The sequence below is a fragment of the Limanda limanda genome, chromosome 12, assembly GCF_963576545.1.
Source record: "Limanda limanda chromosome 12, fLimLim1.1, whole genome shotgun sequence".
Taxonomy (NCBI): domain Eukaryota; kingdom Metazoa; phylum Chordata; class Actinopteri; order Pleuronectiformes; family Pleuronectidae; genus Limanda; species Limanda limanda.
This window is the reverse complement of record NC_083647.1, coordinates 8,857,248-8,929,336: the sequence shown is the minus strand read 5'-3', so window position 1 is coordinate 8,929,336 and position 72,089 is coordinate 8,857,248. Positions and strand designations below refer to the sequence as shown.

Below are 72,089 nucleotides of genomic sequence, written 5' to 3'. Positions count from 1 at the left end.
TGTACATCACATCCGGCCCGAGGGTGATAAGGGGAGAATATAAATTTTAATTTAATTTTGATGGAATTTAAAAAAAAAAAAAAATTAAATTTTCGGTGGACTTCGTTAGTTGGTCTGTTGCTGCTGCCCGCCTCAGCTGCAGCAGCGCCGGTAGTGCTGATCGAGATGTTGTCAAAGAAGAGGAAGGTCGACACTGAAGCTCGCATCTTTCAGGATAGATGGAGAGAAAATTATTTCTTTTGGGAAGTAGGAGGCAAACCCGTGTGTCTTATCTGTCGTCAACAAGTGGCTGTACTAAAGGAGTACAACATCAAACGACACTACGAGACCCACGCCGAGAAATACGGCGAGTACACAGGGCAACTCCGGACTCAAAAGCTAAACGAGCTAGCATCATCGCTACAGAAACAGCAAGCCGTATTCTCCAAATGTCGAGATACACACGAAGGTTCGTTTTATTTTAATACATATTGTAAAGAACTGATAGTTGAGTTCTGTTCTGTTTGACTGCTTGATATGTGGTTGTTATGAATGTTCCGCTAAGTACACCGTGTTGAATAAGTACTGAGATGTCCTGAGTGTCTGTGAATAGGTCGGGGTCGGACATGTGACAGTTCTTGACCAATGGCTGTGTGGGATGACAGGCTCTCATTGGCTGGTTCGTTGGCGTGTCAGGGGTGAATGAGGAAGTGGAGGGAGAAGACGAGTGTTGATAGATAGATAGGTAGATAGATAGATAGATAGATAGATAGATAGATAGATAGATAGATAGATAGATAGATAGATAGATAGATAGATAGATAGATAGATAGATAGATAGATAGATAGATAGATAGATAGATAGATAGATAGATAGATAGATAGATAGATAGATAGATAGATAGATAGATAGATAGATAGATAGATAGATAGATAGATAGATAGATAGATAGATAGATAGATAGATTACTTTCCGAAGGAAAATTAAGTTGTCATAGCAGCCGGTACATTTGAATACAATAAAATACAAAAATACAATACAATAGAATAAAATAAAAAATATTGAGGTAGAAAGAATAAAAAACAGATGGTAATGTTATTGTTAGACAGTATATAAGAATAGTACAGTATAGTATATAATATAACATAATATATATTTATATATGATAGTAATTATACCAATATAAAAGCAGTATATAGTAATAATGGCAGCAACAGTATATATAATAATAATAGTAATAGTGATATAATAATAGTAATTATAACATGTACACATGTATAAATATGTGTATATAGACTTATGTATACAAAGAATATACAGAGAGTATGATATATTTTATAATTTCCAGTGTGATATGGGGGGGAGGGAATAAAAGGGGCTGGGGTTGACTGATAGCCAGGCTAGTGCCATAAAGGCACATGGGTGTGTGGAAATATGGGTTGGTGACTGGTGATGACTGGCAAAGTTAATGTGCCTCATCTGTTATTGAGCCAATTTAGTTTTTAGATAGCTCATATTTGCCTATTTTTTCAAGAACCGTTTTGTTTTACTAATTCCTACTGGATATTCAATCACACTCATCACTACTTGGCCTGGCCTTCTTTTAATTGGCGTTATTTTGCATTGACTTGTTTTCATGTGCAAGCCTTCAATAAATATAATAAAAGTAATTAACAGTTTACACTTGTGTTATTTATAGGAAATGTGTTTTGTTGGCACCTAGTCTATTTTGTTGCATTTCTAATTTATAAATGTAGGCTACTTGCATGGATAGGAAAATGTAACGTTTTTAGAGGGTAACTGTCTCCTGCTTTAGGCTATGTAATTTTAGGCCTCATTGTGAGGCTATTTTGGTGCCGATGCAATTTCTTATTGATGTGTAGGCCTTCATGAATAATTTCAAATAACCTACCTATCCATGTGTTGAGTCAGTGTTTGGCCTTTTCAGTCCGAAAGTGTAATCCGGCCCCCTGAGGTCTTGCTTGAAAAAATCTGGCCCCCTGTCCAATTTCACCCTGGCATCCCTGCTCTAGGTTCACATCGACCGTGACTCCTGTGTGTTGGCGGAGTTTGCTCTTCCCTCCTGACTCGCTACGGTGAGTTGTTAAAGTGGACTCCTTCACCTTCTGTTACATCCTGACATTACATCCAGGCAGCTGACACCGTCTGCGCCTCACGTTCGGATCTGGAAATGATATGAATTCGGGGACGTTAACGGAGACTTTCCCACGTTACTGCAGAAAGCTCTTAGCTAACGTTAGCTACAATGTGACGCCCGCCCTCCGTGTTTAAGAGTTCACTGCTTGCACTGTTCACAGTGAACTGCCTGCTCCGAGTGGAGTGATCGATGGCTTCAGCTAACTGAGCTGGTTATGTGAACATGAGAAAACCTATCTGACATACGAGGTGAGTTCTAACTATTGATTGAATATTTATTTAAGCCTCGGAGGAAACATTGAGGGATAAGACCCTCATTTACAATGGTGCCGAGGGTACAATAAAAAAGTTGATATTTTAAAAGTTAATACATTGAATAAATAGGAATGAAATAAATATGCATATATATATACACAGTAATACAAGGTATAAAACAATTCGTCAATAAAATACTATGGCCAAGTCAACTAGCAGTTACAGTCATTTAAACTTGAGTCCAGTTCAAATGACACCATGTGCGCTTAAAATGTGCGCAGAAGTGCACGTTGTGTTTGCCAACTGGTGTCGTAGCACTGCTTTTAAGCTAATGCAAGCATTTGAGTTTTGATCTCTTTTAGTGGTGACATTGTTTAAGAATACATACATTTAAAAAAGCTCGCATCTTCATTTATATTATCCAGAAAATTGTGCTGCATGTAGACAATCCGTTTTTAATGTTTTATCAAGTTGACTTAAGCAATAGGAGTTTGAGAAGTTAAACTGGTTTGTGTGGGTCAACTCCAGACTCAGGTGGTCATGTTTCTGTTCCGTCTTGTAAGTTAACTACCTCCAAGGAACAAGTCCAATTCTGTCAATTATCCAATAGTGAGAAAACATTTGTAAATAGCCCAGTTTGTTTGTATGACACTGTTCTTGACTTTGACAGGGCTGAGGAGAGGCCTCACCTTTAATGGCATTTTTAAATGATTGTGTAGCATCCAATAAGCTGAATTTGTTTTGCTTATCTTGAAATACAAAAATATCTGCTACTAATAATTTAATTGAATATACACGTTCAATATTTATGTTGAGCTGCTTCCATTCAATGAACACTGGATGATCTCCTGAAATTATCTGGAGGGGCTGTACGTGAGAACGCAAATGTCCGAGCCAATTGCTGCAGACATGATCCCACGTTTTTCCTGCCAGACTACGTTGTAACAAAAAAACTGAATATTCGAGTGAGCCTATATGAGAGTATAGTGCAGGATATTGGCTGGAGAATTCACAACGGGTGTGAGGGTGTGTTGATTACATTTTTCACATGCGATGGGGCAACGCTTTTACGAGCAAAATTTATATAAATACTTGAGGATGAAGCAGAGTTGCCATACACGTAGGAGATGCCAAGGAAAATGTCAATTTGGAAAGACAACAAGATTTAAGAGCTTTTAGTGGTAAGGTGCCGATGTGCTGTCGTGACTTCCACAGCAGAATTTATACGTCATATCCTGCCTCCTGCATGCTCCGGCCTGGTGCCTCCTCTCACCTGAAGGCTCTGGAGGTTTTCCTATTGTAGTCAGCGTATCTGACTTAGACAATGCCCCTCTGCATTCTTTACCTGTGAAAGACAAAGTCCGGAATATGTCTGGAATCAATTGTTTGGACATTCAGTGGAGTTCATGTCGGAAAAATAGCTTTACCGTGATTCAGCTCTTTTTTATCAATAATTCGTTATTTTGCATTATTTTGATTTATTGGTTGTATTTAACTAATCTTGTGTGTGTGTGTGTGTGTGTTTATTTTCAAAATAGAGAGCGCTTGAAAAACCAATTTAAGGCAGTAGCTGTCGTAAAACACGCCCACGGTGACACCTGCCTCCAGGAAGCGGCAAGTGCAGGTGGAAGTTTGGCGGCAGATCCTCTAGGTTCACATCGACCGTGACTCCTGTGTGTTGGCGGAGTTTGCTCTTCCCTCCTGACTCGCTGCGGTGAGTTGTTAAAGTGGACGCCTTCACCTTCTGTTACATCCTGACATTACATCCAGGCAGCTGACACCGTCTGCGCCTCACGTTCGGATCTGGAAATTATATGAATTCGGGGACGTTAACGGAGACTTTCCCACGTTACTGCAGAAAGCTCTTAGCTAACGTTAGCTACAATGTGACGCCCGCCCTCCGTGTTTAAGAGTTCACTGTCTGCACCGTTCAAAGTGAACTGCCTGCTCCGAGTGGAGTGATCGATGGCTTCAGCTAACTGAGCTGGTTATGTGAACATGAGAAAACCTATCTGACATACGAGGTGAGTTCTAACTATAAACTTGAGTCCAGTTCAAATGACACCATGTGCGCTGAAAGTGTGCGCAGAAGTGCACGTTGTGTTTGCCAACTGGTGTCGTAGCACTGCTTTTAAGCTAATGAAAGCATTTGAGTTTTGATCTCTTTTAGTGGTGACATTGTTTTAGAATACATACATTTAAAAAAGGTCTCATCTTCATTTATATTATCCAGACAAATGTGCTGCATGTAGACAATCCGTTTTTAATGTTTTATCAAGTTGACTTAAGCAATAGGAGTTTGAGAAGTTAAACTGGTTTGTGTGGGTCAACTCCAGACTCATGTGGTCATGTTTCTGTTCCGTCTTGTAAGTTAACTACCTCCAAGGAACAAGTCCAATTCTGGCAAATATCCAATAGTGAGAGGACATGTTGACAGCATACCGATGTACGTTATCTGAAAGTCGTTTGAGGAAGCACTGAAGAGCCACTCTCCTTTTGTAAATAGCCCAGTTTTGTTTGTAAGACACTGTTCTTGACTTTGACAGGGCTGAGGAGAGACCTCACCTGGAATGGCATTTTTAAATGATTGTGTGGCATCCAATAAGCTGAATTTGTTTTGCTTATCTTGACATACAAAAATATCTGCTACTATTAATTTAATTGAATATACACGTTCAATATTTATGTTGAGCTGCTTCCATGCAATGAACACTGGATGATCTCCTGAAATTATCTGGAGGGGCTGTACGTGAGAACGCAAATGTCCGAGCCAATTGCTGCAGACATGATCCCACGTTTTTCCTGCCGGACTACGTTGTAACAAAAAAACTGAATATTCGAGTGAGCCTATATGAGAGTATAGCGCAGGATATTGTCTGGAGAATTCACAGCGGGTGTGAGGGTGTGTTGATTACGTTTTTAACATGCCATGGGGCAACGCTTTTACGAGCAAAATTTATATAAATACTTGAGGATGAAACAGAGTTGCCATACACGTAGGAGATGCCAAGGAAAATGTCAATTTGGAAAGACAACGAGATTTAAGAGCTTTTAGTGGTAAGGTGCCGATGTGCTGTTGTGACTTCCACAGCAGAATTTATACGTCATATCCTGCCTCCTGCATGCTCCACCCTGGTGCCTCCTCTCACCTGAAGGCTCTGGAGGTTTTCCTGTTGTAGTCAGCGTATCTGACTTAGACAATGCCCCTCTGCATTCTTTACCTGTGAAAGACAAAGTCCGGAATATGTCTGGAATCAATTGTTTGGACATTCAGTGGAGTTCATGTCGGAAAAATGGCTTTACCGTGATTCAGCTCTTTTTTATCAATAATTCGTTATTTTGCATTATATTGATTTAATGGTTGTATTTAACTAATCTTGTGTGTGTGTGTGTGTGTTTATTTTCCAACAGACATTGATGATAGAATGCAAGGACCCTTCAGGAGCACAGTTTTCAGGAGACTTACTCCAGCCATATTCGACTCCTTCAACGATCACTGCAGCCCCCCCCTCACTGTGCCCTTGCGCTCTGACCACGTGAAATATGGCTCCTCAACAGGGCCAAGGGTTGATAAGAGGATTGTTTTCAACAGCGAGAGGTTTTTTTTAAATGAAGTGTCTACTTTTGACTGTGATGTTGACAACATCTTGTGCCTCAATCCGGTTGGCGTGCGGCGATTTTCCGAAAATATAGTGAGCCGCAGAAGTAGTGACACGTTTCAGAATAAGCCAATGTTAAGCTCCACATGGACAAGTGATGGAGGTGCTGTGGCACACCATCAAGAGTTAGAAAGTGGAAATGAACAAGTGGAGGAGGGAAGAGGGGAGCTGAAGACAGAACTGTATCTGAATGTTTCAGATGAGGAGGATGATGATGGTTACTTCTCAATGTTTCACAAAAGAGCAAAAATCTCCCCTCAGTCAGGACACATTCAGCTGCCTAGAGCTACTTCCAGCCCCCAGCATTGGAAAGATGAAGTTAGAGAGCCATGGGATGCGTGCTATCCTGAAAGTTCATCCGAACAAGCTGCGATATCTAGCCGGCACATTTCCTTCACAGTTAGTGATTTGTGTCCGACTGTAAGCGGGCCACAAGTGGAGTCTGCAAACTCTGATTCGTTAGAAGGTGACTCTGAAGAGGTGTGGTCTATTGGTCGCCCCATGTTTGAGTCATCTTTGTGCCACAGCGTCACAGTGAAGTTGAGTGGAGGAATGGAGCCGAGCAGGAAGGTGACGGAGGATGTCCACTCAACTGACACCAGTTATGAGGACACCTTATATCCAGAAGTTCAGGTGAGTCGCCTCAGTCGTACTAACTCATCTTCTTTCTGATTATGTGGAAATGTTTGTTCAGGGTTTCTTTGGTGGGCTTATGTACTGTGACGGCTTTGAGAGGGAGGTGTTTGGGGTGTTTATGTAATGTGACTAGGTATTTCCACACAATTTTGGACCATTGTTATTACAATATTTCCAAAATCCCAGCAAAAGCTGTTCTAAACAATTCTAAAATTAAATAATAATAACTTCATTTTATGCTCATGAAAGTCTTGAATAAGTTAAAATAACTGTTCAATGCACAATATGTAGCTTCTCAGTTCATCAAAATGTTCTGCAGAGGAGCTGCTACTGCTGCACAATGTTTTTACATATAGGCTTTGTCTTTAACATATGTCATATTATATAACTATGAATATGATATGATATTTCCTTCTATAAAGTAGTCTTGTGTACTCAAATAAAAACCAGTACCATACAGTATACATCTTGCGCTCATTCAAATATTTCACAATTAAACTACCTTTTTATTAAACAAAAGAATGGATTTGGTCAACAGAAACGCTGAAGTGCTTTTATTTTGAATTGTGTTCAGAAAGTGTTGCAACCATTTATGTCTGTGACTTAAATTCAAAAGATAAACATTCAAACTCAGGTCAAAGATAATTTTCTCTATCCTTGAAACATAATACATCTAGCAATAACCCATGCTCACTCCAATAAAAGCAATATATGCTAAAAAAATTAACATGTAATCGCCTAGTCCTGAAAAATAATGACATCTACTTTTTAAAACTTAAGAATAAAACACTGTCTTATACAAGGGCCAATTCAGTTTATTCTCTCGACAGAGTTGTAGAAATCTCACTGTTCATTTTCAAGTGCTTTGGCGAAGTCTTATAATGGGAGGGGAAACCCTGCTGTTTAATGAGTTCATGTTTTACAGGATGAAGTGTAAATACTGTATGTTCACACATATTTGCATCTGCTTTCTCAAGGTGAAATCAGTTGTGGTGGCTCTCAGGCAGACTACAACCAGTAGCCTCTCCACCTCCAGTGGCAAAAGAAAAAGGTACTATGATGGTTTCACCTCTAGGTGGAGCTGTATGACCATGTTAAACACTGGAACTTTGTCTCTCCTTTATAATAGTGTCAAATCATTGCCTTTCAATGAGTGGTTACAGGACCATCTAATTGAGCATGGTTTTGCTTTCACTGTACCCGTACACTGCTTTCTGAAGCATGACATGTCTTGTATGGTTGACTGCAGTTAAGACGGCTGATAAAGACATGTCCTTTTTCAGGCCAGAGGACATTGGGGTGGACTGGGAGTGTAAAAAGCAGAGCTATGTGCACTCTGTCACCAAACACATGGAAGAGAATCCAACAACTCAAGGTATGAACCTGAGCTGTGCCAAAAGCTGACACAACCTCACTGACACAGTCTCTAATTGGATAATATAGCATTGCAGTGCAGACGCATCAATGGTTGCCTAAAGTCTGTACTATCTTTTGTTGTCTCACGTTCTTGGAGTCGCCCTCCCTCACTATTTTGTAGAAGGTCACTCAATGTTATGTTTATTTCTAAATCATGTTGTGCTTTCTCAAGATGTCATGACTGAGCTCTTCAACCTTATCAGCCATGTGGGGGAAAAGACAAGTGGGGGTAATGGCAGACAGTGGCAGCATCCCTCCGACCTCACAAAAAGGTACATCACTCTCACTGGGCTTCTCTGAAAACAGATTTTTGTTGGTTTGAGAGCAAGACTTATTGATTTCACGTTAGCTATGTGTGTTAATAAAGCTGTGGACGGTGGGAGTGTATGAACCCGACTAACCCATATATATATACTTTAAAGACTGGGTATGACTTTGCAATATAATATCACTCTTATCCTCAAGATGTGACTAATGAAATGCATAGTGATACACTGAAATACTCCCGGGAAAGGCCAAAGACATAATGGGAAATGTTTTTCACGCTGCTAAGCCAACAAATACAATTTTTAAGTTGCCTGTCAGACAATGGCTGGTGATCCAAGTGAGGGGAGTGATATTGAAGCAGAGTACATTAGCGTTTGAAAATATCAGTGAAGAAGATTCAGACCTAGAGTATTTGTTTGCTACATCACCAAGGCTCAGTTGATAAGAGCGCGTTTGAAAAGGTAGAGGATGAAGGGGGGGATGAGGTGGTGATATTGAGGATTTATAGTTTATTTTTATTTTTACATGTTCATGGATTGAAGGGAGAAAGCAGTGATTTATAATTCCAGCCAAATGTGTAAGCTATCAAATGTTTTTTATTTCTGTTTCAGAAACCGAGAAATCAAAGTCCTTGTAAATGTTCTGTAGGCTCTTCAGAAAACCCTCAGGTTTTAGGTGGTGGTTTTTCAAACAATGCTAAAGTAAAGAGTGTTTTTTATTCTGAATCTTAGGTCTTCATGAATTAAAGTACGGGACTATTAAAGAAGTCCTCACCCACAACAACTCAGTTGTCAACAATACACCTGTAATTCTATTGGTTGGGAAATTAGCTTTGTTGGACAAAACAAATCGAAGAAAATTCCCGGAGCAGATGTTTTACGTGCTTACAGAAACCGTGTGAGCAAGAGGAGAAGAGCGGGAGTGCAGGTGCAGTTTGAGCTCAAGCAGAGCAAGTTGGATTGTTTGAGTGCAAGTGCAGGATTGTGAGGGAAAGCGTAACAAAATCTGAACTTGAAATAAATAAGTCCTTATTTCAGACCTCGCTCTTGAATAAAGATAGGGCAAAAAACGTGATATAAAACAGTATGAAGACACTGCTCCGTGTCTGTGCTTACTTTCAGGAACTACCAGAGGCGATATGGGAATATGACGCCAAAGATGTCCCTCCGTGAATGGCAGGAAAAAAACTCAAAAACATACAAGCGCTTTGCCAACGTCCCCAAAATCTTTGAAAGGAACCTGTTTCACTGAGAACTTGTGGGGCAGTTTGCACTTAACCTCAAAACTAATCCGCTGGACTCAGGGTTTACCAGGTACGAAAGGGGCCTCACATCAATGTTTGCACTGTTTTTCTTCCGTAGTTTAATATATGGTGTGTAGTTTTGGTTTGTCAGTTTTTTTCCTTTTTTGCATGTTCATTTATATAAAAATCTATGCATGTTTTAAGAGTTGTTGTGGAACTTGAGCTGCAGAACAAGCACTTAAACGTTTGAAGTATCTTAAATGTCTGCCTATTTTTTATTAGATTACAAACAGCCTGTTTTAAAGTGTGTTTGGGTATGTTTGTACTTTTGACATTTGACTATTTGTATACTTGTTTCCGTGTCTCATACAGAAGTATTTACTGTTAACGTTCGTTCAGAATTTGATTAACTGAGCACGTGTATGTTCTTGTTGAATTCTTGCCTCATGAAGCACCTATTTCTGTAGATGTGTTGAAACGGCAGTAGCTAACCGAATTAAATATTCGAAACTTGAAAAACCTATGAAGTTTTATTGAATATTTCCTGTGACTGTCAATTTTTATACATCAATCTACAGTATTCATTGGAGGGTAAAAGGCTTGATTAAGGTATTGTATAGGACAAAACATAATGATTTATTATATGTAATCCAGCCCAGTTTCTGCACATTTAGCTCAGAAAGGGATATTTGATAGCTTATTTTTATTCCTTGACAATCAATACAACTTTGAATGTATAATATGATGTAAAATATTTTATAGGAATGAAAGTATTTAAATTGTGTGTCATTCATTGTAAAGGTATGAGCTAGAACTGATTATTTATGAAGGTCACATGAATTGTAATGGGTGAATGAGTTGTTAACAACTACCCAGTTACTCTGGATAATCCACAGACATATTAATTTATTTTAATTAAAATGTAGGAATAAAACAGTGCTCAGTGAACTGTTTGTCAAACTTGCTAGGTTATTTCCAACCAAGAAACCCTACCCCCTGGGTCATTCCATGCAAAATCATCACACTTTTTGGCCATACCATCATAAATCACAGAGAAATGTTCCTTTAATTTTTTCTTAAGCTCTTTTTCAACTCCATATTTATCAAATGAGCATGGTATCCCCAATGTAAAAAAATAACAGCATTATGAGTCATAACAGTTAAACGTTGAATTCAGAAAAAAAACATTTTAAAATCAGTAAACATTTCACCAGTCAGTTTATAATGTCATCAAGAGCAAGATAACTTGTATTAGATTTCTTATCTGAAGTGACAATATGTGACCCATATTAAGGGAGATTTGGCCACCACCCCCAAAGTTCAAATTTCGTTTGAAATACAGGATCTCCTTATTTTGTAATCCAAGACACAACAAGTTTGGTTCCAAATAACCAAATCAGCATGGGAAAGAACGGAGTTAAAGCGTGATGATTTGAAATTGAATTCCTGATTACAATATTTTTCTTTTGAGGTGTCAGGAGAAATCTTAGTTTTGGGTATTTCAAATTCTCGTCAACAGCCTAAACTCAACCACAAGGTGTTAAAATGTTTTCAGTGGTTTCTTTAGAATAGAGAAGCAGCGACTACGTTTTACTCTATCTGCTTTGTTATCTCATTAATCCTTGTAACATTGTATGGAATGCCACGAGTGCTAAGTTGAGAACCTGGTCACCAGAGTCGGAGCAGGGTTGTTGTGTCGGGACAAGACAGCTGCTGAAGAATAACTCATTCATTATATTAACACTGCAGTTGTCATCGTCTGGTAACAATGCTGCATCGATATTCAACTAAATTGCTGCTCACAGGTACATGCTGACAGAAAAGGAACCTGGGGAGTAAATTGGATCATGGAATTTTTCAGCATGGGCTCCATCCATTGAATAATGCAGGTTGTTAAAGTAATCCTGTCTGTTCAGATAGTGGGGCAGCCTGTCCCTGACCAGTCACCCAGAAAGCGGAGGTGTAAAGGTGTCAGTGAAAGCCTCGTGACATATGCTGGGCTGGCTGCAAGGCACGTGTGCAGCCACAGCACCTCTCTGCACCCTCTGACTTTCCTCAAAAACAAACCACAAATGTGAAAATAAAATACGGTGAAAGATAAGTCAGCCATCACTAGAAAATTCCAGTATCACCTGCCCATCCAGACATCTATTCATGCACAGGCATAAACAATCTAATATGGGTCTTGAGTAAGATCCAAGCTGTTGAAGTCTCATTGATTTTGAAGCCATTATCATTTCAAGCACGTTTTCTTACTCAACTTACTGCCTCGAAGGTAAATGCATTTGCCCGGATAATTTAAATTTTTCACGAAATCCTGGTGCCCACACAGTAACAGTAAAAGAGCATATTGTAGATGTGCATTTTGTTTTATAAGAGCTGAAGCCAGGTGAAGGCTGAGATTCACATGTATTATTCACCAAAGAAAAAGCCTGTCCATCTCCATTCTGAAAAACTGTCACAATTTCTTTTCCTTTGTTGCCCACAAAGGTTTTAATGATCTCATATTTTGTTTTTTAATATCACCACTTAGTGTTTCCAATAAACAACAAACACAGGCCTTTGTTGAAAATATCGCATATTTTATTTAAGCATACACAAGAAAGCATACACCATATTCTTCAGATAGAAGTTGTGTAACCTTGTGCATAATAGTTAAATCATGCTAGCCCTCATTAAGCAACGACTGCTGTTCGATGAATATAAACATGATAGCACTAATAAAGCAGTTTCTCTAAACCATGCTTCTTTGTGGCTCCATTTCAATATCCCATTAACAGGATGTGCTCAACGTCCTGGCTTGTTTCTAGTCTAATACAAAATACACACTGTGTAAGTTGTTTAAAATAAAAAAAAAAAAAAAATCCCGTCGCTGCGCCATTACATCACAAAACACTCCAGTACAGCTACCAAGCATATTTTTCTCTTTCAGGCATTGTATGGTACATAAAGTAGCTTGAGAAAACTCCTCCGGCCTCTGGCACTGAAACAAAGTCCTCAGTGTGTAATTGTGGCCTCACACCACAGGGCTCAAGTGGAATGTCGAGTTCTTACAGTCGTCACCATTTGTCGAGTTTGATTAAAAGAAAAAAGTTATTTTCTATCTGCTGTGGACAGGTGTGTATTTTTTAACCTATTTCAACTAGAAGCATCAGTGGTCCTCATGACATCAAACAACTTGAATCCAAACCATCAGTTTGTCTCAGGAGTAGGAACAGGTCAGGTGAGGCTGATCCAACAAACATGTTACACCCTGTTTTGGTGAATCTTGGTAAAACCATAGGCTGTATATACAATTTGAAGACATGACGGCTCCCAAAAAGTGAAGCCAAAACGTTTTGATTGCCCCCTGGTGGCTGGCAGCAGTGTGTGAATAAACTTTTCTTCATAAATGGTTTCTGTCATTGTATGTCGTTTTTATCTTTTTTTTTTTTTTTAAAGCAGGTTCAGTTGTGTTGTCCATCCACAGCAGTTAACGTCAAACAGACAAACACAAGACATCGATTATATGCAGACAGCCTACCGCTACCCTTAATTGAGTAGTTCAGCATTTTGGAAAATGTGCTTAGTCAGGTTTAAAGAATTAGATGCGACGATCAATATAACTCGTGAGCTTTGTAGCTCAAACCAGCAGCTGCTTAGCTTAGCTTATAATACATACTGGAAACGGTTAAGCTAACTAGCCACTGGCTGTAGCTTCATATTTATATTATAGATGTGATAAAAGTGGTATTGATCTTCTAATCTAACTGCAAAATGTCCTTTAACAGTAGGACAACCTTCAACACAAGTGAATGTTCACAGTAGCCCTACACTTAAATCAGTAATACGTTATTTACAGTGTCAACATAAAAGTGAACCATAATCTGAAGATGATGATGCACTATTTGGATCAACGTTAATCAGTCAAACCTATAGAGGCTTTCAAAGTGAACATCTTATGTTGCTAGCTGAAGATTAACTTATTGAATTGACTGCGGAGGAGGAAAGTAAATAAAAAGGGCCTACATGGAATGCTGTTGAAAAACATATTACTGGCAAACTTAAGGCATGGCACTAGTTAAGAGAAACCATCCAGGGAGCCAATCATCACTATCCATTTCTGTGTGGATGGAGGCCTATCGATCGGAGAGGCCCGGCACCAGTGCTGTGTTCTCTGGAAAAAATGGATTCAGCCTTCAGCTGCAGAAGTTTTGTGGAAAGAGCTGATCCCTCTGGAGTGATGCAGCAGGGCGTGAATCAGTCTCTTTTTCCTTTTCCCACTCTGACTTTACCTTAAATCCACTCCTGCATCTGCAAAAGTCAGGTGCTTTTTGCAGGAGCACAGTCTTGAGCTTTTCCTCTTATTAAGAGTGAAAGATGGGAAAGGGGGAGGTAGAGGAAGCAAGAGAGTGATAAAAGCCTTCCACTGCATTAGTCATTCTACCTTTCAACCCGCTCTACCCGACCATAACCTTCACTGCTTTCTTTACCTGCCTTTGCAGCCTGCCTCAGTTCACTGCTGTTGGCTTTGTGATCTGTTATGTTTGTGTGCACGCACCGTATTTGTTTGTTTACAATAAATGACTCACGATGCATAGCAAAATGAGTGCGGAGTAAGAGGGTTTATCACTCTGTCTGTCGATGGAGACTTTTTTTTATCACATTCCTCATTAAAAAAAAGTACTTTCCTATTGTAAACAAACACCACATTGATATAATGTGATAGAAATACATATTATAGGGCTGCTATGCAAAAGCTGGTTAATAACATCACTTTCAGAGCTTCGCATAAATTTCAAAATGCCCTCTTACGTTATGAGGCTTTACATTGTTCACATTAGTGTTGTCATGTTTCATAAAAGGCTATCTAAAGTGACACCACCAAACAAGAATGAAATATAAAATGTATGTACACATTAAATGCCACAACATTACCTCCACATTTCCACTTATCTAAACTTGGTCTAAATATCGTCACTCTGCAATATTTCCTTTTACTTTGCACACCTAATTAAATCTCATGTGATAAAGCAAATGACACAAACTTGATCTACTTCCATCTTGTTAGTGAAAACACAAGATATAATTTTTAAGGCAGTACTACTGAGTTTAGATCAGCCCTCAAATACACCATTTCACTGTCTTATAACAAGTCCACCTTACAGATCACAGTTGACCATCTTATAAGTGCGTTTCAGCCTCTTTAACATTGAGTTCAGCACAAATTTTGACTTTGAATTGAGAAAAAGTCTTTGATTGAAGCCCTTCTGTCTTTGGGACATCTGTTCTGGATGTCACAAAGCAGTCCAAGGGTTGAAGATTTGGGCCCTTAAAAAAAGTTTATTTTTCATGCTAGCCTTCAGAAACTAAAGTTTTTACAACAGCGCTTTAACTTTTCTCTGACTCAGACTCAGCATTCATTCCCTCACATATGTTCAGTTTCATCACGTGTCCAAACATTGCATGCTGGGAGGTTGAGTTTAGGATGAAGAGGCCATAGAGTCCTGGCTCCTGCACTCCACTGAGGGCTATTATTGCTGATAACAGGGTTCTCTTCAGTCCACTCCTCTGTAGATGTCCACAGAGTCCAGCCTCTTTTTGAAGTTCATTGATTAGATAAATGCACAACGCTAGGGCAGCTCCTTTTCCTCCCCCGCCCCAAATGCTCTGAAATCGATCACCCTCTAAGAGAAAGACACAAGGAAATACTAAAGGGCTCATTGTGGAAGGTGGAATGTTCAGAAATCTATAATAAAAGTAGGACAGAAGTAAGAGAATGTCGAAATCCAAGTGTGACGGAAAAAAACGGTATGGACTTCACTACACGTCTACATGTATTCAAATCGGAGATGCCTTTCAATGTGAGCTAACAAGTTCCGTATTAAATTTTTTGGACAAAATTGGGAAATTCTGCTTTGGTGGTGAGCCAAGTGATCCCGCTAAAGCTAATCTAATAAATGGCTCTTACATCGGCCAGGTTGAGTCTGGATCCCTGAGGTGGGAAAATGAACTAGCGAGAATAAAACGTTTCCCACAGGAGGATAAAGAGTTTCTTTCAGAGGAGGAAAGGGGATCTAAATTAAGATAATAAAGATTCCAGAACAACAGGAGTGCTCTGGAGGCACCATGTTGAAAATCAAAGAAGTAAAACAACAGTGATACAGTTGAATAATCTACAGTATTTAGAAAGTTGAAAACAGGATGGTATAAAGGAAATTAGGAGAAGATGCTAAGATCAAGGTACAGGAGATGAATATAACAAAGTGGATACCACTGCAACCCAGAACTAGGTAAGCTCCAGGTTTGTGGCTGTTGATAACGCACCGAAAGACGACAAGAAAAGAGGTGACAAAGGGGGAGAGAGAATGAAAAGTTCTGTGGCTCTGTTTATTGGTTTTGGTCCCTGTGGTCGGTTTGTCTGAAATCGCTCCACCACCGGAGCCATTTGGCCACAATCTCTCGTTGAGCACATTGAAGCCACTTAACTCGAGCCGCAGTCTCTCCACTGCCGACTCCGCTCTCAGAGCAGTACCGGCCAGGTCTTCGTGTCTGACCCCCCCGTTGTCCTGCAACATCATCTCCGCACCGGGCCCTGTGCCAAAGGAGAGTAGTGGGCCCCACGCCGAGGGGCTAAGAGTCCCAGCCTCATCCTGACAAGCAGATGGGCTTAAAAAGGGGCCCCGTTGGTTTGTGAGAACACAAAGTCTTTTGGATAAAGAGGAGACGTCTTGGCAGTCACACCTCAATGATGTTAACAGATGGCATCTTGTTGTTCTTGGAGAACTGTGGGAGAAACAGAGGGAGACGACAGATAGGTATGAGAAGGCTGGAGGACTAACAGGGATCACATTATAAATGCCTTCATTAAGCATGAGGATGCCTCTGGATGTTTTGTTGATGTTTGTGGTAAGGTAGAGCAAAGGATAAAGATTTGTTTTGACTTTTGTCTCCTGCTCTGGTTTTGAACAAAGGAGATGAACATGTTATGCATTTGTTTATTTTTTTTTCCATATCAGGAGCATGGTCTTTCAGTTTGAGAGCTGGACGATTTTCCTGTTCAAATTTTGAAATGCTCTAACTCAAAACCCTGCGCTCACATTCAAGTACACCCTCCTTTGCTTAGATGTCCTGGCTCATGCTGCTTCTGTGTGCATGTGAAACATCTCACTGGGATTTTTTGTGCAACAGGTCAGTCAAAATTCCAATAGACCAATAGAATGCCAGGTCATGTGTAGTGTTGGAAAAAGGAAATTGCCCCGCACTTGTTTCATTACCTCTGCTGTTGGTGCTATTCCCATGAAATACAGGGGTTAGAGAAACAGGGCAGCGTCAATTTGTTTTTTACAATTGCCTGCAACAGTGGTCCCATAACATAAAAAGACTTGAAATCCTTGATTTTGCTGCCGTGGAGGGCGGGAGAGCAAGAACCCAGTTAAAGTAACTGCCAGTATGGGCAACGAGGGAAAGACAATTCCACTTGTCAGAGCCACACCTAGTATTCTGTTGGGTGGGGAATTTTGAAAGACTTGTAACACAAATAAAATCTGAGAGCAGAGGATAAATCAGAGTGCAAACATTTCAGGCAATCACAGAAGCAACGTGAGCGAAAGGAGAAGAACTGAATCTGGACCCCAGGAAATCTAAACACTAGCAGGGTATATTTGAGTACAAGCTGTTTTGAGTGAAAATATTACAATAATTTCTGCCGTCAAACCAAAAGGCCACACTCTTGTATAAAGGAAACCCTCATATATGTGGCTCTGTTTACTGATTAAAAAGAATCGAGAGCAAAGATGTGAGTTTGTTCACAGCTCAGAGCTGCATAGTCATTCACATAATGGTGCCACGTGGAAGTAGTGTTTCAAGCTGGTGTTCAGATGACACTATGAGAGGCATGAGGTGTCAGCATTAAACGTCTGGAAGTGGCCGGGACCATTCACCTGCCCGGCGCTGTTGATGGGGAGGCACCCGGGGAGAGGAGGAGGAGGAGGGGGTGGGTTATACCTTACTGCGCAACAGCCCCCCCCGTGGGTGTTCAGGAGTGCTGCACTCCGAGGAGTTTTTGGCCTTGTCCTTGTTGGTGTTGGGCTCGTTGTCTTTGATTATGTCGTACTGGCGACAGAAGAGGGCGATCACACCTGAGAGGGGAGAGAAAGGAAGTGTTCACCGAACAGCCAGCTCCGATAACCCCCCCAAACGATTGCAGCTGCTGCCTTTTTAGGCCACAGCAGAAACAGTGCACGTGAAGGTGCCTGATCCTGGTTTATTGAACTGTTCTCACCTGCCCACATGATAAGTACAACCACAATGATGATGAGCTCCCCCGCCCTCAGCTGGGTGGACTGGCCCACTTCTTCCATCGTCACTTCGTCTGCAGGAGTTAAGAGGCCACATGTTAATAAACGCCATTTTTTATGGATGTGGAATGGGTCAAGGAACAACTCATAAAATTTTCGTTCCAGGAATTCATTTCTTTCACTTTGTGTAACATTTTGAGATTTTTTTTACAGATTTCCAAGGGAATAATTGATTGAAATATATCTTTTTTTGTAATCTACAAGTGTGTACAATTTGGTGCAAGTTTAATTAAATTAAGGCAATTGTTGGGCCTTGGTGGAGATATGTGCTCTGCTGAGTTAAACATTTATTATTGAATGGCACACAGAGAGTTTAAATGTCCTTTCAGAAGGGGACTTGGCAGAGGCATGCACACTACTGAGGTTGGATTTTAAATAGATGGCACCACCTTAAATTCCAGATGTGTTGCCTCTTTTTGTTCAAAGTGGTAAAACAGATTCCAGCAACTCTGCACTATATTTTGATGTGTTGGGAGTAAAGCACTAATTATGTAGGGTAGGTGGAGCGTGAAATATGAACGTTACCTCACAAATAAAGTTTTTACAGTCCCTGAAGGAGTCTGTGAACAGCAGGGTGAGAGCACTTTATTGTCTCTGAAAACTTTCACAAATCTCTTTTTTTAAATTGCTGTTCATGATTGTATCTACAAGATTGTAAAACACTTCATGGTCATATTTTATTTGGTCATTCATTTTGTCACTCCACCTGTTACTAATCGTTTTTTTTCTTCTGTCTTGTCGATTTTTGGGATGGCTAGTCGTTGGTTTTAAACATGTTTCTTCTTCATCTAGCATTGTAAGGGCTGTTTTCTTCATGCTACAGTATTTGTAGATTTGGCCAGGGCAGTACAGGGCTGACTGGAGACACCTTTTTCACTGGGCTCTCAATCTATATATATATATTAACTTTTAATCCTTTTTAGTTTCTTTTAGTGTTTTTTCTGTTCCTGAGGGTACAAGTTTCTTGATTTATATTGCTATAAAGTTGACCGAAATATATTGCTCAGTTTTTATATACATTTGGGGTTTTATTGATGTACTCTCTGCTTTTATTCCAGACAGAAGTTATTTAACGTTTGTATTCTCCCTCTCTGGAGATCTTGAACTTCCTTGCACACTGTCTTTCTGTCAGCTCTTGTAACTTATCAAGTGCTGGTGTAACCATATTACAGCCATCTTATTCCGAGTGAAGGACTATATTATTCTTGTGCTTTTACCCATTTAGATCACAGTATAAGGGATGCTGTCACTTATCAGCCGGTCTGCTCCTTGTGCTCTCACCCCTTACATTACAGCAGCAGCACAGTAATGGTAGTGAGTGGCAGCGCAGGTGTTGATAAGGACCTTGGATACAGTAGAGGATAGGATTTTAAAAAGATTTACCTCACGTATGTAGCCATGATGGTGTATTCAGGGGTGATCATTAATATACCAATTTCTCTGAGTGCCCGATGGAGTCAAATAATCAAAGAAAGGCAGAACGTGAGGAGAATAGTCAAGGCTTCATCTAGGCTAGTGGGGATTTCTCTATGATAGAGAGATGAAACAATGGGGGAAAAAAAGTTAATCAGAGCCGTCAGGATCAATTTACACCAACCTAAATAAAACTCCACTTTAATCTTTGAAGTGGAATGGCCTTTAGAGGAGGTATCACAGAGACCTTGGTTTCACAGAAGTCTTTCCAGTAGAGGAGTGCAGGCATCTCACACAGAGCAACCACACGTTGAGGCTTTTTCTTGCACTGCTGAAAGTTGTGGACGTCAGAGGCTTCATCTAAAGTTCACCACAGCAGAGAGAGCACTCTTTTGCTTTTGATTGGATACAGTGGGTGACATTTCGAGGGCCCAGCGTGGCAGTAACCCCACGCTCCAGTGGCTTTTAGCAACAAGCAATTCTGCAGATCGATTGGCCTTTGTTGCGTAGTGTTACCCAACCAAAGCAGAGTAGCCCAAGGCCTCACTGGGGCTAACTGGTCAGCTGTAACACCTCTGATGCTCAGTGACCACAGCCTAGACTTTTATTCATCACAGAATGAGTGCCACTTTGACCTGTACGTAAACAGAACTTTAAATACAACAATATCTGATTTTAGGATTGTGTGTGTTCTGTGACTGAACACATCGGGCAACCTGTGCCAACACAGCATTTGAAAGCCGTTTTCAGACATGACCTGCGAAGGATCTCTGGAGAACTGGCTCCAGACTTTCTCCGCAGTTTGCCTTCCACACATCGCAACACAGTGGGAGATTCTCCTCTAACAACAACAGCAAATCCACTGCAGGAATCAGGTGATACATGTTCCAGGTATAGGCAGGATGTAACGTATTCATTCTGCTGTGGATATCATTTATTTATGTTTTCAGCACATCGACACTGGCGATGGCTCTTGTCACCACATGATATGTAGAAGTTCTAGTGTAGACTGTTCACAAAGATGAACAAGGTGTCTCCACCGCCTCCCACTATTCTGTGCATGTTGGATAGTTGCAGCAAGACAACAGATCTGTCAGCTATTCAACATCATATCAACTCCTCTTGTAAGTTATTCAGGGAAAACCTCTCCTCCAACAAATGTTTCAATGTCGCATCTTGGGTTCTCCCAATGAGGCAGGTCAAAATGTTGACCTATTCCTTCAAGGTGCCACTGCCTTGGTGGGTTCGTCACCTGTCTTTAATATCGCTGCTTTTATTTCTGTGGCCACACAGAGTGTGAAAGAAAGGTTTTGTTCTTTTGTTGGGATTCAGCAGATCTGTTGAGGCAAGCAACAGTTCACTGTAGCCCTGTTTTGAAACACATATCAAACTATTATGTGACAGAAGAAAGATAAGTCACTTTTGTTTCCATCCTCGGTTTTTAAGAGCTTTCCAGCAGGGCAGAGAGAGAAGGTTATCCCAGTAATAGATCTGAAGAAGTCAGATCCATTACAGTTATTTCATGTGTGTTCCACCTGGTTCAAATTATTTGCAAAGGGAAGCCATACATGCATCCAAATATAGTGCGTGTGTGTGTCTGTGCGTGTTTGTGTGAGAGAGTGACAGTCAATTCTAATTGTCAGGATATCTCCTGTAACACTGTGACCTCTTGCCTGTTCCTCCTCTCTGTCTGTCCCTCTGTCCTTCCCTCCACTTTTTCTCTGACTCTGTCTCTTCCTCCTGCTTTTTGCACAGGTTGTGCTGTTCTTTTTTTCACCACTATCTCTCTCGCTACGTTTGTTCTCCAGAAGCTTAAACCTATTGTTAAAGAGGAAATGAGAAGACGGGGAATAATCCAGCTTTCATACTCGACCTTCCCTCTTTGCACCGAGTTCAGACTGATGGAACAGAAGGGATGAGCAGATGAGCAGGGATGGTGAAAACCTCCCTTTTCTTCTCGGGATGTTTGCTTGTCATATCCAGACAAAGGACCTACAGCTGTACTGAGAGACTGTCACTAAAACAATCGTTGTGCAAATTATGGGAAGTAAAAAGACAAAGTCTGTTTTGTCTTTTTTTGACTCACTTTGTCCATCCATCCTATACATTAGCCAAATATTCCCCATTCAAGTATTAATAATTCAATTGTGCAATTAAACATTTTTCTATTTACTCTATTCATGTTGCTCCAGCTGATGGGCAATTTGCGAGATAAGTAAAGAATGTCAAATAAGAAAGAAATGTATTACTTGTAGCCATTATTGTAGGTAGAAACAATTTGTAAATCATACAAAATAAAGCATAAATAAAGTATAAAGACTCCACATCTCTCGTGGGCTTAAACAAATAACAGTTTTTCCCCTGCCCACTGATTTTGATTCTCGCTATCCCAAACCCCAATGCTACAAATTTTGTACTGAATAACAAACTGACTGACTTGTATAAACATCTGTTCACAGACCTGCTCTGTCTGGAGATTTGCCTTGTGAAACGTGTGCATGGTGGGAAGCATGAGGAAATCTCTCTCTCTCTCTCTGTGTGTGTGTGTGTGTGTGTGTGTGTGTGTGTGTGTGTGTGTGTGTGTGTGTGTGTGTGTGTGTGTGTGTGTGTGTGTGTGTGTGTGTGTGTGTGTGTGTGTGTGTGTGTGTGTGTGTGTGTGTGTGTGTGTGTGTGTGTGTATATTTGTGTGTGTGTGTTTATGTGTGGGTGCAGAGCCTACCAATGTGGAGAGCTTTCATGTTTTGGGGGGGATGGATGATTGAGCTGAGGCAAACTGCTGCTCCCTTTAACAGCCTTCTAAATAAACCAAGCAAATAATCGTTCACAGAGGCATCAACTGCACTTCACTCAACTTATTTTTTCTGTCATGCCTTTACAGAGACACAATACAAAGCCAGCCTAAACCTGGACAGTAATTATGCTGCATTCATGTCTGCTTGAAATTAAAACTAGCTCAGCTATGTTTTCATTGCATCCTATTAGATAAACTTGACCTCTGTCTGTACAGCATTATTTCCTCAGCATAGACGTTTCCAATGCCTTCACATTTACTTTGTGATGAGTAAATTACAGAATTCAAAACACAAACGCATTGTTTATTTATTTGTGTTAATACCTACATTGCCCAATGCTATAACTTACAACATCCATATATTTTCTCCAAGATGTTTGACTCACCTGATGAAAGTATTCATAAAGTCAGACTAATATTAGATTGTGTAATTAGTTACAGTTGACTAATGTATGTAAACTTCCCTCTGGGAACAGTGGTTCCGTAATCTTCCAAATGAGGCACATTTTAACTGTACTGGCGCACACATGCTCGGATGCTCGCAAGTTTTTGGTTCCAGTACTTAAACAAATAGAACTACTAAAAAAGTCTCAGAGGCTTCATCCAGCAACTGACTAATTTAGCTTGTGCCTTTTGCAAGATTTTCAAATCTTAACTGCTATCAAAAACGTCAGAAAAAAAATAAATAACCAACTTTAAATCTTTTCTTGGTGGCTTTTCCAGAGACTTGGGAACTCACAAAAACTCACATGATCATACATGACTTCAGAACAACAACAAACATGGGGTCATCAGGAGGGTTGAATCAGACCCAAAGTCGGGACGATTATCCTCTAATGTACAATAGGCATTAGCCCAAAAACTGTGGAGAAATATCTTACATGGCCAAAAGTAACATTCTGCCCACTAAAGCTAAAATCCCCAATTAACCCGTTTGCTTTATCACATTTGTTTCGAGAATAAAATCATACAAAGTGTATAAGGGAGTGTTGTCTTCATGGCCAACCCAGTCTCATCAGGAAACGTTCAGTGGGAACGTTGGTCCACTTGGACAAACGTTTCCATCTCACAATCTGGCCTATCAGATTGTGAGATGGAAACGATTGGTCCGCCCATTGTTTTGCATTGACGTGTTTTCACGTCACTTGACTCCCGAGTTCCCGTCTCCGGAAAGGAAAACATGGCGGACAGTCCTTGTTTTTTCAGATAAAAACATGATTTTGTAACTTAGTCTGGGCATAAAAATACATTCTGACAACATTTCTAGCGAGAAATGTGGTCTTTGCTTCCACAGTCTTCAGCCAGTTTGTGCTTATGATATATATTTTAATAGTTATCACGAATGTTTTTATCGTTGCTATGGTGGTTGCTATGACGCTGCCATGCACACAACGTCGTAGCGTGCTGTTTAAATCACCGTCCCTGCGTGGTGTCGTTCAGTGATTGTGTATGTTATTCATGTTAAATAATATTAATATTTGAGGCTAGATTACACCTCTAATGCGAAGGATCTTGCGAGTCTGTTCAGAGACGAAAACATGAGTGTGACACCGGACCGAGATCGCGAACGGACCGGAACTGACGTGTGGCTGGCGTAAAAAAAGGTTTTGTAAACATTCTGTCCATTTAACTTAGCGCTGTCATAAACACGGACCATTTGGAAGACAACGATGTCATCTTCCTTCTGTCAGGTAAGTAGTTTATTGTTTTTAAAGATCTATTACGATCTAGGTTCACAGTCCGAGTGCTGAGACAGCGGATGCGGAGTCCGTCGATAAACACAATGGATGCATTTCTTCAGCTAATATGCCATTGTTAGCCACATGCTTCAGCCCACGGTAGCATGTGATTACCTGGGAGGTGAAAACATGGTTTTTGAAACCAGTTCAAGACGCTTAGCTCATCATTAAGGGACGCTACAATATAAATATAAACATGAATTTGATTTATGAATGCTTTAGATTAATAAGGAGTGTATTTCTCGACCATTACTCCTCAATAACAGATCAATTTGGTTTAATGTATAGTATGCAATATGACAATAATGTTTTCATGTTATGGAGTTGCGATTCATTTTATAAAACAATTGCTATGTTCTGTTTTTTAATCAAGGAGGATCCAAGTGAAGCTACAGGAGTTTCATTAACGTCAATAACTTGGACCGAACAGTTTGTTTTGCTTGATGAAGAGGAGGAAGGGCAGCCTGGAGAGAAAGAGAAGCCGGGTTGAGCCCACTTCCATCATCCACGTACCACAAGGAAGATGAGGGGGAGAAATTATCCTACCATTAAAGAGGTACTTTTAAGTTACATGCCAGAAACACCATTTTATATAATGTGCCAAATATAAATTTGTATTAAATCCCCAAAGTACGCTGGCTGAAATACAAGTTAATATCACACTGAAAGAGTTTTGATCAATCATGCTTCCCTGCTGTGGTTGTTCAACTGGGAAAACAACTTTTTCCAAAGGAAGGCAAGTAAATTTAAGGAATGCATCTGCAAAGTTTTCCTCTGTTATGTATAATGATGACCCCCATCAAACATTATGTTATTAATAATATTTACACCTTTTCATTTATACTGTTTATTTCTGTCTACATGTTTGAATTTGCCTTCATTAGTTTCAGAAAAGAGCGATGATGTATCGGTCAGTGGGCGGCAGCACGAGACTCCGCAAACTAGCCTCTAAGCAAAGTAGACGAAGGCATTGAGGTTGTGGCCTGCCATCATTATTATTTTGCTTAAGGGACTGAATACGTTTCATGCAGAAATATTAGCATTTCCCTTATATCTACCAAAACAGCTTGTTTCACAGACTGCAGTTTTGTTTTGATCCGATGTGGTGTGCAAATACTAACCGTATATCTGCAATGGGTTGTTGTGCATTAACATTTGTAACTCTAATTTTGTTTCGACAGACTGTGCAAAGAATGTTGAGAACATCACTAACCAGTGCAGTGTCCGTCTACATATTTCTACATATTTTCTCTCATATAAATGTCACTGTAACCTCTTGACAACTGAAACCATAACATGAGGTCAGTGTGGCCTTGACCTTTTGACTTTAAGACAAATACACAGTTAGACAACCCGAAAACATGCAGTAATGCCTCCGGCGACTCGCTATTGCAGAGGCATTAAAATGTTAGTGTAGTAGACTGGATTTTATTGGTGTTACATTGGACATCTTGTATTGGTATACAAAAAATATATTTGGTTTCACATTTTAGATGGCATAAGCAGAGACATCAACTCAGGAAATGGATTTCTGCAGAAAAGAAAGCCTTGTATGTGTGTATATATACATACAAACGCACTTTTAAAACGTTTTGTTTTTTATCATATATTCTCAGGTAGTACTGACGCATTTATGGAGATGGGACATGAGGGCCTTGTCTGCGTGCTCAAGAGAAGATTCCACAGAGTTCAAGCTGAGCAGGCTGCAGCAGGTTTGGAGGAATCCTCCTCTGAAGAGGAAACATGGCGAAGTACTTCTCCACTGATGAAGAAATGTGAGCGCTGTGATTAAATAAAATCTGCTGCCATGCTACTGTTGCTACTGGTGGGCCCTGCTATTAGCTTGGTGTTTGGTAGCTGTTAGCTTTAGCATATTTATTTTTTAGGGACCTGTCTGACGTTTATGTTTTTTAAAAAAAATCAGAGGGAACCATCTTCATAATTTAACACTATGTTTTGTTTGTGTTCTTCAGTTATTCTCAAGAGAAGCTGCCTCAGCTCCACGGTCCCTCCTGCAGCTTCCACTCCTGATGCTAACCCCCTGTTTACATCACACCATCCGGGCAGACCTGGAGTCACAGAACTTTGTCCAGAGCTGCCGTCTGAGAATTGTTGATCATATAATTTCCAGCAGATGCCTTAATGTATTGTTTGTGCACAATAAATGACATTGATCATAACATATTGGTATTTCCTTGCACTTTTACACCATGATATTGGCAGATAAGATGTTGATTACATTAAAGCAGTGAATGCTCTGCTTTAAGCAACATAAACACACAATGATCCAATGGATTTGAAGTAGAATGGGCACGTTACATTCTGTAGAGAGTACCTCAGTAACGGAAGTCAGAAAATTACTTTCTTTATCTGAGGTTCACACAGGTCTTGTTGTCTAAGTGGCAACCATATCATATTGTTTAAGATGTGTAACATCAAGCTTGTGTATCAGTGCTAAATACATCCAGTCATAAGTAAGTTCACCCTCTTGTTAACACTAAAAGTAGGTGACCCAGATGTTTCACAATGCAATCTGATAAGGTCGTATGAGAAACATTCTTAACATTAAAGAAATGAACACAGAGGATAGCAATAGATGTTTCACTTTAAATCAGTAGCTGGTAATCGGCAGACTGACTTATTCAAACACATTAATACTACAATGAATGAGGCAGGTGCTTCCTATCAGAAATCAACTATATCGTCACATTAGGTTTCTCTTGAGCTCATGGAAATGACCTTCACCTTCCACTTACTGTCACCTGAACCATACTGTTGTTTCTGTATCTACAGTCACTTAGGAAAACATATACTAGAGGGCAATGTATAAACAATAATACATCTTATTTATATAGAGCTTTTCAAGAAGTGCAAGTACTTCACTGAGGGACAGCTAATACAAGCAATATATATATCTTAAATCCCTGAGATGGGACAGCCTCTCACTTGGATGTAAACCAATTTTAGAACACATTTGCTTATACTGGAGATCTTTTAAATTAATGTCCCAGAAATGATTTCTGATAGCAAACCCCTGCCTCATTCATTGTAGTATTAATGTGTTTGAATAAGTCAGTCTGCCGATTACCAGCTACTGATTTAAAGTGAAACATCTATTGCTATCCTCTGTGTTCATTTCTTTAATGTTAAGAATGTTTCTCATACGACCTTATCAGATTGCATTGTGAAACATCTGGGTCACCTACTTTTAGTGTTAACAAGAGGGTGAACTTACTTATGACTGGATGTATTTAGCACTGATACACAAGCTTGATGTTACACATCTTAAACAATATGATATGGTTGCCACTTAGACAACAAGACCTGTGTGAACCTCAGATAAAGAAAGTAATTTTCTGACTTCCGTTACTGAGGTACTCTCTACAGAATGTAACGTGCCCATTCTACTTCAAATCCATTGGATCATTGTGTGTTTATGTTGCTTAAAGCAGAGCATTCACTGCTTTAATGTAATCAACATCTTATCTGCCAATATCATGGTGTAAAAGTGCAAGGAAATACCAATATGTTATGATCAATGTCATTTATTGTGCACAAACATTACATTAAGGCATCTGCTGGAAATTATATGATCAACAACTCTCAGACGGCAGCTCTGGACAAAGTTCTGTGACTCCAGGTCTGCCCGGATGGTGTGATGTAAACAGGGGGTTAGCATCAGGAGTGGAAGCTGCAGGAGGGACCGTGGAGCTGAGGCAGCTTCTCTTGAGAATAACTGAAGAACACAAACAAAACATAGTGTTAAATTATGAAGATGGTTCCCTCTGATTTTTTTTAAAAAACATAAACGTCAGACAGGTCCCTAAAAAATAAATATGCTAAAGCTAACAGCTACCAAACACCAAGCTAATAGCAGGGCCCACCAGTAGCAACAGTAGCATGGCAGCAGATTTTATTTAATCACAGCGCTCACATTTCTTCATCAGTGGAGAAGTACTTCGCCATGTTTCCTCTTCAGAGGAGGATTCCTCCAAACCTGCTGCAGCCTGCTCAGCTTGAACTCTGTGGAATCTTCTCTTGAGCACGCAGACAAGGCCCTCATGTCCCATCTCCATAAATGCGTCAGTACTACCTGAGAATATATGATAAAAAACAAAACGTTTTAAAAGTGCGTTTGTATGTATATATACACACATACAAGGCTTTCTTTTCTGCAGAAATCCATTTCCTGAGTTGATGTCTCTGCTTATGCCATCTAAAATGTGAAACCAAATATATTTTTTGTATACCAATACAAGATGTCCAATGTAACACCAATAAAATCCAGTCTACTACACTAACATTTTAATGCCTCTGCAATAGCGAGTCGCCGGAGGCATTACTGCATGTTTTCGGGTTGTCTAACTGTGTATTTGTCTTAAAGTCAAAAGGTCAAGGCCACACTGACCTCATGTTATGGTTTCAGTTGTCAAGAGGTTACAGTGACATTTATATGAGAGAAAATATGTAGAAATATGTAGACGGACACTGCACTGGTTAGTGATGTTCTCAACATTCTTTGCACAGTCTGTCGAAACAAAATTAGAGTTACAAATGTTAATGCACAACAACCCATTGCAGATATACGGTTAGTATTTGCACACCACATCGGATCAAAACAAAACTGCAGTCTGTGAAACAAGCTGTTTTGGTAGATATAAGGGAAATGCTAATATTTCTGCATGAAACGTATTCAGTCCCTTAAGCAAAATAATAATGATGGCAGGCCGCAACCTCAATGCCTTCGTCTACTTTGCTTAGAGGCTAGTTTGCGGAGTCTCGTGCTGCCGCCCACTGACCGATACATCATCGCTCTTTTCTGAAACTAATGAAGGCAAATTCAAACATGTAGACAGAAATAAACAGTATAAATGAAAAGGTGTAAATATAATTAATAACATAATGTTTGATGGGGGTCATCATTATACATAACAGAGGAAAACTTTGCAGATGCATTCCTTAAATTTACTTGCCTTCCTTTGGAAAAAGTTGTTTTCCCAGTTGAACAACCACAGCAGGGAAGCATGATTGATCAAAACTCTTTCAGTGTGATATTAACTTGTATTTCAGCCAGCGTACTTTGGGGATTTAATACAAATTTATATTTGGCACATTATATAAAATGGTGTTTCTGGCATGTAACTTAAAAGTACCTCTTTAATGGTAGGATAATTTCTCCCCCTCATCTTCCTTGTGGTACGTGGATGATGGAAGTGGGCTCAACCCGGCTTCTCTTTCTCTCCAGGCTGCCCTTCCTCCTCTTCATCAAGCAAAACAAACTGTTCGGTCCAAGTTATTGACGTTAATGAAACTCCTGTAGCTTCACTTGGATCCTCCTTGATTAAAAAACAGAACATAGCAATTGTTTTATAAAATGAATCGCAACTCCATAACATGAAAACATTATTGTCATATTGCATACTATACATTAAACCAAATTGATCTGTTATTGAGGAGTAATGGTCGAGAAATACACTCCTTATTAATCTAAAGCATTCATAAATCAAATTCATGTTTATATTTATATTGTAGCGTCCCTTAATGATGAGCTAAGCGTCTTGAACTGGTTTCAAAAACCATGTTTTCACCTCCCAGGTAATCACATGCTACCGTGGGCTGAAGCATGTGGCTAACAATGGCATATTAGCTGAAGAAATGCATCCATTGTGTTTATCGACGGACTCCGCATCCGCTGTCTCAGCACTCGGACTGTGAACCTAGATCGTAATAGATCTTTAAAAACAATAAACTACTTACCTGACAGAAGGAAGATGACATCGTTGTCTTCCAAATGGTCCGTGTTTATGACAGCGCTAAGTTAAATGGACAGAATGTTTACAAAACCTTTTTTTACGCCAGCCACACGTCAGTTCCGGTCCGTTCGCGATCTCGGTCCGGTGTCACACTCATGTCCGCCTCTGAACAGACTCGCAAGATCCTTCGCATTAGAGGTGTAATCTAGCCTCAAATATTAATATTATTTAACATGAATAACATACACAATCACTGAACGACACCACGCAGGGACGGTGATTTAAACAGCACGCTACGACGTTGTGTGCATGGCAGCGTCATAGCAACCACCATAGCAACGATAAAAACATTCGTGATAACTATTAAAATATATATCATAAGCACAAACTGGCTGAAGACTTTGGAAGCAAAGACCACATTTCTCGCTAGAAATGGTGTCAGAATGTATTTTTATGCCCAGACTAAGTTACAAAATCATGTTTTTATCTGAAAAAACAAGGACTGTCCGCCATGTTTTCCTTTCCGGAGACGGGAACTCGGGAGTCACGTGACGTGAAAACACGTCAATGCAAAACAATGGGCGGACCAAACGTTTCCATCTCACAATCTGATAGGCCAGATTGTGAGATGGAAACGTTTGTCCAAGTGGACCAACATTCCCACTGAACGTTTCCTGATGAGACTGGGTTGTCATGGCTGAGAAAGTCTAAAGGCTTTCTCAGAAAGGCTAACAGGAAAAATGCAATTTTTAACTTTTAGATCACATCTACATTTATATATTTGTACAGATTAAATTACTAAGTTTCAGAGTTGCTGGAAGGTTTCAGTATTTATGAGAACCTAAGTGTTGCAGCTGCTGACGCTAGCATCCTACAAAGTAGTAGAGCGGTATCAATCTTCCAGCTCTCAGCAGAGAGAACAGAAAGTGTATGAGCTTTTTCTTGTGTAGGAGTGAGAATAATATATCCTCGTCCCCACTATTCCTTCTAAAAATGTAATTACCACTCTCAGTTAAATTAAGTGTGTGTCTCAGTTTGCTGTAGCTCTGAAGCCCTCCTGTTTATTTCTGTGCATTGCACATGAGCTGGAGCCTCCGTTGTGCCTTTGTGGCTTTGTAAAACAGCAGGAGAGAGAATCACATCTGAAATGTTTGCCTGAAATGCACATGTACACACTCTTCTGTCCGAGGCCTGTGTGCAGATATTGACTTCTGTACATTTTTACCCTAGCATTAACAACAGATTCACAATGCCTCTTATGCTAATTAGGCCTCAGTGGTGGAGTGTACATATCTTCAGTGCTCCAAAATGATTTTATTTATCTGTAGACTTTCTGGCTCCGCACCCTTTGTCGGAGTACAGTGGCAGCTTATATGAGAGATGAGTGTAAATGAGAGAATGAATAGACGGAGCAGGGCTTTAGCCAAAAACACATAGATTTGCCGACCCTCGCAGCTCTGCCTATCTTCTCCCTGTCTGTGATGAATGCCTCTTCTCATTCTGAATCACTGTGCAGTGGTGCTGGGTGCATGCAAGGTGAGGCCCACAGAGATACGTCTATATGCAGTGAAGTATACATCCCCCTCGGTTGCTATTATTCCTGACTTGTGGTCAGTGGGGCCAGCTTCAGGAGCACTCTGATGTGAAATTTAATTTCATGCTTTGTGTGTATATTGATCTTTATTGGTTGAGACAAAATCAGTCAAGATACTGTCAAAAGGCCATGTCCCCTCTGGACTCACTGTCTTGAAGAGGACAGAAACAGAGTGAAGATATGAAAGCGTGGATGTTTGTTGGATGACTGAGCAACTGTTTGACTTTGTGTTTTTTTGTCTTTGTGCTACTTCACCTTTACTCTTAGAGGCCTGAGTTTCGGCCTCCTTCGGCGTTCGGAAGCGCAGCGGTTCGCTCAGCGGGCTCGTCCCAGACATGCTGATGGACTGGACATGCACAATGTAGTCGGTCTCCTCCTCCAAGTCCCATAATGCACAGGAGCGTGTGGTGGTGTTGACTTCCTGGATGAAACGCAGCATACGCACGTCTTTCTTCTGTTGGAAGAAAGTAATAAACATGATTACTGCGGGGAGATGTTTTGTCTCCAGTCATATGCTCTTCGACAATACTGTATATTGATTGTCTATGGGGCAGGGTACAGAGAATGCCTTGGGAAGAAACGTTTAATCAAACAACAATAATGTTAAAGCATCACTATTAAATCATCACAATTTAGGAAATGTCATGATTGTTTTTTTGCAAACAGCTAAATGAAAAGTTTGACATGTGTATGTACTCCGAGGTCTGTACGCTAAATGTGTTGTACCCAGGAGTCAGTTACCTTAGCTAAACAAGAGATATTAAATAAGCAAATATAAATGTATCATCTGCAGCTAGCTGCTACAGATATAACTACAGTGGTAATCATCTTGGGTGACTTTTGGCAAGCGGATGAGAAAGCCTATTTCCTCTAAATGGTAAACTATTTCTATCAAATATCATATACTACTCTGAAAACACAAAAACATGTGAGCAAGTGAATAAGTAGGTAAATACAATTCACAAAAAAAGATTTACAGTTAAAGCAGTTGCTTGTGCTTATGTTGTTTTTTTAGAAGTAAAATCCTATTGAATCTGTTATTTGTTGCTGCCAACATTCAACATTCCTCTGTGCACACTATAGTGCCCACCACCGACCATGCAGCTCTTCCTCATCTCGTAATTTCCAATGCCCATACATGGATGAATGTGTATGTTGTGTGCTTGTGTCCATGCAACTGCTATATGACAGCCAGTGTCCCACATAAACTAATGCAATTTACATTTGGCTCTGAACCGAGTAATGTATGTGACTTCCTGTGTGCGTGTGTGGGTGTGTCTGTGTGTGATTCACATGGCTGTCAAACTCTTCTCTTGTCCTAGAGCAGACAAGCAGTCCAACAGAAACCCGCGCCCTGTGATATGCACAGTGACTCAGAGCAAGGCAACAGCACAATAGAGAGAACTGGACATGACAGAAAACAACCAGTGATGAGCTCATGGATGTGTGTGTGTGTGTGTGTGTGTGTGTGTGTGTGTGTGTGTGTGTGTGTGTGTGTGTGTGTGTGTGTGTGTGTGTGTGTGTGTGTGTGTGTGTGTGTGTGTGTACTTGCATAAGCTAATGTATCCCCTCCGGTGTGTGTGTTGTGTCTGTACACTGCACTTCGCAAGTCACTCACCTGCTGTGTGATGGCGAAGCCAATGACGGAGTCTCCCTCGGGGATGTCCCATGTCACCACAGCAGAGTTTGCTTTCAGCGCTGTGATGGTCACATTGACGGGAGGTGACAAGCTATCTGCAAGCACACACAGAAACAGAGTCTTGTTTCATCTCCTGCAGTACGGGGCAAATGAGAAGTTCAGCTCCATTTTATTTCAGCCAGTCACAGAAACGGCCACCAGCATGGCAGAAAGCAGACTCAGTGCTGCGAATAAATGACTCTGTGGAATCCATTATGTCGGGTGGAATCGATGACGGAGCACAGATACAGAAAATAATTTCTCGGGGTGTTACAGTGGTGCTGCCCAAGGCTCAGCAGACGGTACAGTCTGTGAGATGAGGAGGGATCAATGCAGTCTGGGAGACTCAATTAATCGTAGCGTTGTCATGACTTTAAAACTGGGATTTCAACGTTTTAAAAGTTATTTGAAATTATATGTGACTACAATATTTGAAATGTTATATCCCTTCTTGCAACATGGAAATATTGATTGATTGGTCAATCAACTCCAGGACTGAATATCTTAACAGAAATTCGATGGATGTAGTGAAATGTGGTACAGACACTCACATTGCCTCAGGACAAACGATAATAAATTTGGTTACTCTCTCACTTTTAATTATACGTGTAAACTGATGGCAAATTTGAGCAGCCTTGTCTGTATTTTGTGACAATTAGATAATGTCATAATGCTACCACAAGAGCAAAACATCACACCTGCTTATCATCAGCATGTTAGCATTGTTATTAATAACAATGAACATAGACTGTATTTCAAGGCAGGTGAGACAAATAAACAAATATTTTGGGTTGTTGGAACACTGGAGTCTACAGTCAAGATAGCAGCTCTGTGATGCTTATAGATGCTAGTGTTAGCATGACCTCTTTACAAGCATAGACTGTATTTAAGGATGGTTGACGAGTCTCCACTTCCTCCCACTATCCAAAGATTAAGCCAAAAATATCCCCGATACAAACAATGCCATCTTGCACATAGATGGCTCATAGTGATTGGGGGGTATGGAGCTGTGAAAAAGCTGAAACAAATTAAAACCAAACTTATTGGGAACAAATTTGAACTTGAACATACATCACTGTGATCAGAACTAACTAAAATGACAGAAAACACCATCTGTTCAAAATGTGTGTGTTTGTGTGTGTTTGTGAGACTCTTTAATTACAGTATGCCACTACTGTATGAAATGAGTGTGTCTGCTGATCAGATGATCAAAGTGCCTTCAGCAAACAAGAACCTCGGTTTTCTTCAGGCGCGTGGGGAAAAATTCCTCACTCCTTTCACTTTCATTTCCTTTTGAAAAATATTTATAGTGTGAACCGTGTCAACCAACCAGGCATAATGGACAAAAACCTTCAGATTATTGACTTTCAAAAAATATATTGTGTGTCCTTTAGTTGTGCCTAATGCCTGATGGACTAATCAAATGTTATCAACACTGTGAGCTGTCAGAGCTCTGACCTACTACCTGAAAGTTTTGACATGTTATAATATTATCATACAATCTGAAACCACTATTTTCAGTATTTATCATACACATAAGTTACAGCTATGTTGAACCATAATGTCTGTACACTGTAACACATTGAACTTGAATGGAACTCGACCCAACAGTCCCTTTGTGAAACCACATTTAAATTCACTAGCTCCTGATTTTTGCTTAGGATCTGCCCCAAATTGTAGATACTCATCAATATCAGACCCTTAAACATTCCTGATTGAAAATAAAAAATCAACACACATGAATTATGTATAAAATAAATGGAAATGTTTTAAAACCCCATGTTAACGAAGGTGAAAAACTTTTCCTGGATCTGCCCCCTGATGCAGATCCACATGTTTACTTAGTGACTTCTACACTGATCCATATCACATCTTTCCACCAAGTCTTCTGAAAGTCTGGTAAGCAGTTTTTGCATAACCTTACTTACAAACAAATCAACTATTACCAAAGATAGAGACAGGGGTGAAAACATAACCTCCTTGGCTGAGGTAATGACAAGGAATGTGTTGTTTTTCCTTTCCATCACAGCAGACAGAAGTTCCTATGAATCATCTTCTTGGCTTGACAGTTCACTGTAATATGAGCAGAGCTGAGGGAGATGAATGGGAATAACAAGTGGTCACTCAATGATGCTACTCAGCTAAATTTAATGGGATATAAATCAAAGTCTGCAGTCAGTGAGTTACTGAAGAGGTTTACTCTCTCTTGTCCTTTGACGGGGGAGAAATCACTCAGCTAGTGATTACAGGATGACGGGCTTCTGTAGCTGGGGAACGCAGACTGACATTCTACTGTACAGAAACCGCACAGCACATCATCCAGAGCAGGACTCACGCTTCCACCCCGCCTGCTGTTGATGTTTTGATGAATAGCCTGACAAAGACCTGGTATTAATATGCGTCTTGGATGATCCAATCACAAGTGGACAGTTCTAAGTTCATCAGTTCATACCTGACATCAGAATGTGTCTCCGAATACGTCTCCAGTGACCACTTCGATCTCACTTCCCCCACTCTGTATGCAAATAAACACGTACACCATTTCGGTTCACATTGACCAAATGATGGTGTTAGCCTGTGTATTAGCCAGTGTGACAGACATGTCCATTTTCTGTGTGTGTGTTTCTGAACTTGTACAACTATTGTATATTTGTGAGGAGCATTTTGAGTCCAGAACTTATGGAGTGAAGACATTTTTGAAAAAGATTGAGAAAAATTTGGCCAATTCTCACTTTCAGACCCTCTTTCAATTGACTGTTTGAGGGTTAAGATTTGGTTTAAATCTGGGAATACATTATGCTATGAGTGTCCTTACTAAGATAGATGTACCAGGTTGTATGTGTGTGTGTGTGTATGTGTGTGTTTGTACACATAAGAGAGAGAGAAAGAGAGAGCTTTTACTCATTTAAAATTGTAAAGACAATCAATACCTTGTGGTCAATGTTTATGTTGTGGAGGTAGCCACAGATAAATCAATGGACAGGAAACACTGATAAGTATAAATGTATTTTCTGTTCATTATGAAACTGCTGACTAGATAGTCCTACAATGAGGCCACATGCATCCCAGATCACCTCTGAATGTGGTCTGAGTGATTGGATCTCAAACGTGGGTCTTTAGTTCATTCACAACTAAACTTAGAGCTGTTCACTTGTGATGGGATCACTCAGGGCCGATGTTGATACCTGGTCGGAACAGAGTCTACATAGATTGAAGGATGGAATCAGGGGTGGACTCTGATGTTTGAAGATGTGTGGCTTTATTTTACTGTTGGCTGTCTGTTTGCCTGTCTCTCAGTTAGTCCCCTCTCAACTTTTCCTCCCTTATGTGCTAATGTCGCTCTCGAAACACACAGCATCAGCAACATTTAGCTATGATAACACCCTCAGGGAACACATTCATTGCTGTGACTCAGACACAACCATTCCTTTGTTTACACACACTGGGAACTTACAAAATTTTCACACATAAAAAGAGACTGAGGGCTTGTATTTACTGTATTAGCATCTGTGATGTACTGATGCACTCCTGTAATATTTGGAGAAGAGTGAGAGATGAATGACAGTAGTGTGGTATTTGATCTTGACGGTGTCTGATTCATTTGACAAGTAAGCGAAGAGAAGTAAGCATGAAGCCACATGGAAAATTCGTGAGTCTATCCTTTAATAGTACTTAATCTTTTAAGTTCAAAATTAGAATTACACTCATTCCTCCAGTCCCCTAATGTCCCACTAATGAAACCTTGTTTAAATTGACTAGATTTGTTAAGATTCTGCACCAAATTTCACACACACATATATATCAATCGACTAAATATGACTCACTTTTTTCATAAATTATTTTCTGAGAAATCAAGAAAAATGCTGCTAAACGTCACATTGTTAAAGAAGGTGAATAAATGACTGCATCTGTACCTACATTTAATGGGGACATCCCTCCCTCATAATGCATCCTTCCACCAAGTTGCCATGCTAATCCGTCAAGTGGTTTTTGCATAATCCTGCTAACTAACAAACCAAGGAACAAAGAAACGCAATTGGGTGAAAACATAACCTCCTAGGTGGAGGTAAAACGATGCCATCATAAGCTGCTGTGATTGGTCCGTTTATTTCACCTTATGAACCGCACTTACGTTTACATGCATGAAAGCAGATCTGGTTGTTATGTCGACTCAGGTTTGATTGAAAGCTTTCACACCAACCAAAAAGAACCAAACCAATTGGGCAGGTTAGGAGGGAAAACATCCCTATTGCTTTATGAGGTCCACACAGGATACTAAACTTCCCATAAGTCAGGTGAATGTTTTTTCTGGACATGGACAAAGCTTTTTGTTGACCTCAGAGGCTGAATATTACCCACCATGCTGAGTAAATTAATGTAAACTGTAAATCTAGAAATAGGCATTAAAGAAAGAAGAAAGTGAAGGGAGAGAATCAAACGACTGAGAGATTCTGATGTTTAACATCACAATTGTCGACTACATGAATGGAGTAGAAAATGTTCTCGTCCAGGCGTGATAATAGAACCAGTCTGGTGTCACTCTGCCCCCCTTTCTTCTCAATAATAGTGTGATCAGTGAAGCTCTTGTGAAGCTGTACCTCTCGTCTTGTGCCTCTTATATTCAATAACTTTGCACAGAGCTGGTTAGCTTTAGATAAAGCCGCTATCTTTCTGATCTCTGCAAGACTACTTCTCTCTTTACTCTTTAAAACAGAGCAGCCAGCCAGCTCCAAGCGCCCTTTGAAATTAGAAATTCCTCATGATGTTTCCATTAGCGTCTGAACTACTTTCCACAGTGTGGCGTTTCTTTCGTTTTTCCCGTCTTTTACTGCATTCAGTGTGGACAGCCTTTTGAATTATAAGTGAATTCTTGTGTTTTCTAGTCTTTCTTTGAAAACAGACTTTGATCTCTTTAAGACTCCAATATTAAATATGAGAAAACGAAAAAGCATTGGCAGCTGCAGGAGACTGTAGAATAGCAGGAGGTAGAGTTTGGTCAATAAAAAAAAGTGTTATTCCTCCTTAGCTTTCTGAAAAACAAAGATAAAACATCTCTTTGTGTGTCTTCATGTCCCACAGCTTCTACTAACTTTTGTTTGTCTTTGCCCAACTGCTATCACCAGTACAGCTGTGTTATGCAGAGGGACAGCATGAGTCAACGTCATCCATGACCGCGGCCATACACACACGACATTAGTCAGCTCTAATGAAACAGCAGACAGATGTCTTCCTAAACACTATCTGTTCGCCCTGACACACAGTCTGCCTCACCCTGAGAGTTGGGGGTGACTTTGAGACCTGACGGAGGTGTGTGTTTGTGTGTGTATGTGAGTCTTTGTTAGTTCAATGACGATCAGAGTGACAGCAAGGTGTCTACCCCATGCTGTGCAGATTAATATCCCCATTCATTATAGAACCCACTGGGAGTGTGTTTGTGTGTGTGCGCACGTGTGTGTGTTTGTACTTTTTATTGTATATTTGTGAGAACCATTTTGAGCATAGACCTTAGGCAATGAGGACATTTTTGGAAAGTGCGGACATTTTTAGGGTTAGGGTTTAGGTTAGGGTTAGGCATTTAAGGCCGACATATGCTTCTCTAAGTCTGTTACGCGCGGGGGGACGGACGGATCAGACAGACCCTTTTTCATTTATGGTGCTCCGAAGGCTGTGGGTGCTGAAAACAATTCACCGCCAGAACAGTAGATGGCGCAACGGAAGACGAGCTTAGAGAAGCCTACCTCATGATGTCTTTGTAAGTAGAAGAAGTCCACGTTAGTTTATTTACCTCCTCCCGGCTTTCCTCACACACAGTGAACAATGGAAACTAACAGACCAAGGCTGTTGATGGAGCTGGAGCTGCTTGACATGGAAGAGGACTTGCTTGTAACGTATTTTATGAGACGAGATCAACAACAGAAGAGTAGACAGAGGGAATGAAACAGGAAGTGTTCTGTCCGGAAATGTGAGATTCTGGAAATGATGTCGTTAGCGGACAAATCACAGCCAAGGGCTATCCCTAGGCTCTCCGAAATGCCCACAGATAGTTATAAAAATCGGAGGTACACGAAGAGCTCTCCAAGGTGCTCGGAGAGGGTGTTCCACGGCAGCGAAGCCATTCCCATGTGTCCGTGTCACTCAAAACGGAGTAGCAAATATCGGCCTTTAGTTATGATGGTTAAGGTTAGGGTAAGGGGCTAACAAATGCATTATTCCTGTGTTTTCTCTCTCAGATATGGTGTGTGTGAAAAAGCTTAGTTGATCTTTCCCAACACAGCATGTTGAGGATAAACACACTGTGACCTCTCCTTAAAGTCCATAAAGCCTTTTCTTCATTTATTATTTCTCTTATTTGCCTTATTATTCCTCTCGACCTCAGAAAGACAGGATCACTCCTTCCACACCTCTTTCAGGCCATGCTGCCATCCCTCCATCCCTACTCCCCCTTCTGGATCCTCCTTTCAATTTGTCCACAAACTTCTTGACAGTGGGTAAAATTTAGCTTTATACATGGAGAAATGTTGTAGCGTTAAGATAAAAAAAATTATCTAATTTTAGCCGATTCTATCCCCTCTTATATTCCTCATTCTGTTTTTATTTATTTTCTTCAAAAATAGTTTTTATGGTGGATCTATGGTCAATATACAGTATCTGGACATTTTGTGTGGATGGGCTTTAATGCACGTCAATATTAAATTCAATCAGAGCTCTTTCTGCCGCTCTAACCCACTATAGGTTTGATATACATCTGCTAGTTTGTGGTAAATTCAACAAATGTATGTAAAGTTATGCAGATATATGCACCACAATATCAACTGAAACAATACAAAAGTGTTTCGGAGGATTCATCTTCGTGGTTTTAATGATATCATTTTTGGTGTATATTATTTGCACAATTTGCTTTTTATATTTATAAATTACCTCACAGTGGGTCTAAGGCCTCTTGGGCCCCTGATGGTCTGGGGCCCTAAGCAATTGTCCGCTCTCTGCCTGTTAAAGTATAAATATTGATGTGAAGGAAAAACAGATCATAAAACTATTATTGTTGCATTGCATATAGCTGCTTCAGCTCACTGGGACACTTGAATAGAATTGATCCATCGTAAATTAAGTGACTATCACCTCTGTTTTTCTTCCTACTCCGACAAGTTAAAACATTGCCAGTTTTGAAGAAATCCTGCTGGATTGTGTAATAGCCCAACAACTGCCTCCATGGTGGAATACAAAGTATATGAGTGTAACCCATTCTGCGGCACCACACGTGTGACCCGGTCAGCTGAAACTGGTTGATTCATTGTGAGACCATGGGTGGACAGCAGGGGCTGAGAAATCATGGAAGCTAACAGGGTGGTGTTCCAGCTTCCATCTGCACATGTGGGGGAGATTTAAACCACCTTATTAAAGCTTAGAAATACATTTCTCAGAGTCCGTCCCCCGGGCTGGTGCTGCTCCCCGGGATGCTAATCAGTGAGTCTGTGGGCTTGTGAAATATCGTAAAAACTGTCTGTTAGCTACATCACGTTCCATTGTTATCTGCACAGGTTTTTGGATCACCCTGCTGATCCATTGAAAAGGCATCAGCTCCACAACGGATAAGCCCGACATCCACATTACTCTGGAGTTTTAGAGACGCTAGGTATGAAAATTCTGCTAGTCCTGCAGGTCTGCAAGGGCACAACCAGAAATGTTGGAAACTATGACATAGATGCTCACAGCCACTTGCTGATTGCCGATTCACCGGGGTCTCTTGGCTGCGAGTATAGAACGCAACATGGATAATCATTTCCAAGCGTGACCCTGTTATCAGCTGCTGTTCAATTAAATTCTGTATTTTACAATAATACAAATGCTTATGTGCATATTAGACGACTAACAACCAAATGTTTCCTGTGCAAACAGGCACTTGCAGAACCAGTGTATGTGAGTGTTCACGTGATATACGTTATCAGCTGTGTTAGTATGAATGAGGATTAGAATTGATAGAGATTGAAAACACTCGTGTGGACAGAAATTGTTTTATTTTGAAAAGGCTTTTTTTCAGTTTTAGTAGCATAGTCTTAGTAGCACTAAATAAACAGTAAGTGTGGGCCATTTCCCAGCTGGTTGTAAGTAAACCCTCACTTTGCATGAAAGCTGTAATAACCAGCGGATGAGAAGTGTATTTATAGAATCACTGTGGAACTAGGGGAGGATTAAAACTTGTTATAGCCATAATGGTGAGAAAGCATGAGCCCACGGGGAATTAGTGGCGATAAATTGGGGAATTACAATTGCTTGTTGTTGTTTTTCCCCTGTTAACATGTTATTGAGCCTCAGAACTATCTAAGCTGCAATCGCACTGTGCTCTCGGGGTTAGCATTGCTGACAGAGATGCTGGCTCACCTTTATTCATACTCAATGCACCGTGATAGAGCCATCAGGATTTTTTGTGCTGATCTGGAGTCTGCCCTCACATGTGTTGGAGGAGACCTTGGCACGTGGTCTTGTCCTTGTAGCGATGTGCACACTACAAACACTCACACATACACAAACATGCAAAATTTGGGAGGATCACTTAGTTGACACTCATGGGCAAATACAAGGCGTTAATGTGTTTCATTTAAAAGCGAAAGCATCTGGTGAATAATTTAGGAGTTCCATCTAACGCACGTGTACCCATCTGAGTCACACTGTAACGTTGTCACGTTTTATAATTGATTGCCTATTATGCCTTTTTCATTAGAGCTCGCCTACTGCTTCACAGCTGTGCCGCCGCTTTTCCAGTGCGGCTGCTCAAATTGTTACGTAAACCACAAAAGCGAGCCCCTGCGTGGAGATCCTCTTTTCCCCTTGTTCTTGTGTCCTGCCGTTTGTTCCATGCTACCGTCAGAGCTTTTGAATCTGGATCCTTGTTGGAGGAAATACACAGCATAAGTTCCTGTGTTTCTTGTGCTTTCAACTTATTTTCCCTCAGCTATAATAGACACTGAGGTAAACTTCCCCCTCACCATTTATCTGTTCTTGTCTCTCTTTTCATCTTCAGCTGTCTCTCCATGGTTCCTCGTCCTATTTCTGAACAGCTTCTACACCGCGGCTTTTTGGCAGCTTCTCGATAAGCTTCTGGTGGGTAAAGCTCTCTGACTGTAACTGACACTTACGCTGGCAATCTGGGTGCAGTGTGGAGATGGTGGGCGACTCGGTGAGACGGTAGTCTTACTGTGAGTCTCTAATACTATTGATTAGCACCATGCTAGTCTCGCACTGGCTGGATGTAGTCAGATGGGCCGCTAATAAAATGAATCAATCAGCCAATCAATAAATCTTTATTGAATGTAGCACGTTTCAAACAATTCTATGCAGGTGATTTACAAAACATAGGATGTTAAAAATTGGTGGAGAATATTCAGAATTAGACTGCTCCGGAGAGAGTCCTCCTTAAACAGTTCCACAATATTCTATCACTTTTGAATGTTTGTGTGTTGGACGTTGTGTGCAAAGCTTATAATAAATAGTATATTCTGCCGATTGAAGTTAGACACAATGTCGCTTCTGCTAAAGAAAAGCGATTCTATTAATATTGTTGTCATTACGCAGATAAGCACCTGAGACACCCTTGAATGTCTGTTTCAGTACGAGATGGTGAAATGAAAATAATCTAACAATCAAAATGAGCTGGCGCGCCAGATGCAATTGTTAGTTGGCCAGTTTTGGTGTGGTACACCCCCCACTGACTGCAGGGTGCTGTTTGCCTGTGTTCAAAGTTGCTCAATAACGAATGCATCACATGACCAAATTGGACACAGATATGAACAGTTCAAAACAGACAAAAAGACGGATGTTTGTGGAGTCAGACGATGGATAACAAAGCAATCAATAATGAAAAAGACAACGATAAAAGAAGAAAGCTGTGCCAGTGTAATGGCTGAAAGCAGTATCACTAAATGTTTTGGTATCGAAATGAATTGAAATAAAATGGGTTGTTTGAACAGCCACAGAGCACCTGTGTGTATCGTCAGGAGACTGTAGGTGTGTACATGTCAAACAGAGGCTGTCCTCTCTCTCTGGTCCATTCTGCCACTGTACACCTTGACCCAGCTCAGTCAAATAGTCATACATCAGGGTCTTTTGTCCCTTTTTGTTGAGAAATCAGTTATTTATTTCCAACCAAACTGGCCATGGTAACGCAGAGAGTGGCTATGCAAAAACAGCATCTTTCTCCCTCTCTTCCAGTGAGATGGACACACACACACACACACACACACACACACACACACACACACGCACACACACGCACACGCACACGCGCACGCACGCACGCACGCACGCACGCACGCGCGCACACACACGTCTCTCTGTGGAATTGTCATTCTCTCCTGTGGCTCTTACACTAGCTCTCTTTCCTTTGTATTCATTTACTTTCTTTTCACCCATCACCACCTCTCTCTCTCTCTCTCTCTCTCTCTCTCTCTCTCTCTCTCTCTCTCTCTCTCACATACGCACACATACATGCACGCACACACGTTATTGTAACATAAACATTTTTGAAAGAGTCAAAGAATCACAAACACAAAGGCCCACTGTTCTACTGGCTACTAAAATGTAAAACTTGAATAAAAATTTAACAATTTATTTCAGGATACAATTATTCCATAAATGCTTTGTTTAACTGTTGTTACCTCCAAGGAGGTTATGTTTTCACCCCTATCAGTTTGTTTGTTGGTTGTCTATTCTCCCAGGGAATACATTAGTCATATTTAGGGAACTGATACTAGTGTGGGTTATTTTTGTGCACAGTGCCATTCTATTTAATTATGAGAGGCTCCTATGGGTTTATATACAGTTAAACTTGGAGGAACTGTTCAACTTAGCATGTTCCACGCATTTTATTTGTATTCCTTACATTGAAACAGTATGAGAACGGAAAAGGTTTTACAGCATTTCATCTTAACAGGCCTCTGTGGTGGGAAAACCTTTATATGGCATTCATATTGTACAAACCACTTGTGGTGTATCTACAGAAACGATGCATCAGAACACACAAACACACACACACACTCATGTATGAATACAAATAAGTGTGTGACTGAGAATAACCTACAAACAGCTTTACATTCATGGTATTGACTCCCTCCAAACGGCAGCTCAGATTCTTCTCCACCTGCATAAATTCACACATGATACAGGACAGACAACAGACTGCATCAGAGAGCTGCCGCTGCCGCTCTCAGTCTGTTGGCTTCGCCTCCCTTACTCCTACAGGCCCAGTGTCCAAATGATTGCACCAACCTGTCACTAAATGCCTGCGCCATTCAACTTTTGGCGCAAAAAAAAAAACTTGACATTACTGAGTACAAGTGAACACTAAGTGATAAAAATAAAATAGAAAAGCTTTTAAGGAAAACAAATTGTTAAGAACAATTTCTCAGTTATTTTCTTTGCTTTCTTTTCTCTGCTGTATGTTCTTAATTCTCGCGTTGCCAGCTGATCTAAAAGCTTTAGCACATACAAGCTCTCGTTATCAAGGCCGCCGCCGCCGCGTTCCTCTGCGTCTCACTGAGCCATTAGCGAGCTCTTAAAAGTGCAATCAAAAGAGGCTTTTGAAATGAACGAGAGGGTGACAAGGTGCCAGACAAAAGAGCAGCAGCACTTGCACGGTGATACCAACACTTCACATTGCTTACACTAAGAGTTTGAAATTACATTGTTAAGGGGATTTTCATCTCCATTGCCATATCCAGCTTGTCAGGTGACAATTAAAAACGACAGTTGACAGTGAGAAGGATTTAGGTCCGATCTAGGCAGCACTGAGACTGACAATGACAGCAAAGATACAGGACAGAATAGTTCTCCACTTTTGTCTCCCAGTCCCAAGACTTTGCTCCAGAAATACCAAGACTCTCAGTTGAGATAGTTTTAATGCCCCTTGTTTTTTTTACCAGGAGAACTGTTAGCCATTTGGTTGAGTTGAAGAGTGATCCTCAAGCATTACATCTCGTTGTTTAGTGGCGCCAATACCACTTTGAAAAATGGTTTGTCACTGAAGTAGCTAGATAACGCACATCTTAAGTTGTAATGGCAAATCATGCTAGTTCAGAGTTACCCTAGAACTTAGCAAGGACTTAATATTCAAACCATAGTCCCTAAATAAAGATGTAGATCATGACATCTCCCAAAAGTGAAGCAAAAGTGTCTTGATCACCCCCATCGGGGCTGGTTGCAGTGCAGGTCATTAGCCTTGCCTCATCCCTTTAAGCAGATAGGACATTGACCAAGAAATAGCAAATATTGATATCGAATTAATTATTATTCAATATCAATTTACTAATTCATTGTAGATTTTCAAAAATAAAAGTATACAGAGCCTTTAATAAAGTAGCAGTGAAGAAATGTCCTCACTTGCTTTGCTAATTAACTTAACAGGAAAATTGTTCAATTAGCAAACAGATTTGTAAAATAAACAAAAGCTGTCAGTGAAAGTCACAACACCTAGGTCTGGTGTTGTCATTGCAAAATAATTAGGTATTTCCTTGTCAAAACAAATCTGAGGCAATTTGTATTAAGAAAATGCAGCGACTCTGGTTTACTGTAACAAGCTCTCGTAAAACAGTGCAGTGGTACACACAGATTTAGGTCTCCATAACAACAGTTAATACTTAATTAAGATATGCATGTATTATTATGTGGTCTAAATATGCAGGAGCACACACACACACACACACACACACTCACACACACACACACACACACACACTAACATTGATTTCCTGGAGATTTACTCTAACCTTAACGATAGTTACTACTTACCTTACTCTAACACTTAACATAACCTAAACCATACCTTCATTTCCCCTTATCTTAATCTAACCTTTAAACACGTCTCCACCTTTTTAATCTAAATTTTAAAAATGTCTCCACCTTGGAATGTAATAATTAATGTTATGAAGACTTTTGTTTGCTCCCATGAGGAGTCAAAGTCCCCATGATGTGATTGTGTTAAGAGATTTTGGTCCTCACAACATTTGTTAATACCTAGACCACACAATCTATACACACACACAAGCACACGCACACTCCATCCCCTGTTGAAGATGTGCTTCACAGGGAGCAGTGATGATTCAGCCCTCCAATCGGTAGGCTGCAAAATTTAAAATATAACCTCTGTGCTCCTGAAAGACTCAGCTTTCTTTATTCATTTTTACAAACATCTCTCAAGGAAGAGAGCAGCCTGGAGTATTTCCTCTGCTTGCATCACTGTTCAGATTGTTGATTGACTCTTTGGTGTTTTTATTTCCTTCTCCAATCTCAGAACTGTTACTGACTGGGGAGGAAAATTGCCTGTGAGGATTTACGGCTCATTTAGGGTGAATGTGTTAGAGGGCCGATTTACATTTTAAATGGAAACATTACCTTTCCTTTCTCCGGGATCAACCAACTGTTTACGAGTCACTATAAACACAGACACGGTAAAGACGTCACCATAGTAAAACTTTATGATGCCTGCCGTGGAGAACACCCACTCACTGGCTCGACATTGATTTGGCCTGGTTTTCTGAGTGCAGGTGTCTGACTAAGACTTAAAATAAACTGGCAGACAAAAACTTCAATCGAGTCGTGATTTGTGAGAGTAATGAAGTTGCACTCCAGTCTGCAACTTTATTTGCTTACATTTAGACTCACTGAGGTTTAAAATGTATTCTTAACCTAACAACATAACTTTAATGTCCATTTAGTGGATGTTCTGGGGCTTTGAATCATTTTACATGATCTTCATCAGCAGACGACATTTGCACAATTGTCTTGATATCACCATTATTTAATCAAATAATCTCAATGAGGTCAAGATCTGATTTCTCAAGAGAGACCCGAGTATAGATGAATTAGTCCGACATAACGGAATCCCAGACATCTTCAGTGCCCTAAATCAAGAAATAGACAGTTTAGATTAAATTTTAATAATGTTCCTAAGTTTCGTATTCATCTGAGGGGTGACTAGACTTTAACAGTCCTGAGATAAGCTTTGGTGACCTGTGGTTTTAAATCGGAGCAGACTTTGAAAATACTTCTTCCTTTGTATTGAGTTTTGGTGAACACTGTTATTTCATCAACAGAACTGTTGGATAGTTGATCCAAATGTCTATACAAGCACATAAAAGCTCTTATCATCTCGACTTCTTGTCCTTGCTTATATCTGTAGTTGAAAGCTTCAGGTCTGTTTTACCTCCAACCACACCCACTATCACTGTATCGGACATGTGCACTGTTACACCTGTAACCACATGCAACAGTGCTGTCAAAGGGTCAAGTAATTCATCACCAGATCGCTGTGATACACTCTAAAATGTAAAATATAACATTTTAAATGTATTTGTTGCCAAATGCAAAAAAGGAATCTCTATAAGTGTATTAATAATTAATACCTGCTTTACAACACTCTGTAAACTTGGTTCATTTGTGTTATTGTACATAATCATCCAAGATTATAACTAGCAAGTACATTGCAGTCTTTACTCTTACAAGTATGTCAGTCTACCATTCACGAAGTTTACACTGACGATAAAGGTTTTAATACAAGAGTTGAAATAGATCAAAATACATTTTTGATGAAAGAAAATGTTAGAACGCCCCTAAAAAAAACCATGAAATGTACTTCACATTTCTCAGTAATAATCTCAGTTCTTTTCAAGTGCTCATTAACCTAGTGAAGCTCATACATTAAGGTGCTTATGTCCATTGAAAACGTCCACTTCTTGCCAGCCATGCGGAAATGTTCCACTTTGTAATGCCAATACACAATAAAATAGTTTATTCTGGTGGTAGGACAAAGACGAAAGCACACCAGACTGACAGTGAACTTGTTAATTGTGTGTCTTAGTTAGTGAGTGTGTGTGTGCGAGAGCAACACATTGATTTATCTTTAGTGAAAAGGTTGAGGACCTGGAGGATGCAGAATGAACCAGAGGTGCATTTCGATGGCAGGAGTGTGTGTGTATGTGTGTGTGTGTATTTTATACATGCAGACATACAGCACAGACACCAGCCCTCGAACGCACAGCAGCAGCCTCACTTCCATGGATCTATGTGAGAGGACCACTGTCGCCCCTCAGCAATCCAGTCCTGTGTTTCCAATGGGCCACTGGTAATTCTTCTTGTGAATAAATATGTCTACTGACGATTAGTATTCAACAAATGTTCATACAGAACAGTACTAATTCTCACACTGATGGACAGTGTGGATACACAGCTCAGGCCAACGCTTTGTCTTAGTGCAGCAGCTTGTATATTACCTGCCTGAAATTAAATTCAAAAGTCAGCTTGGATCACATCAAACACACACACACACACACACACACACACACACACACACACACACACACACACACACACACACACACACACACACACACACACACACACACACACACACACACACACACACACACACACACACACACACACACAACCATGACAACTCTGTAGTTCGTTATTAGGCCAATTTAGCTCCACTAATCTGAATGAATCCCAGATGTGAATATAACCCTTCATGTTCCAACCCTTCAACCACATCACCCCACCTCTCCATAAACACAACAGACTATACGTAGCGTCTCACAACCCAACAATGCCGGCTCAAATCTCCAACCTCCACAACAACACCTCCCTGGAAGCCAGCGGTCCTTTCTCCCCACATGGCGCTGCGAGCCGTCGTCTACCCAGGCAGCAAAGCACCGCTCTGTCAGTCAGCGGCTGCAAACCCAGCTGTGCGCCTCAGCATCACTCAAACATCCCCACCTCTCTCTGTGAATTGCACATTAACAGAAAACTTACCCGCTGCGACTCGAGAGACGCCGAGACAGCTGAGGACGAGCAGCAGAAATCTCTCCATCTTTCTAACGCTCGGTTGACGTGCGGTCCCATTTACTCTGGCCGGCGCTGCTGCTGCTGCTGCTGCTGCTCGGCATTCACGTCAGTGCATGCGTATCGTCTCGACTGGGAAAGGGACAGAGACGGTGCGTGTGCGTGTGTGTGTGTGTGTGTGCGTGTGTGTGGGTGTGGGTGTGTGGTAGAGAGAGTCTGCAGCTCCTCAGCACCTCGGACAGCGCTATCCAGCGACACGTCCGCTCATTCAACAGCCTCCACCGAGCAGCCGGCGACCATCGAGCGGCCACTGACCATCATGACTGACGGCTGTGTGCGTCCTCCAGCTGCGCTCCAGAGCCCTCTCCCATCCACTGGTGCTGCTGGTGCTGATGCTGCTTGTGGTGCTGATGCTGCTGGTGGTGCTGCTGATGCTGGAGGTGGTGGTAGCGCTCGGCTGCTGCAGACACAAAGAAACGTGCTGGCTTTGTGTTTGAGCCCCTGCTCTGTTCCTGCAAGCCACAATATCTCCTGGAGGCTTTACTACAAGTGTGCCAAGACAACCTTGCCAAAAACTTTGCAAAATATACATGAGTCATTTAATGGTGACAAATAAAAGAGGATGATTTCAATGTATATTCTGCCGTCCAACCTCACATGCCACTTTGCAAACACACAGGCATTCCATCAGCAGCTGCAATCATCTAAGGTTTCTTCCGAGTCCACATGCAGAAGAAACAGCGGGAGACCATACACATCTTAACAATAAGTGCACTCTTGTCACTGAAAAGCCTTCCTCCGTCCTCCCTCTCCACTTTCCCACTTGGTGAGCCATGTATTCTGAATTATCGCTGCCCACTCTTCCATTAAATATGCATACACTGGCCCACGCAAACAGCCGCCTGCATGTACAAAGACAATCTATCTGTCTCTGCTGCTGCTGCTGGTTGTGAACTTGCTGTTTTTTTTCTCTCTCCCCTCCACTTCAAAAAAGAAACACGTGCCTCTTGACTTTACCACTGTGTAAACCCTCCTGCTTGCACAGTTTTTTCCAAAAGCACAACGAGCGCACAATGAAGCGAGTACAGTAGTGGAGTGGATAAAAAGTCTGCAAATATACAGTACCTGATGGTTTCCCTGCAGCGCGCTGAAGTTGATGTGGAGCTTTCTGGTACAGATGTGTGTGTGAGAGCGAGTGTGTCAGTCCCAAGTCAGGAGACTGGCACTGTCCCCTAGCTGTGTCCCCAAGAAATGTTTTCCTCACCCCGCTGTGCAACCCGATTCATAGCCTGCTGCCTCTGACGTGCTTCAGCAGAAAACTGTTGGTGCTGGTGGTGGGGTTATTGAGCTGTTTTTATTGAGCTATGGCTCTCACCCGACATCTCTCTTTGTGTAGTTAGTGAAAGGTAGAGGGAGAGTTTGTATGGATACAAAGAGGAATATACTAAATCCCTCTATCACCAACCAACATAATGTATGTCCTTGAGCAGAGCAACAATACAACACGGTGACAACACTAAGTATCATTAGCAAAATGGGTTGGCACTATCAAAAGGAAAATGACTGTGCAGGAAAGTTGCTCTTGTTTGTGTTTTGCGGTAATTTAATCAAGCTAATTTAATCAATTTCCTGCACTCGATCACATTTTCTGTTCAACTCATTCTTTAGACTATATTTTGTAGGGGTGGGAATTGGCAAAAATGAGACGATTCAATAGTATTGCGATATTTGGGCCACGATTCAATAGTATTGCGATTCTGCGATATATTGCGATACTGCAAGTATTGCGATTCGATTCTGCGATATATTGCGATTCATGTCCCCCATATTATTCAAAGGCATTACAAAAAATGAGGAAAATAAGACTGCTCAACTCACTTCAAATGTCACATTCAATTCTGTGAACAACATTGTCTTCTACACATTAACTGAAGTGCAAAAACTAAGGAAGGGTAGTGCAAAAACTTTGTCCTTGAACATTCAGGACACAGGACCTTTGTAATTATTTTCTGAATAGGAGACCTCTCACATGAACACTGAGCTCAATCATATAAATAAGAGTAACCTAGAGCTTCAATCAAATTGAGACCTGAAAGGTCATGACCCAAAATGTTAAATTCATTTGGGAATATTGGCATTTTTGTTCAGAAAAAGGAGTTGGTCAACATGCTCATATGTTAAAGTGCTCCTCTGGGCCGTTACTATATCTCCTGCAGTGGAGTTTTTTGTACATTTTTGTCACTGGGTAATATTATACATATACAACATTTTCAGAGCCATTGTAATGAGGACCGAAAGCAATGCTACGTACCTTTAAAAACCAGTGGAACGTTTATCAATCTTGTCTGTCAAAATAATGTGCTACTCTTTCCAGCGTCATGAAACATCTCTGGAAATCAGTCAATAGTCTATTCCAGTTTCACATTTTTACTCATGTAATTGTCCTGGCTTCTGAAGCAATTCAAGCAATTTTGACTTCGGCCACTGGATTAGGGGAATGCTGAGGTGTAGAAGGATCCTTCCTTGAATATTTGAAAAGAAAGAGAACATAGAAGTGCTAGAAACAAAAATACAAATGACAATGACGTGCAATCACCTAGTGTTTTTGCAAGGCTTCATTCAGAAGAGAAGAGATGAAGAGAAGAGGCATTATCACCATCTTTTACATGTGGAGACCCACTGGGCTTTTCGCCTGTGCATAGCTTCTACTTATCTTGTATACAGATTTTTTTTGTTTCTAATTATGAAGTGTGTATGTGTCCTAATATACATCATTTTCTAACCTTTCACACTCACTCTCTCTGTACATCTTCCTGCTAATCATCACTGTCCTACTTCTGGTTGTTGAAGTGTGATTTCAAAGAGCTAAATACAGAACAGTGATGGACTGCTGACACTGCCAAAACAAACTGTGATACATGTGCTTTGTCCAATGTGACCATCTACGTTTTAGCTCCATATTCAAAGATCTTTGCCGTTAACAAAATTCAATCACAAAGATTAAGTTATAACTACACTGTTTAAAATACAGATATAAAGTTATAAATACAAATTTTATAATACAGATACAGTGTCTATAAACAGTTGATGTTATTTGTGGTGTATTCCAGTGAGGGGATGGTTGAGATCCAACTGAGACCTGATAAAACGTGCTGTGGCTGCATTTATTATTTTTTTCTAAATAAAATGGAATGTTTATGCACACCATTTCTTAATTTCTTCTTTAAATTCCCTGTATCTCAAGTTCAGCATTAGCAATCGCATGCATGGATCTTGTTTGAGTCTGATTTTAGTAGTAGTGTTTAAATCGATCTGTCCATCTGTACTATTTAGGACCCTGATAAAAGAGGGACTGAAACTTCTACATACATTACAAATGATTTGAGTTGAAGTGATTTCCATGTAGATGTGTGGTGGATATACATTCACATTCCTACAAAATAAATTGGTTGGCTGTCTATACATTTACGTTCATGAATGTAGTCCTATATTAAGTCCCAAATTAAAGCCTCTTGCGATGTTTTAAAAAAAAATCACCGATGCCTGTGAGCATATGAAACACACTGCTAGGATTTCCTGACTGATAATTACAGACACTGTGCTGTAGGATAGAGAAGCACATGTTGGGCTAAAACAAATTCTCTCCAGTCACTTTGAACAAAGCACAAAGACAGATCCGGTGAACTGTCAACAGTTTCCACGCCATCGAGAACTCTCCGACAGCTCTCAATGTCCTGGGCCAACAGAATGTTAATGGTCTTTAAATTCAGCACTCAGCAAACACATAAAGGACTCAGCCCAAGCAAGTAATATGCTTCTGGAAATTGGCCCCACTGATACCTTACAGTCGTCTACATTAAACGAAGATCAAGCAGAAAATCTGCAATAAATCGTATGTCTTTATAGATATTATAGTTTGTCTGCGCTCCAGTTAGTCAGTGTGAGACGCTTACCTCAGTGTTTGTGTGTGTGTGTGCGCCTGTGTTTGTGTTTGGTCAGGGAAAAGGATTTGTATGGCACCTGTAATCATTTTTCAAAAAGAGTAGCAGGTGGCCATGAAGTGGAACATTAGTCTGAAGTTGTCAAGGTTACGCTCAGTTTATCCAGCTCTTTGAAGTGTCCCCCCTGCTAACGCTCTAACTTCAGGAAGCTCTCCCCCCTTTCTGCTCAAATAATGGAAGAAAGACCCAGGTCACACCTGGCATGTGAGTGAAACACTGAGAGCAAAAGGTGGGGATTGATTCCGTGACACACTCGTGGTAAGTGGACTTTTAAACCCTGCAGAACACACACACACACACACACACACACACACACACACACACACACACACACACACACACACACACACACACACACACACACACACACACACACACACACACACACACACACACACACACACACACACACACACACACACACACATTGACTTTTGAAATGTCAGAGCCAGTGGTTATTTTGTTTCTCTGTTTGTTATGTCATTTTTTTTTAGTCTTCTGTAGCCAGGTCTCTTGCATCTTTCATAAATATAGGGCCAGTTTTAAAATTGTAGTTACTGGTGCATAGATGGAGAGGTGATTGCGTTTCAGTTTGAACAGTATTAACACAGTTTAGAATGAGCGAGACATGTGAGATTATGCCAACCAAACAGGTATTAACTCAATTATCACGTTATTTTTGTATTTTGCATTTAAAACATCACTGTTTTTAAATTATCTCTCAAAACTCACTTTTACAAAATTACTTTAGCATTTTACCTATTACTTATGTCTCTCTTATCCTTTTTTATTACATTTTGAATGTTTGATTTAATTGTTTGTTACACAAAACGCCCAAAGTTTTATGAAAAACACCATAATGGAGAAGAAATGTTTTGATTTAACAGAAATGTAGAGCAGAATGTGGAGATGACAAATGTTTGGAAAATAAAGATCTTTAATTGTGCTTCTTGAATTGTGCTTCATAAATTGTTCCCATGCAGCATGAGCATGACGTTATCAGGACGAGTCACAAGGAGCTGCAGGACACGGTGGGAAATAAAGACATGTTGGCTATCTCGCTCAGTCTGCTGCCACCACGACTAAAGAGCTCGGACATTTTTCAAAGGTCAGATAATAACCTCAATCTCGAATATCTCTCTCTCTCTCTCTCTCTCTCTCTCTCTCTCTCTCTCTCTCTCTCTCTCTCTCTTGCTCTCTCGCTCTCTCTCTCTCTCTCTCTCTTGCTCTCTCGCTCTCTCTCTCTCTCTCTATATATGTGTGTGTAATATTTCATGTTAACATAAAGTCCAGTGAATGTTGCAGCCCAGGGTCATTAGTTTGTGCTTGTTTGAGACAATTCCGACATTTTGTTATTTCTTTTAATGCTGAAATTGCTGAGACATGAAGCTCGGCCATTATCACTTCTCACCACAAAGAACTCCATCTGACCAGGCGCTGCGGCCAAAGAGGATTATAAAACTCCAACTCTCAAATCATTTGCAAAACCTGATATAGCATTTTTTCCCCCACAAACACAGAATGGGACAGCAGCTCGGCCACTCTGGCATGAATATATTACACGCACCAATATTTCCTGATGCAAAACTGGAGCTTACCAGGACTTTTCTGCCTGTTCAAAATGAGTTGGGATTATGAGCTCTGGCAGGTCCCTCAGAGGTGAGGACCAGTCCCAAGAGGGGATTTTGTTAGAGGAGAATGATGTAGGGTGGGAGGAAGGATGCAGGGTGTAGGAAGTGAGGGACGGAGGGGTCTTTTTGCAGGATTGGGACTCTGGCCTTGGGAGAGGAGATAACCCTAACCCAAAGGGAAGTTTTGATTGAACCTACAAGACAAGAATTAAAACATATAAATAAGTTTAATTTGCTAGTTTGAAGATTTTGATTGGCACCAACTGATTCTGCTCACACGTGAAGTAACTGTAGCACCCAGATGATTGAGTTTCCTGCTCATAATCCCATTACAAGCGCCGCACATTCACAGCTCATTTTAGCTTTGTGCAAAGACACGCTCCCGTCTGAAAAATGGAGAAAATCTGAATTGGCAGCAGCTCAGTGACTCAAAGCTTCTTATGGGATGACATGGATAACGAAGCTTTGAAAAAATGAATCTGAATGAATATTAATGGCAGCAGGAAGCACAGCCACCTCTGATGGGCCAAAAGTTAACGTCTTTCTCAATCAATGTGCAGAATAATACACTCGCATTTAAGTCTTGAATATTTGATGAAGAGCAATTTTTTGCTACATGTTTTGTTCAGATGTTGGGAAGTATGTCTGTTTGTTTTTATTCAAGCACCTGTGTAAATAAGAAATAAGAAATAAGAAGTCAGGAACACGATTACAGTCATCTGCCTCCTCCCTCTGTCTCCTCCCATCTCCGTCTCAACCTCCACATCCTCTGTGTTTGACTGACTCAGAGGATTTACGGGCTCATTCTTTTTTTTCTTTTTTTTTTAACTTCTTTTTATTTCCTTTTGTCAAATACAGTCATACAGTACATCATTTTTAACATGAAATTAGGTATCACGGGTTACTGGGGTTAACTGTCCATGTATGTCTCGGGTCCAAGCCATCATGATCCAAATATATCAAAATCAAGTTACCGATTAACAATGTCCACAGACACAATACATCTCACGTAACATTACATCAATACATTATTCTGAAATAGTATGACCTGCATATGTCCATTGCTTAAAAGGGAAAACAAAGGGAAAACAAAAGCAATATATATATATATATTTTGCTCATATCAGATGGAAATGTAGAGCAATCGGGGACCAGTTGTTTTTAAAAACATCTGTTTTCAGTTGTAATAGTGCAGTCAAGTATTCCATCCTGTACATATTTTGAATTCTACCCCTCCGTTGGGTTATTTTGGGGGGCTGTGGCTTCAGCCAGATGGCTGTTATTGCTTTATTTGCTATTAAAGAAGGACTCTCAGAAGTTTTGTCTGGCTATTTTCTTCAAGGTTATCAGGCAGTATCCCTAAAATGAAGTGTGATGGTTCTAACGGTATGTCTATAAATAAACAAGTTTTTATTTCCTTTTGTATTTTTTGCCAGTATTCTGATAGCTTTGGACATTCCCAAAATATATGTGTATGGTCTCCCACCTTGCCACAACCCCTCCAACATTGTGCTGATGTGATGCTCCATTTGGAAGTTATAAGTGGAGTTCTGAAGTATCTCATTTTAAGCTTCCATCCAAATTCCTTCCAGTTAGGACTACTGGTTACTCTGTGTCCCTATTCGAATGATTTTTCCCATTGTTCATCAGAAATTGTTATTTTCATCTCTAGTTCCCATTTTTCTTTAATATCCAAATTATTCTCCTTTAGTTCTTCCTGCAATATCCTGTATAAATGTGATATGAACTTTGCTTTCACTGTTCCTTGAATTGCCAACATGAAGAAGTGTTCCATTTTGGATGGTGGTGAGCAGAGCTTTTCCCATTCTTGATATGTATGTAAATAATGTCTTATTTGTAAATATCTGTAGAAGTCTTGGGTTGGTAACTCATATTTCTCTTTAAGCTGTTCAAATGACTTCAGTACACCTCCCTTGAACAACTGGTCCAATACTACTATTCCCATCTCTCCCCATCGTTCAAAACACCTGTCCAGTCTAGAAGGAAGAAATTCTGAGTTACTTGCTATTCTCATAGCTCTGGATATAGTCATGGGGAGTTTTAATTTTTTCCTCACAACTGACCATATTAACATATAACTGAGTATTTTTTATCCATATATAAGTAATCTTATTCTTCCAACGGTGGTCTGAATTCAGGAATGGGAATGAGTCCAGTGGTGTGTCTGGGCATTCACTTTGTTCCATTCCTACCCATATAGTGTCTGTTTCTTGAGATACCCAAGCAATCATTGCTCGTAATTGGGCTGCCCAGTAATATTTTTTCAGGTCAGGCAAGTTCAGGCCTCCGTTGTCTTGTGGACATACGGGCTCATTCTTGACATTCAGTTTCTCCCAGTGACCACAAGAGCATCTTGTCTCTCTGATTTTTATTTGGGTTTAGAATCGTCTTCCCTCATTTATTTATCATCATGTTTCATTTTGGCACTGCATTCATCTCTTCTTCGTTTCTTCTCTTACTTTATGATATCATCTTGCAATATTGAATATGTTTGCCCACATACCAGAGAGCAAGATATAGAGCAGGTCAGGACTGCACAGCCTGTTCATTGAGGAAATCACGCCATCCACCTCGATAACGACCACAGTGAATCAGCCCATGAATGGGACAGCCATTGGTGTTCGCCATCACGGTCAGCACTTCTGCCATTAACTAACCCTACGAGCGGATTATAAAACTGTAGTAGAGGCTGATTGTGTGGAAACGAGTGTCACAGCCTCCTGCTCCCAGGTTCTCCTCGACCAAATGATTTCATTTGGTGGAACAGTTACAGCGGAGAGGGAGCATTTCTTCCCAGAGTGGAGAAGTCAATTTAATTGGCAACGTTTTGCATCACAGAGCACAATTTCATAGCTGTTCTTCTCTTTCATATTTATTCCTCATTGGAAGAACGTTTTTCTGCAGCAGCTATTCATAATAAACTGCAATCTTAACTTCAATGAGGAGGACTTAATGTTTACTTTCTTAGAGGAAGGGACAGACCTGCTTGTTGTGCGTTGGAGAGAGGACGAAAGTAAACCATTCCGCTTTATGTGTTGTCCGTGAAATGGTCTATGCGCTATAAACTTTTTATTGATTTTTGAGATGAGTGAAAGTGCTGTCCTAACATAGAGAGATGGTTTTCCCTACCTTTATCTTTGAATTTTTTTTTTCCCTCCTCAGCTCTTGGGAGTTGAACTTTATAGTGATCTCAAATAACAGAGACAGTAGTTCCTTTGAATTAAAATTATAAGAGCAGAAGAAATGAAATGCCGGCTCAGGTAATTCCCTGTGGGAGTGTGAGCAACTGAACACTCTGATTCATGGCCCAATAAGGAAAACCTCTCACTTTCAGCGCTCCTCTGTTGGCCCAGTGATGTTCTGCCTTCGCCCAGCACTGCTGATGATCTACCATCCAAACCAGAATTGGCATTTGCAAAAGTGTGCATCAAACTCCCCATCGAGATCCACCACTTGTAAGAGCTCAAAGTGTGCACAGATCATCTGAGATGAGACGGCAGAGATTGACTTGAAAAAATCCCTACGCTGCCACAATGTTTCTTGATCTACAATGTCATTGAAGTTCCGACGCTCAAAGAAAGCGCTCAGCAAAACGACTGCAGAAAAAAAGAGGCTGACATCATCTATTTCCTTTTGATGAATATTCATAAAGCAGGAGAAGTGGTGACGAGCCGGCCGTGACGGCATTGATGTAAACGGAAAGAGGAACTTGGTGGACAAGTCTGTCCTTTAGCTTTAAGTGCTATTTTATGGGTGTATATTTGTGTCTGTGTGTGTGTGGACAAGGAAGACATAATGAATGTACACATTTGACAAGCGTGTCAGTGGTTTGTGACAGGAGGGAGGTCATTGTATTCTCCAGCTGTCATGACCAGTGATGTCACACACAACACAACTCGTCGACATACAGGCCAAGAAACATGGGAAAGAATTACAAGATGTAATAATACAAGAAGAAGAATACAAGCAAACCATAACAGGGGAGAATAAAAACAAACTCTGTGCAGCACTGTAGGCGTGTGGGCAGACTCACAAGCTTGAGTAACACAATTACTGAAACACCGAGGGGCTCATTTGCCTGAAACAGTGCATCAGCTGCTGTATTCTGTAGTGCTCCTCTCACATCCTGCCTCGTCTTCCTGCTGGGGTGCTGCTCTCAAAAAGTCACCCGTGTGTGTTATGAGTGTGTGTTTTTGTGTGCGCGTCTTACAGCTGTGAGACACTCCAAGGATGCTGATCAGCTGTGATCTGCTGACCGCCCTTCTCACTCGGGGGGTCTTTACACTTCATCTCATCTTCTTTTTCACGCTCACACCTGCCTGGTGTTACCTTGGGTTTGCACCACTAGGATCATTTTTGGTTAAAGTCCTTAGTCGTTCAAACTTTGGTTTAACATGATCAAAATGGGGGTGCTTTTAAAGATTGCAGTATTTTATGGCCATGAATTTAGTTGTATTGTTTAGCCTCATAATGACACACAAATACACACACACACACTCACTCGGACACACCCACATCCATTTATACTGACATACATACTGATATACAGATATACAAATTATGTTGTCCAGTTATCTGCTACTGCTGCCTCAGGCAGTGTGTTATCTGTTTTCAACACAAGCATAGGCCCCCAGACAGACAGACAGACAGACACACACACACACCTAGATGACAAACATTGATTGTGCGATATTTTAGTGAAAAAGACAGAAACATTTTTTACATGACACAAACACGCACACAAACAAACATACACACACACAAACACACACACACAAACACAAACACACACACGCACACACTCGCACACCTGAATGACAAACGTTTTTTGTGCCATATTTTAGTGAAAAAGACAGAAACGTTTTTAACATGAGACACACACGCACACACACACACACACACACACACACACACACATACACACACACACACACACACACACAGGGCCGATACAAATTACCTCCACACAGAGGAGAAGCTGGAGGAGCAGCCTCTAACTCTCTGTTTGCTATTTCTCCGTGCATTGTGGCTGTGGCAGGCCAGTAAATTGAGTGCATCTACACAGAGCAGATCCCCACACATCCCACCTCACTGTGGCAGCAGCCGCCCCATCTTCTTCTTCACCTGTCACACTGTGCCTGTTTCAATCTAAAGGAGCACTAAGCACTGGTGTTCATCACAGAGCAGAGATTTCCTTCACGGTGAGGTACTGTGGATTCTCACAAATGCAGACACTGTCACAGATGCAGATGTTTAAACAGATGCAGATGTAGACACTAACACAGATGCAGATGCAGACACTGACACAAACACAAACACAAACACAGACGTAGAGACAGACAAAGATGCAGAAGCGGACGCAGATTCAAATGTAGATACAGATGCTGGCGCAGACTCTGAAACAGATGTAGACACAATCAGACAGAGACAAAGATGCTAATGCAGAAGCAGGTGCAGACTTAACAGAGAGGTAGGCTCAGACAATGATACGGAAACAGGGACAGGGACACAGGGACAGAGGGACAGAGGGACAGAGGGACACAGGGACACAGGGGACAGGGACTTGGTCACTCAGACACAGATGCAGACACGGATGCAGACAGAGAGGCAGATGTTGAGGCAGGCAGAGACACAGACACAGGGGACACAGACAAAGACGTGTGTTTGTGCTTGTATCAAACGTTCTCTGTGTTTGTCCAACCCTGAAATCACAAAGGAACCTGACTTTCACACTGACATTTTCATACCTGTCTAACCATGGCAAAATCCAATCCTGTGTGGAATCTTCCCTGTTCTATGGAGACATGAGGAACAAAATAAAACAAAAGAATCACATTTGGGCCATTGACTTAAACATCAGAATACTGAGCTTGTGTGAATTCAAGCAAACAGCTGAGCTGAGGCACAAGTCCGAAATTAACCTTGTGCCTGACAACGTGTTTTTCGTGGCCTACTCCCTGTGATTTAACAGGTCTCTGGTTACTATCACCACCTCTGTCTTTCATCCCTCTCTCCTCTATCTGTTGCTTCCAGTTGCATACTCCAGCAAACAAGTGTTTTTCCATCTGTGTATAGTAGTAGAGGAAGAGAATCGTTTCGGTATTAAAGAAAGCCAGCCCATCAGGGAGCAGCGACGGGCAAAGCACCAATGCTCACTTCAAGGTGTGAGTTGAACGCTGGCCTCTATTCGACAGGTTCTTTCTCTCAGAACGCCTCCTCAGTCCAACCTCTGATGTAACAGGTCACTTTCACACGCCCACACTCTGTAACACCCTGTTGTTCTTCCTTAATTGAACTGGAGTTGGTCACAATTGTGCAGTTATACTACCAGAAGTAGTAAAGCGACTGGTACAGAAGTATTTTGTCCATTTTGGTTTGATTTTGGAGGAAAACGTCTAAAACAAAACTTAACTGAAAATATTTGAATAGATTTTTTAAATGCAGCTGACCTCTATAGTGGAAAGATGAAAAGTTGTTGCTGTTCTGTGGAACGACAGGAGTCGTGGACAAAACAGTGGGAAAACCAGTTGGTTTATTCTATATTTTTGTTACAGAATCAAAATCCCATGAGCATACAAAGAACTGATACTTTTAAGAAGTATTTCCTGTGTACTCCATACATTGTATATTAAGACGAACAACCATGACCGCTCGACAAAAGTGAAACCAAAACATCTCAATTGCTCCCTGGTAGCTGTCTGCAGTATAGATTAGCAGCCCTGTCTAAACCATGTTAGTGAATGGGACATGGACAAAACTAAAAAGGCAAACTTTCATCAACAACATTTTTTCTCAAAGACGGTTTCTTTCATTTTAGGTAGTTCTTAATTATCACACTGATGTTTGTTTGTGTTCATTCTTCTGGTTCTTTAGTTATTTGATGCTGAAAATACAAAGTCAAGATTTACAGCTGAGACCGACTCAATATTTTGGCTTCACTGCTGGATAGTGGGAGTAAGGTGACTGGTTCTGAATTAATTTGACAGCATCCTGCAGATCAGCGTACTGTGCTCTCGTGGAGAAACCTCTGCATCTAAGAATTTAATTCCAAAGAACACTTAATTTTGCTTCCCACTAATGATATAACCAGGCCTATTGAGCAGTACTACTATATCGGCATGATTCATGCCCATTCCAAAGTGACATTCATGATGAGCGGAAATGAACTACAGATAAGAGTGTGGATATCCAACCTGAACCTGTCAAGACCCAACAGGTTCAAATACATGTAAAAAAAAGATTTTTGGGCTGGGTCGGTCGCGTCGGCTGGACAGATTTTTTCCACTGAACATGTCTTTAACTGGGGAAAACAAGCAGTAACCATTGCATGTCAGGGACAGGGTAACATAAACTGGGTAGCTTACATTTGCAGCATCTGGCCCGGGTCAGTTTCAGACACAGCAAATAGAAAGCCTGTCGGGTTTGGGTCAGGGTCGGTTATTTTTCTCTTGGGCTTTGACAGGTTCAGACAGAAACGTATGGCCACATGGGAGAAAAGGAGTAGAAGACGAAATGTATAATGGCTACGCAAACCTGTTGCGAGGTAACATGGCATGTATTGCTAGGTAGTGATTATTTGAGAATATTTGAGGGCTCTATGCAAACCGACTCATCTGGTATCAACAATCAAACCATTGTCAAAGTGACTGAAAGGCCATTTTTCACCTTTCAGAAGTTTGATATGGGTATTGACTGAAGCTCCTGACCTGTGTCTATATGTTTTTTGTGAATCACTCTGCAACCACCTGATTGGCCACATTAAATTCTTGCTGGGAAGTGATAAAGTCTTTGTTTCAGTGAAACATCAGTATTCCGGGGACGCTCAGTCGGAAACTGAAAGAATTGAAACATGAACTCCCTGCTGCTCTGCTGATAAGAGGAAAAGGACTGAGAGAGAATGAAAATGATCTGACCATAATTTCTGTCACAAACTTCTATGGTCAGCAAAGAGTATGATGCCATTCATCACGATGACTTATGTGATTATGCATTAAAGTCTCACATTTAATTTTTATTAGCAAGAAACCATTCCGGGCCTGATCAGTCAAGTGCAACCACAGATTTTATTTTCATTGTCACATCTTTATTTGTGTCTTCCCATTAACATCCTGTCCCACTTATTCTTAACGATTATTGTTCTTTTTCCCATTTTATACATCACAATTTTAAATTTAACTCATTTGATTCAATGATAAACATCTGCTTTTATTTAAAAAAATTAGCCATTCATTCAGATTATGGTATAGAGGCCACATTTGAAACAACTTTCTTGCTCTCCATCCTTTTCTTTTCTTCCTCATTGTCTTTGTGTGTCCCCGGCTATTTGACATAATTCAGCACAGGGCTGACAAAGACCTGCCTGCTGCAAGCTGATACAGCCACAGAGCACGGCTCCAGCTTCACCTCTCTGATGTTTGGCCACACACATACCCACAATAAATCCTCTTTATATTAAGAGTGTAGCAGGGGATGAAATGCAGAAAGCAGAAGGAATTGCTGCATTAATAGTTTTCCTTTGCTTGGCCACAGATCAGACGAGTGAAGGAGTTTCAGTAGAAGATGGAGAAGGAACACAGATTTCAATTTGTGGAAAGAAAGGAGGAGAGCAGCGCCTTTAGAGACAGACGAAGGTCCACAGACAATGATGGATGTACACAGACGGTGGGCGACATTGAAAAATGGTCGGATGAGAATTGATCTTGAGGTGACACATACTGATGGCAGCAGGCAGAGAGCGAGGGATTAACAAAAAGAAGGGAAAGAGGAGGATGTGCGAGATTAACCCGAGTCACCAGGTCAGTGGAAGTGAGTTTCACGCTCTGCAGTTGAGCCACGTGTGTGTGAGACAAACACACAACCTGCAAGCAGTTTTATGCTCCCAGAAGCTACTGACATACAAACATAAATGGATTTTTTTTTTTAAGTCAGCTCAATTCACTCAGGAGAGCGTGAGAAGAGATGCATCTTCACACTGGGGCTATTTCTAATCAGAATATACATGTTACAATATTTGCAAGATGTGCACAGCGGAACACTGTGATGTTTGTGGTGTTGTCTGTCAAGGTTTGCAAGATACGTTTATTATTATATCATAAATATCCTCTTTGTATGAAAGAGTAAAGATGAAAAGGATTGTCTCCATGCTGATGACAGACAGTGGCTGAAGGCATGTTATGTGTGTGAACACCTTAAAGGGATTTTCTTCAACTTTGGTACAAACAGTTGGTTGGTTTTGTTGGTTAGTTATTAGATTTTGATCAAGGTCTTGTTGACTGTGACCTCACAACACTGGCAGTCATAGGTAAAAGGTTACAGCGACCTCATATGAGTCTTGAGAAAAATACTCCACTGGATGCTGGAGGAATACATCTGCAGGATGGTAATTCTAGTTCTTTTATAAAATAATATTAAATATTTATTTCAAAGGACAATAATGAGAAACACATTATCTCATGTCTATACTCCCATTTGAAAAAAAAGTTTGTACAGCACATGTATAGATGTATGCACACATACAGCCAAGCATATATTTGAGATATATAAACTCGTATTTATATTACAAGTGCATGTGTGCATCTTGTAAACATTTCCATCTCATTTGTAAAACTGAATACTTAAAGCAGAGGAAAAAGGCCAAACCTGCAACACTCAATATTATTCACAGGCTGAGCTGTATAACAAAGGCTGGGATATTGGGCCCAGCACAGCCGCTGTGGTGAGCTTGTCCTCTTCACGTCACATGGACCAAAACCTCCGCAGGAGACAGACGGGACGAACAAATGTCACCAGTTATATGCAGACATTTGAATATAACTTTGTGCAGGAATGCCTTTCCTGTGCCTTTCCTGTCTCTCGCTGTTTGGAATCCCAGCTCTGCAGTGGGCCTTTAAACTAAATACCTAAAGAAGTAATATACTTAAACCCTGTGGGTGCCATAAATACACCTCTTTGCACAACCTTTTCCATTAGGTGAATATGCAAATAACATGGGAAACGCTGAAGCAATTAAGAAAAGTGAAGTACCTCAGTTTGGTCAGGGTGATCGCAGTGAAGATGAAGTGCCTCTTATTTAATGTGTCCAAGCTCAATAAAGTAGTCATTAGCAGGTGATGAATAACAAGAGCTGTCTTTAACCATCAGAAGCACATCTCTGTCTTATATGACTCATAAACCACGTACAGTGCGGATAGGACATCCATCAGGCAGGCAATCAATCCTTCAGTCATTTCGACCCACTCAGGAGGACTAAGAGGCACATTGCTGGAGCAGTGTGCCAGGCTGTCAACCTGTCAATGTCACTGGTAAAATATACTGTGGTGCACTCGGGCTGCTGTGTGAATGATGAGGAACACAATTGCAAAGTGGAGTTTGGCACTGGAGCGAGGTTATCCCCGTGTGACCTCCTGTTGCTGAGGCTCTTTAGCCAAAAGCAAGCGGATGCTGTAATTGGAGCAAGTGGAGGCTGAGACCGAGAAGAGCGATGTTGTCCATAGAACAGGAATAAAGAACGCACAGCATCAGATTGTTGTCCCGTTCAAATGCTTCTTTGTTGTTTTTAAAGCGCAGGGGAGCAGCAGAAAGCCAAACTTCAATAGGACGGCAGTGTCATGTGGCTGAGTGACTCAGCGACTTTAATGAGGGTGTCTGTCGAAACAAAGGGCTTTTCTTCTGATGTCGGCTTTTGTCTTCTGACAGCCGTTTCAAAGCCGCATTATTTTATGGCGACTTGATGTTTGATCTCCAATGATTCATCCTCGCCTCAGATCCATCCATCAGGATAATTTCAGAAATCAAAAGTTCTTATCGCATCATTATTTTGTTAAAGTGGAGCTGCTCTTTGTAACGACTACGGATCATGTCCAAGTGAGCCCAAGTGAGAATGAAGAAGGAGATTCTCCTAATTTCCAAGTGAGTGGGTGTGTTGATAACGTTTCTTACACACTCCAGACAAAAAGACAAAAACAATAAGCAAAACGAACTATAGAGCCATTTAGAAGACACCAACGTCAAGAGCTGCTGCAGTTGCCAATGTGTTGTAAACAAAAGCCCAGAAGAACACCGCAAGCAGAATTACTAAGTCACGTCCTGGCTCTGCCTGCTGCACCAACCCTCATTTGAACACTCTAGAGATTTCTGTATTGTCGGAAAAACACGTCTGTGCGAAGAATATCCTCCTTTTTGTTGTTCATTGCAAGCTCTGGACAAAGACCAGACTTATTGTGCAGACATGCTCTGGAGTTCATGTCTGAAGTCAGCTCGAGAAACAAAAGCGTGCTCTGAACTCTGTGGCATCTTTCCTCACAAAGTTTCTCTGACTAAACAGAGCTTTGCTCATGATGGTCACCTCCACACCCCCTGACCTGCCTTCCCAATCGCGCCGGACACCGACGCCATCTGCTTCAATCGCCCTAATGAAGCACGTCTTTCTCTGCAGGTCCTCAGAGACACAACCTCCACACAGGCCTAATCAACCTTAGCCTCATACAGAAAGCCTCAGCCACTCTGGCGGCATCCGGCCTTGTCTGAGCCCGGATTGGTCACTTCATCACCACCAGGCGCCTAATAAACTCGAGGATGGAGGGCAGAGACAGGAGAGGCAGCAGGGAAATAAGGTAAAACCACCATCATCGGCCCTTTGTACTAATAAAGAGACTCTAATGAAAGTGGCTCTTTTGTTCCACATCATCGGGTACACATGGAAGAGGGGACTCAGCGGTCGCAGTGATCTGACCACTTTAACATTCAGCTCTGGGATAAAGGATCTAGCAGTGATCCTTTTGGGAGGTCTTTTCTTATATGCCAGCACCGTATTAAGCTCTCATTTTTAACTGATTGGTTCCTTTGGGCTCCGATGGCCGTGGCGCCACACTTTGCAGTCTCTCATTCTGCAAATGCAAAATGGAAGTTTCTTAGCGCAGGCAGCTCTTTCTGTGCTCCGTGTCAACTGGGAAAGTCACATTCATTCAACATCAGACGGTGCTCCCTGATCGCAGAAGAGTTTTGTGTACGTGCAGGATGGTTAATGATCTTTATTACAAAAAAAAAGTAATTTACTGATGATGATGATGATGATGAGTTACTAAGAAACAGTGATTGGCTGGGATATATCTCCCATTTCAATGAGGAGAAAAAAATCACTGAGAAGTGGCCCTGAAGAGTACTGTTACAGCACAGTTCCTACATTATAATCAAGCTTATTTATCATTTATATAACCTTCATCCCACCACTCAACCTGCCCCTCCACATGCCAGATTGTGGCTATAATATAGTCCCTCCTGTTCTTCCTTACAGAAGAACAGGAGTCTGAGAACTGGGACGTTCTCAGACTCGTAAGACTTTCCCTGTAGCCATCTGTTGTCTCACTGATGATCCTTCCAGTGGATAATTCATTTTTGACTGGAGATGCCAGAGGGAAGCTAGTCAGGTTAGATCTTGGAAACTACCTGCCTCCTCGCATCTGTGTGTGTGTGTGTGTGTGTGTGTGTGTGTGTGTGTGTGTGTGTGTGTGTGTGTGTGTGTGCGTGCGTGTGTGTGCGTGTGTGTTTCTGATTCTGATCATCCAAATGCCACAGAACTCCCTGCCAAGTTATGACGTCCTGTCTTTTAAACAAACTTGATTTATATGGTTATTCTCGTAAAGTAAGCTCCAGCGACGATGGCGGTGCATTTCCATTTATAGGGCTTTTATTGAGGCCGGAGAAATGATAAAGCCAATGATTTATGAGCGGGAGCGACATGCCAGGCTAAATCTAATCCCGCAGCAGGAGGGGAGAACCTACCGGTTCTATACTGGAGGAGGTAAGAGGGAAGTTTAGCAAATTGCAGAGAGTGCAAGTAGATGAGAACACTGTGTGATGTAAGGAGATACAGGTTTTGTGCGCTGAATATTAACCTGGCTGTGTGATCCATCACTAAGGGAAATCTGGCTTTTTGTTCCACTGAATATCACATCTTTGTCCCAGACTTTACAGATGTGCGCAATTAACCTAAAATCCATACAAAATTCATCTCTTCAAATATTACCAACCAGTGGATCAGGGTTGAAGTCCACACTAATGCAGATATTTCACTAAACAAACTTTGTTTTAGAACACTTAAGCAGAGAGTTTTACAAAGTTTAGATGATCAAAAACTCCTGTTTCTGTGTATCTGTGTGTACATTTGGGATATTACATCACATCTTACTTTGCACATGAACACTATTTTTTTGTGTAATGAACATGCGCCAGGAACAACTACAACTATGAGGGCCTGGTCACACATAAGCGAATGTATCAGGGGTGAATCTTCACCTCTCTATCACCTCCAATCTGTGAGATCAAGGAGGTTAACATTCATTTCCTGTGGCGAGGCAAGTCGCAGCGTGGCGTTACAATCTTTAGTGAACTTTGAATCCGCGATATTCACTTTAGATTTACATATGTGTGGCCGTGCTCTAATTACATCCATACAGGAGAATAAGCTCACTATGTTCTTCTCTGGTATTTGATGGGTCATTGATGTGTACTCCATCGCCCGGCATGCTTGGATTTTGAAGTACTCATATGGACGGAAAGTCGAGTGGACAGAGATTAAAAAACTAAAACACAAGCCTAAAAAACAAAAAGATATCCGCTGAAGTGTAAACAATGCCTTAAATAAAATGTATCCCAAAGGACGCTTTGTCTGAAGAGCCACCTCAGTGTAGCATCTGCCACTGTCTTCTGGCTCCTCTGCGCCCATCAGCAAGCAGACGGGTGCAGCACCCTCTCCATCTGGTAGCCTCCAGCAGCACACACTGTTCCGCACTCACAGAGCTCACACTAAGTACCACTACAGTGCAGAACATGCAGCTCCACCAGCACATTGTATGAATGTGTACGAGATGCGGGGCACACCCTGGACAGGTCGCCAGCGAGACACTCAAATAGAGAGACTGACATTCACGCTTATGACCCAACCCTTATCTATGTTTTAGGACTTTGGGAGGAAGCCAGAGTATCCAGAGAAACCCTTCCCAGAGGAACCTTCTTGCTAGTGTTAACCACTGGACCACCGTGTCTAATGGAGAATATGTAAAACTTTGTGAGTATCACACAGGCTGGGATCCATACTGTTCAATGTTGGGGCTGAATTGTTCTTACATTATGTTTAATGTAGAAACAAATTATATCTGAATTATGCTCATAGTCAATTTCCTATGCAACAGATAAACTATATAGGTTGTTTTAATATATAACGAACCAAATTGACAGAATCCCAAAGCACCATGATAAACAACAGGTCCAATAACACCAGTCTGGACCATATTTTTAGTCCAGTTCTTGCGGGAATTTCAGCCTCCAGAGGAGCGACGTGGTTTTTGGTGCACACCCTTCAAAGTACTTCACAACTTGAAACTTTCCTTATTTGGCATTTAAACCGAACTTCAACTTTTGTAAAAAAAAAAAAAAAAAGGACCATGTGTGAAATAAATAAAATATAAATTGGAAAGTGGGAGAAAAACAGCATTTGGTGAGCCGGTGGTGGCTGTCAAGAACATTTGAACAAATCTGCCTAAGAGTCCCAGCTGGCAGGAACACAGGAACTCCTGTAAATAAATAATGACCATAAACTTATCTTTGAATGCACCATTATTTCCCTTCAGCTGTATTTTGACTTGCAACGTGCAAATGCAAAGTGAGCACCATCAATTTTTCAGATTTGAAGTTTTGAAATCAAGAGAGCAGCAATAACAGTGTTGTTAGTTTGATTATATTGTGGCTGACACTGCAGGAAACTTCATGGATGCGCTTGTACTGTGATTGCTACCATTGGGGAGGTGAGCCCCTAACCTTGTCGATAATGATTTACGCTACAGGACTAAAACTTACTTCTAGAAAAGTTTCTCATATGCAAATTTGGCACTTTTGAGCTGTGAAAAATACGGTGTTGTGGAGGCAGGCGGGCTGAACAGACTGAGCTTCAGCCCTGAGCTGAGACAGAGCAGAGGAACGCTCCTGCAATCTGAACGGCACGTTTAGAAAGTCAAGGGTACCGAATAAATGACGCATGAGGAGGACAAATTAATTCTTGTAAATATCAAACAAATATAATGATTTGGGGTTGTCCTTCATTCCCCTTCCATCGTCTCAATCTGCATTTCAAATATTTCTGTCATGCCTGATGAGAGATTTGATAAATTTCTTTAGGCTGTTTTATTTTAGGGAGGATTCACTGATGCATGTGATTAACAATCTAACATCAAACGCATTATATCAGTAGAATCAATCTAATCGTTTTATGTGACTGATAAAGATCAATGAAGAACATTTATCAGTTTCTTTCTCAAGAAGATACAGACTGCGATCGTTTTTAAAGCATTAAGCCCAAATGTATTTCTGTGACAGACCCAAAGCAACAAAAAAAACAGGGCCGAACATGTGACTGTTTGGACAATTCCCCATGCAATTGGTGAGGTGCAGCGGCAGGATAAGCACTTCCTCATTCACTGGAGGGATTATACAGAGGGGGCGGCGCAGACTATACAGTATCTGTCTTAAAAATGATTTATGGATGGAAAAAGCGGGCGGGAGAGGAGAGTCGGAGGAGGAGCGAGGCACGTGGCAGAGTGTCATGGGAACAAGAGGAGAGTTGGAATTGAGGTTGACTTGAGTGACAGGTGGGTGAAGAGGCTGTGGAGGAAGGTCCAGGTCTATAAACTATAATGTAGGAATGTGTGAAGTTCAGTTGTAACCACAGTTTCTAAAATATTAAAACTTAAGGAGTTATTTTTCACCTTCTCATGCACACACATGTATGTTCATGTCAGCATTTCAATCAGGAGAGACTTACAGGGAACAGCTAAATTAGAGTGAAATTATACTTATTGTGATTTCTAGTGAATAGACTAGACTAGAGGAGATGAAGGAGACGCTGGTATACACACTGCGGTGCTGGTGATGAAAGATGGAGCACAAAGTTGGAACGTTTCATGAAGGCTTCTGATTGGACGGTTTGAAGGGAGATGAGTGTCCAGAGTTGATGTGGTGCTGGTGGATAAGGGTCGCTCAGTGGTCATTGTCCTGAGCTGACAGTTGATTGACAAGAGGGAAAGATAACATTTTCAATTTTGACAGTTTACAGATGATTGGCTCAAGGCGAGTGTGTCACGCTGTCATTGGATGCAATGAGAGAATAAACTGGTGGAGATTAGAGATAGTGACTTCAGCCATTTTCAGACATGACCTGCGGAGGATGTGCGGAGAGTTAGTTGCGGACTTTCTGTGGAGTTTGCCTGTCACACATGCAGAAGGCAGTGGGAGATTCCATGCTGTGTTCTCCTGGACTTTAAACCAGCTGGACAAAGTCTGCAGAAATTCTGGAAGCTCTCACTCAGACATTTGTGTTGACACTAACACCTCCTCTGGAGAAAGTACGGCATGTTTAAAAGCAGCTGTAGTGACTTAGGGAGGAATGTGTGAGATGACAACTTTTGCAAAAATTCATTAAAAACTTGTGCATTATAGAATGATGTCTGCATGTACATCCCAGTGAGTCTCTGTGTATCACAATAATGTGTTAAATGTTTATATTAATTTTAAATAAATCTCCTACTGTGTGTAGAGTACATTTTTGTTTGTATTTGTTTGTATGTGTGTCTGTGTGTGTGTGTATATGGATGTGGTCTGCGTGGGTGGATGTTATTCTTCCATATATACACATAAAGACAAGTGGGATGGAGAAGATGCACTTGTTAATGTTTATGTGCATAGCTATGGCTTAAGGGTTGACCTTACTTTCCACGTTCAATGTCCACAGAGAGCTTAGTACTTGTTCCGGTCACGTATCCGTGCCCTGGTTCCATTCATGCTAAGATAAGGATCTGCGTCAGCCGCATGCATACCTGATCCCATATTCCAGGTGAAAATGTTATATCTGATGCATGTGCACTCAACTAGTACAGTCAAACAAGGACCATAGCTGACCCCAGCGGACCCCAGCGGACTGGTGGATGCGGAAACTTTAAATTTGCCTACAGTATAAACTCGTAAAAGTGTCAGTGGGAAAGATTGGTCTCCCGACTTTCATTTGAAAGGGTGTTCAGATTTAGTGAGTTTTGCAGCCCTTCTCTTCACCTTAGTTTTCTTTTTAACTTCCAAGCTGCTGCGTTCAGCAAGTAAACATTTTGATGATGAAGACAAACAGTAGAAGCCGGCAGCAGTTAAGGTGGAATCCAAGAAAGAGTTAAGAACTTTGTAGGTGAAACTGTAAGAGCTTTCTCCTCTCATATTTAATTGAGCCAGCTCTCTCTGAGGTACAAAGTTATTTTACCTTTCTCACTCTTAGATACATAAGAAACCATCTTTAGAAGGTACAAATGCCAAGGTAATGACTTAAAATTCATAACCAATGAATTCTTGTGAGTGTTTTGCTTCAGAGATGTCTCCACACCAGCCCAGCTTCTTCCCTGCAGCTGCGGAGTGGCAGGTGTCAGGGTGGCTTTCGTCACTGATCGACGAGTCGCCTTAGCCACCCCATCAAAAGGCCACTGGGCCAGATGGAGACCGGATGGGTGGTTCATTACTGATGGGCTCCACAGTGGGGGACAAATCGATGGAGAGGGGAAATCATTTCTACTTTTGGCTTTGGCTAAAAGTCAAACGATACCCAATGAGTTCTTTGATATGTGACATTACCTGAGTAAATATCAGCTGTTATGAGCG

The 72,089-nt window shown here is 40.9% G+C and overlaps 1 protein-coding gene and 2 long non-coding RNA genes across 3 annotated transcripts; 1 reads left to right on the top strand and 2 right to left on the bottom strand.

Annotated features, from left to right (window-relative positions):
- Positions 1-16,317: 16,317 nt before the first annotated feature.
- Positions 16,318-65,798, bottom strand: fndc5a (fibronectin type III domain containing 5a). The gene is made up of 7 exons (XM_061082972.1): positions 65,765-65,798; positions 64,805-64,866; positions 32,861-33,001; positions 31,498-31,696; positions 17,877-17,966; positions 17,600-17,733; positions 16,318-16,378 (listed from the first exon to the last, which is right to left on the bottom strand). Exons 1-7 carry the CDS (start codon positions 65,796-65,798, stop codon positions 16,331-16,333), a joined length of 708 nt encoding a protein of 235 aa, XP_060938955.1. The 3' UTR covers positions 16,318-16,330.
- LOC133016145 (uncharacterized) lies at positions 23,708-26,042 on the top strand. Its single transcript, XR_009681556.1, has 4 exons — positions 23,708-23,847; positions 24,269-24,451; positions 25,512-25,670; positions 25,869-26,042. It is a non-coding gene; the product is annotated as an uncharacterized LOC133016145 (long non-coding RNA).
- LOC133016146 (uncharacterized) lies at positions 27,442-30,037 on the bottom strand. Its single transcript, XR_009681557.1, has 4 exons — positions 29,653-30,037; positions 29,049-29,231; positions 27,830-27,988; positions 27,442-27,631 (listed from the first exon to the last, which is right to left on the bottom strand). It is a non-coding gene; the product is annotated as an uncharacterized LOC133016146 (long non-coding RNA).
- Positions 65,799-72,089: the final 6,291 nt, after the last annotated feature.

Coding starts and splice junctions, on each gene's coding strand:
- fndc5a (XM_061082972.1), bottom strand. CDS start 65,798: ATGGCGTCGGTGTCCGGCGCGATTGGGAAGGCAG. Junction 64,867..65,764: donor CGGCGCGATTGGGAAGGCAG/GTCAGGGGGTGT, acceptor TCTCGGTCTCAG/CCTCCACTTGCTCCAATTAC. Junction 33,002..64,804: donor AAGAGCCTCAGCAACAGGAG/GTCACACGGGGA, acceptor AGATGAAACAAG/ACTCTGTTTCTGTGTGTGCT.